Source organism: Azolla caroliniana, unplaced genomic scaffold (assembly GCF_043228905.1).
Source record: "Azolla caroliniana isolate FFs.n. ecotype wild unplaced genomic scaffold, voAzoCaro1.0.p SCAF_16, whole genome shotgun sequence".
In the NCBI taxonomy this organism is placed as follows: Eukaryota; Viridiplantae; Streptophyta; class Polypodiopsida; order Salviniales; family Salviniaceae; genus Azolla; species Azolla caroliniana.
Window position 1 is genome coordinate 1,516,614 of NW_028230451.1, and position 71,347 is coordinate 1,587,960.

The following is a 71,347-nucleotide window of genomic DNA, read 5'->3' on the forward strand; positions in this document are numbered from 1 at the left end:
ACGGCGGCAACGTACTAAGGCCAAGCGGGCTTACGACGGATAACGGAGAGTGCATTCGGGCAAGCAAAGGGCCAATGACAAAGCACGCGTACTACGGGGCCACGACGAACGACCTATTGACTGGTCGAATGAGCCTACGAAGAGGCAAGCAGCATGAGGATGAACCGATCCGAAGCGAATGGCGATTCGGAGGACGAAGGGTAAGCGCGGGCCGGTCTTCTCCGGTAGGAGTCTCATTTTGGCGCATACCGGTGGATGTGCAGTTAGGTGGGGGCGGATATCGTGGAGAAAACCGTCCCTAGGCAGAAACCGAGGATTTCGGGAGAATTGGTGGTGTGCACCATGTGCACCCCCCTTTGTAGAAACGTGTGAATAGTATGAGTCAAGTCGGCACAGAGAATCCCATGTAAGTTGGGATTTATCCCACTTTATAACGCATCCCTCTCCTTGTTCTATAAAAGGAAGGGAGCGCCCTTTCTGAAGTGTTGCCCATTTTGAGTCGTAAGGGTATACCATATTGTGCTTCTTTTTTTAAGGGTTAGTTACATTCTTTCCTTCTTCTTCTTCTTCTTCTTCTCCTTCTCGAGTACTTGGGCGGCAACTATGGCAGGAAAGCTGTAGGTTAACTCCTCTTCTTCTGAGCGTACCTGGCTCGCAGCTGGGGTTGTATCTCTCCCTGTTGTAGGTTTGCTTCTACTCAGCCTCCTGTGCAAGACCCTGCGCGGCGCGATGAGCCTGAGAGCTCCCCGACGGCGGCTTGGCGGCAGACTGCTGTTGCGACCTAACTTACCTAAGTCCGGCTCGGAGACAGAGTTGTAACTCACTCTTGTAATCATATATATATATACAGGGTTGTGCATACTTGTGTCTCTGTTGGTGCCGGGTGTTTTCCCTTCCCTGTGTTTCCTGTACATAAGAGGTGTGTGTTGTGTCGGTGTTGCGCACGTGTTCTCTCTCTCTCTTCCTGTCTCGCGTTTGGTAGCCACCGGTACGCGTGCAGAATCACTCCAGTTCGCGCCACAACCAGTGCAGCCGGGACCAGAGAGAAGTCGGCTTCCGACACCCCATCACTTCCTCGTCCGAGATCCCCATGGTTCCGCCCCTCTTCTACACGTACCCGCGGAATACCGCAACACCGTGGTACCGATCTTCTGCCATCTCATGGGGCAAGTCCGTCTCCTCGGCGTTGGCTTGCGGTCTCGATCTTTCCTCTTCCTCGAGCATTGCTTCGAGAGCCGCGTACGCCTCCGCAATCCTGGCCCCAAAGCCAAGCCTTGCCGACTCTCTTTGTCGTTTGGCCTCTTCCCGCTGTGATGGCACGCCGTCGCACGCCTTCCTCCTAGCCTTCTCGTCCCGCTCGTCATCTAGGCATTTGCATACCCTTCCGACCTTCGACCAGTCCTCTGTAAGGCCATTCGCTCCGTCCTCATTTTTTAGCTCAATTCCGATGGCATCCCATTCCGCTCGGTCGATCGACTTAATAAACAACAAGACTTTGTGCGCCCCCACCAAACCTTGTTCCCGCTCCGGGAGCCAAGCAAGTCGTCGCTCGAACTCTCAGGAATGCCTTCGTTGCACCCCGGTGGGAATTTGCCGATGCTACCCACTGGTCGAAGCCGCGTCGTCCCTGGCTCTTTCGTCGTCCCCCATTTGCCTGCAGGAGTGCCTTTTTGAAGGCCTCCCACGAACTATGAGCTTCTCGGAGCTCCTTCACTTTCGCGTGCATACGGACGATGACGACCCGACAGAAGAACTCCAACCTCGACGCCTTCGCTACGTCTCGCTCCTCCATTTCCACGTTGTAGGCTTCCAAGTAAAATGGGACTTTGTCCCCATTGAAACGGCTGACTCTTTCGACCACTTGCTCAACTGCTTGTTGCGTCGTCTCTCGTCTTGTTGTTGGTCGTCCAAACTCCCTCACCACTTCGACAAAAAGTTGCGCGAAGTCGTCTTCCTCCAGCTCCATTCTCCCTTGTCGCCCTTCACGTTGGGTTCACCAAATATGTCGCGTTGTTACATGTGCGCGTGTAGAAGGGCGGGACCACAGGGGTCTCGAACGAGGGAGTAAAGGATGTCGAGAAGCCGAAACACGAGAGAGAGGGAGAGAGAGAGAGAGAGAGAGAGAGAGAGAGAGAGAGAGAGAGAGAGAGAAAACATGTGCGCGCTACGCCGACTCTTATGAACGGGAAACAAAAAGGGGTGGAAACACCCGACACTACTAGAGACGCGGATGCGTACAACCAAACATATATATGTATATATATATATATATATATTACAATGGAAGAGATACAACCCCGACTTCGAGACGGACCAAGGTAGGTTACAACAGCAGTCTGTTGCCAAGCCGCCGTTCGGGGAGCTCTCGGGCTTGTCGCGCCGAGCGGGGTCTTGTGCAGGGGACCGAGCAGAAGCAAACCCTAAACAGACACGAAATCGCTACCCACGCAACGACGAAAAAGAAGAAGAAGGAGAAACTACCTAACCCTAAACCAAACGGTATACCCTCTAACACAAAATGGGCAACCCCCCTACAAGGGACCATCCCTTCCCTTTATAGAACAAGGAGAGGGATGCGTTACAATGTGGGATAAATCCTGATTTACATGAGATTCTTTATCCCGACTTGACTCCCACTCAGCGCCATAAAGGCACCCCTATTATTCACACATTTATACAAGGGTGAGTGCACATGATGCACTCCGACGATTCTCCCGATATTCTTTGATTCCACCTAGGGACGGTTTTCTCCACGACAGCGGTCAAGGGTCTCTTCGGGGGATCAACTCTAGAAGAGCTTACACAAATGGTGCGGAATCTCCAGATCGTGCAGGCCTGGAGAGACAGCGGCGAACAGCCTCGTGACCGGAGGTCGTTGGTAGGGCAACGGTGCATGTGGTGTGACGCAGTCGGTCATATCCAGAAGGAGTGCGCGGATTTTGCAGAAGCACTCAGGAATAACGTGGTGTACCTCTGGAATGGGCGGGTACATGCGAGCGAGACTCGAAAAGCCCTGGAGTTGAATACCAGGCACGGTAAAATGAAGCGGTTGATGAAGGAAGCCGCGGCGCAACACGGAGAGGCCATCCACTACTCTGTGTCGGCGGGTATCCGGGTCGGGGGCGATGAGGGTCGAAAGGCGACAGACTCCAGATTATGGCTGCTAGTGCTAGAAGGCCTCTTCGGGGTTCGGCTGAGGAAAGAGGAAGCGGACCACGCGAACCGCACTGAGCAGCGGATTCGGGAGGTCACCGGATGGGATGATCCGGTTGAAGAAAAGATCGGCTTCGTGGAAGCCGCATGCTCGAACTACGAGGTTCTGGTAGAAGACAAGCGCGCTGGAAAGGCTGGAGGGTTCAGTCCCTCACAACGGTATGAGACCCGGTTCGGACCGAAGCCGAACGATGCCGCCAACACCGGCACGCCTGATAAAAAGAAGTCGGCCGGTTTCCAGCTAAGCACCAAAATCGAGCGAACGATGGACCTACGAAAGGTCCTTGAGGAACAGATCCTCGACAGCAAGGTGGAGTTGACGTTACAGGAGGTACTTGGGGTTGCCAAGAAGGAGTTCCACGACTCCATTGTAGACTTGGTAAAGCGTAAGCGGCTCTCGACGGAGCCAGAGCCGGAGAAGCCTGTGGAGGGGCAGATGACACGCCTAGAAGACACGGCCCTAGAGGACGAGTTGGTGGACAACCACTATTCGAAGTTGCATTGGGCCAGAGCCATCACGGAGACCCTTGTTCGGATCGGGGACGTTCCCGATCCGGTGGTGGCAGTGATAGACCATGGATCCGAAATCAACCTGATGTCCATAGATTTCTATAAGAAAGGGAAATGGTCGATCAACACCAAGCACGGGTGGAAGATACGTGCGGCGACGCGTGCTATGGAGGAGTTGCATGGTGCGTGCCCGAATGTACGCATAAAGATCGGCGACGTCAAGATAGATCAACACTTCTTTGTGCAGGAGACATCCTCGCACCTGCTGATACTCCTTAATTCATCACAAGAGAGACTCAAACTCTATACCTCCCCATGTATACCTAACCACTAAGCTACTACAACTTTATTCTTATTAGAAATATTTTCATTCATATATTACTTTATGAGATGTGCGTGAAGCTTCGCTTTTTCTCACACTACACACACCACACCACGACATTGTTCTTCTTTGGTACTGTAAACCACCGGTTAGAGTAAGGGGCACTTGATGGTTTGAGGATGCACAACTCCACCTTCTGCTTAAGAAGCTCCATCAACATTGGCATGTGAGCTCTCAGTACTTAAATTGGTTTCAGACTCCATGGCACGTTGTCGCGTTATTACGCGCGTGCGTGGAGAAAGGCGGGACCACGGGGGTCTTGGACTAGGGAGTGACGGAGCGTAGGAAGTCGTGCTTCACCGTTTCCGGGGGATCCCAGAAGAACACCGGAAGCGACCGAAGGGAGAGAGAGAAAGAGAGGGAGTGCGCGCTTAACACCGACTCACGCACACACGCGCACACACACACACATGCCGACCCGACTCACGCCCTTATGTACAGGAAACGCAGGAAAGGGGAAGCACCCGACACCAACAAAGACGCGAATATACACAGACAGACGCAACGTATATATATATATATAAAAGGAAGAATACATTCCCGGCTTCGAGCCGGACCAAGGTCGGTTACAGCAGTCGTCTGCTGTCAAGCCGCCGTCGGGGAGCTCTCGGCTTACGGCCTTGATCTTTCCTCTTCCTCAAGCATCGCCTCGAGAGTTGTGTACGGCTCTGCAATCCTGGCCCCAACGCCGACCCTTGCCGGCTCTCTTTGCCGTTCGGCCTCTTCCCGTTGTGGTGGCATGCCGTCGCGCGCCTTCCTCTTAGCCTTCTCGGCTCGCTCATTGTCTAGCCGTAGGCACACCCTTCCGACCTTCGACCAGTCCTCCATAAGCCCATTCGCTCCGTCATCATCTTCGAGCTCAATCCCAATGGCCTCGCGTTCCGCTCGGTCGATCAACCTGACGAACAATAGGACCTTGTCCGTCCCCACCAACCTTGTTCCCGCTCCGGGAGCCGAGCAAGCCGTCGCTCGAACTCTCGGAACGCCTTGGTCGCGCCCCGGTGGGTCTTTGCCGATGCTACCCACTGGTCGAAGTTGTGTCGTCCCCGGCTCTTCCGTCGTCCTCCGTATGCCTTCAGGAGCGCCTCTTCGAAGGCCTCCCACGAACTATGAGCCTCACGGAGCTCCTTTACTTCCGCATGCATCCGGACAGCTACGACCCGACAGAAGAACTCCAGCCTCAACGCCTCGTCTACGCCACGCTCCTCCATATCCGCATTGTAGGCTCCCAAGTAAGATGGGACTTTGTCCCCGTTGAAACGGCCGACTCTTTCGACCACTCACTCAACCGCTTGTTGCGCTGCTTCTCGCCTCATCACCACTCGTGCCGCCTCCAACACCACTTCGGCCACCATCACCACGAGGTCGTCGTCTTCCGACTCCATCCTCCCTTGCTGCCTTTCACGTCGGGTTCACCAAAGATGTCGCATTATTACGCGCGTGCGTGGAGAAAGGCGGAACCACGGGGGTCTTGGACTAGGGAGTGACGGAGCGTAGGAAGTCGTGCTTCACCGTTTCCGGGGGATCCCAAAACAACACCGGAAGCGACCGAAGGGAGAGAGAGAAAGAGAGGGAGCGCGCGCTTAACACCGACTCACGCACACACACACACATGCCGACCCGACTCACGCCCTTATGTACAGGAAACGCAGGAAAGGGGAAGCACCCGACACCAACAGAGATGCGAATATACACAGACAGACGCAACGTATATATATATATAAAAGGAAGAATACATTCCTGGCTTCGAGCCGGACCAAGGTAGGTTACAGCAGTCGTCTGTTGTCAAGCCACCGTCGGGGAGTTCTCGGCTCGTCGCGCCGAGCGGGGTCTTGCACAGGAGGCCGAGCCAAAGCAAACCCTAAGCAGAAGACGAAGGGGGGAGAAGAAGAAGAAGAAGAAGTAACTAACCCTAAATCTAACGGTATACCCTCTGACGCAAAATGGGCAACCCTTTCACAAAGGGCGCTCCCTTCCTTTTATAGAACAAGGAGAGGGATGCGTTACAATGTGGGATAAATCCCGACTTAACTACTCTTCGGCGCCATAAAGGCGCCCTCGTTATTCACACTAAATGTACAAGGGTGAGCACACATGCTGCACCCCGCCGATGTAGCCAATGTTTCCCGGTTTCCACCTCTGGACGAAATTCTTCACGACAACATGCGGCACGGTAAAGATCACCATTGGTTCGACAATGGTCAGGTCGACGCACCCAATCTCTCCCTGCGACAATGCGAAGGCTTTCCCGTGCCTCTCGAGCATCCTTCTAAACCGGTCCTCTTCCGCCGGCAGTAGGAAGCCACCCCACCGATCTTCAGCTCTCGTAGCGTTTCGTCGGTGAAACAGTGTCCTATGTCGGCCGGATCTCGCAAGCTCGGGTCAGTAGCGACCCCCTTTATTCGTTCCTAGCTGCCCTCCGGTAAGGGAGCCGCGACGGGCTTCACCTTCCAGTCCACAGTCTTGTACTTGATGTCTACTCGGGCGATCCGATGCACCCTGGTTTTTCTTTCGAAGTCCGCAATGACTTCATACATGTCGATCGAGTTGACCGGTATGACTCGGTCTTCTCTTAGGCCTCCTTCGACTACCTTCCCGATTTCTCCAAGGGTGTCATCGAACGAGACCACCTCCACGGCTTCCCCAATTCCTTCATCGTGACTCAAGGCTCCGCACGCCTTTAAGAGTATCTCAGTCCGTTTTCTTTCTCGGCCACTAATGCTGGCTATGGTACATCCCCCGTTGTCGGAGAACAAAACTTTCCTTCCTATTTTACAGGTGTGGGGAATTTTCCGGCTATCCTGACTATCGCGACCCCATGCCTTGATAGTCCTTTCTAAAAATCTACCTTGTCGTTATTTCCGAGGGTGTCCCTATTCCACTCATGATTCTTCCGAACAGTCAAAATTTGGACGGAATGACGGCCGTCCGGACTTTTTACCCTCGCATAGGTTGAACCATTGTCCAGCACTTTCGTATCCATTCTAGCCATCGTGATGTATGGTTCGCCGAGGATGACCAGGTGGGAGGACGTCTCTTGCACGAAAAAGTGTTGGTTTATATCGACGTCTCCGACGCTCACCCAGACGTTCGGGCAAGCCCCGTGTAGTTCTTCTGTGGCTCTTGTACCCGTGCGTATCTTCCACCCGTGTTTGGTGTTGATCGGCCAATTCCCCTTTTTGTAGAAGTCCATGGACATCAGGTTAATTTCCAACCTGTGGTCGATTAATGCCACCATCGGTTCCTTCACGTCCCCGATACAAACCGGGGTTTCTGTAGTCACTCTTGCCCAGTGTGGCCTGGCGTAGTGGCTCTCCGCAAGCTCGTCTTCCGCAGCCATCTCGTCGAGGAGTGTTCGCCCTTACCTCAACCGGCTTCTCGGGCTCTGGTTCCGTCGTGAGACGCTTTCTCTTCACGAGGTCCACGATGTTGTCGTGGAATTCCCTTCTTGCTATGCCAAGCACTTCCCTAAGCGTGAGTTCTATGCGATTGTCAGGAACTCACTCCTCTAGAACCTTCTGTAGGTTCGTTGTTTTCTTGATTTCCGAGCTTAAACAGAAGCTGGGAATCCTGCCCTTGGGACCCAGTCGACGTGGAATCATGCCTTTTAGGCGCGCTTCGGGTGTCATACCTCCCCGAAAGGCCCGCTCCCCCAGATTTTTGTGCTCGCCTTTCATCGATCAGGGCGTCGTAGTTCCTGCACGCGGCCTCCACAAATCCGGTGCTCTCCTCAACGAGGTCACTCTAGCCGGAAACTTCACGCACACGCTCCTCCCTCCGGTCAAGGTCTCGAGAATAACCGGCCAGAACCCAGGTTTTGAATCGAGTTTGGCCGCCTTTTCGCCTACGCGGATGCCGGCCGAAGCCGAATACTGGACGGCTTCGACGTGTCGTGTCGCGGCCTCTTCATGCCACCTCGTCCGAAATTCGCGTCAAGCAACCTTCGTGTATCGCTCGCATGTATCCTGCCATTCGAAAGATAAACTACATTACTTCTGAGCGCTTCATCGAGGTCAGCGTTATCGTGACGATTTTCGGCTACGGTGTGAAACCAAGTGAGACGAATAAACCAAGGATGTGCAACATTGCACATACACCTAGCTAAGGCCTAGTGGCACTTGAGTTCATACAGAGGGGTGCAAGCAAGGTTTGAACCTTGCACCTCTAAGATACAAGATAATTGCCTTACCACTAGGACAACTATCATATAGTGTAAATTTTATGTATTTCCTTTTCATATACAAATTATAGACGAAACAACCATAGAAAACCATATGCACAAAACCATGGTTCTAAACCCATGGTTTGTGCATGACATAAGCAAAACCGTGTCCACAAAACCATGGTTTTAGCCCATGGTTTTGTGCATGTCACAAGCATGGAAAGACCTATAAAAGCCTCTACTTGAGCTTGTGTAAGGGGGACTCAATATGTGATATCACCAACACCATTATCATCAATATAATTATATTTGTCTTTATCTTCTTCATATTTTCTACTTCTCAAGTGTACAATCTTTCTTCTTCTCAAGTAAACCAATTTCACCTAATCTTACATTGATCGTCATCTCTTCGATAATTCTACAAACATCCTCCCCAGTCCAAGACCCCGGTGGTCGCTCGAGTAGCACACGCACGTGCGAATCTTCGCAACAGCACAATCTCTCTGGGCATGCCCGGTGACGTCGCACCATATGCACCTCTAATTGGCCGTCGGTCGTCGGTCGCGCAGCTGACCCTCATCGCTTCGTGTTGGGAGACAGGTCCCTCCGAATGGGAAGTGAGGAGAACAATGCTGATGAGCAAACTCGGTCGAGGCCGAAACCGGATGTGGAGTACCCAGCTACAGAAGACCCGGTGAGAACCGGACGAGGAGTACCCAGCTACGGAAGACCCGGTGAGAACCGGACGAGGAGTACCCAGCTACAGAAGACCCAGTGAGAACCGGATGAGGAGTAACCGGCAAGAGCCGGATGGTGAAGGCCCGGTGAGAAGTGCTCACCGGATGAAGGGACATATTCGCAAATATGTTTTCTGAGGGTCCATCGGGGCTATATTTGTAAATAGCCAAAAAGTCATATTAGTATAAATATGACTTAGGGCAAGTGTAATGGGGTTGTCATTTCTTGTTGGTGCAAGATTTGAGAGCGTAACAGCGTACAGAGAGAGATAGAGAGGAAGAGGTCGTTGCCTCTATTGTAACCGCCGCCTGAGGCGAAGATAGAAAGCTCGAGGTTGTTGCCTCGGTGCTTTACTGTTGTATATTGTAACATAGTGATAGTTTGCAGCCTGTGGGCTACCGTGGTTTTTCCCCTAGTTTGGGTTTTCCACGTAAACATCTTGTGTACTCTTCTCTCCATTGTGTCGTGCATTCATTCCCGTTTTCTGTGTGTGATTCTAAGCCTCGGTTGTGGCCGAGCGTAGTTCATCGGGAACGTGTAGTTCTTGTCACTTCGTCAGGCCTGGGCGATCTGGAGGTCGCGCACCATCCTTGTTAGCTCTTCAAGTTCTACGCCGCCTGCAGCTCCCGCGACTACGTTTGTCGGGGGTGGGCCTAGCTCGAGCCACCTCCTCGTTTCTTCCATTTGGATCGGCGTCGGCTCAGCTCTGGTTTCGACAGTTGGTCCAGCCGGCGAGGACCCCTTTTCTTTCCAATCTCGGCGTTTGTCAATCCTGTTGCATACTTCTTTGACGGTCACCCAGTCAGTCGTGAGACCGTAGTTGGTTTCAAGAAGAAGACCCATGCTTTTTCCCGAATGCGCGAGTTGAACGACATAATGAAAAATAGGACTTTGCTCGTTTCGAGCATGGTTTGGTCCAATCTAGAGAGTCGCGCAAATCGTGACTCGAACTCTTGGAGGAGCGCCGAAGCGTTATGACCCTTGTCGGGGCTATTGACCCAATCCATAAAGTCCTTTTTCGATAGCCAGAGCGAGTCTTCGTAGTTGTACCTTTTGAGAACTTCCTCTCCGAATTCCACCCAATCGCGACAGCCTGCTTGTATTTCAGCCATCTCAATATGGATGTGTGGTGTCACGACCCGGGGAAACCTTGTCAGCCGTCTATCCTCGCATATATTCCTCATCTACATTTCAGATTTGTAGGCCTCTAAGTAACTCGTGGCGTCTTTTCCACTGAACCGGCCTATCTTGTTGATTGTTGCTTCTATGGCCCTGTCAAGGGCACTCGCGCCCTCGCGAGCGCTAACCAAGCGGTCTACCGCCACCGCCATTGCTTTTGCAAGTTCGCTCCCTCTCATTTTCAGGTTCCTTTGCCGCCCCTCCTCATGTCGGGTTCACCAAATATGTCGAGAAATTCCTCGCGGATGCATAGAAGTTGTTCAGGACCCCGGGGGTCTTGAACCAAGGAATCAAGAAGTGAGGAGGCAAAGTCTGTGGTTTACGTAAGCCCTGAGACCGCGGTTAAACAGAGAAGGTTAGCAAAACGAGAGAGAGTGTGTAAGAGGATCGTGTGTAGACACAGGCGCAGACAGAGATGCTGAGAACAACTTGCGTTAGGTAGATAAGTTTCTATTAATCAAAACATGCGCATAGCACTGTGGGTGATTACAACCGGATCAGTGCCGGTGATAGAGCGTAGAGCTCTACAGTAGTTAGATACAAAGATACGTAGGCACGCAGAAGGTCGATCCCCTAGTCGGGAGCTCTCGAGCATCTGACACGAGCAGGAGGAAGCGCCTTCCAGTGATCCGCCGTAGGACTCCTCCTCTCCCCTCCTCTTTGTTCTTTTTTCTCTCTCTATTTCCTTTCTCCTCTCTCAAAAATCACCTTTCTTTTCCCTTCCTTTTTGTTCCTTTTTCCCATTTTCTACAGTCAAAGGTCGCTCCTTTTATAGCACAAGGAGCAACTGTTACAAAGCATTCATGACTTGTTGCCTTCCCTTCCTAGATTCTCCCCCCTAATTCACTCTCCTCATAACTCTCCCTACTTACGCGATGTCTGAATCCCTATTAGTGCCTTAACTACCTAGTACACCTCCTTCTACCTATGCCTAGTACTTACACTATTTACTTCACTAGGGGTGTGCACTCATGCACACTAGTGTTCCTGCACGTTTCACATTGTTTCCACCTATGGCCCGGAATCTTCACAACAACGTGAAGACGGCATTCCTTCATGGTGACCTTGAAGAGGAGATATATATGCATCAACCGGAAGGATTTGAGAAGAAAGGGAAGGAGCACCTAATGTGCCGGCTGAAGAAGAGCTTATACGGACTGAAGCAATCTCCCCGGCAATGGTACCAGAAGTTTGACTTCTTCATGACCGATCAAGGGTACCACAAGACGCAGGCCGATCACTGTGTATTTGTGAAGAAATTTGATGGAGGAGATTTCCTGATATTGCTCCTATACGTGGACGACATGTTGATCATCGGACGAGACCAAGTCAAGATACGGATGTTGAAGAAGGCCCTTAACTGAACCTTCTCAATGAAAGACTTGGGTCCGGCAAGATAGATACTAGGGATGCACATCATCCGGGACCGGTCGAAGAAGCAATTGTGGTTGTCACAAGAAAAGTACGTGGCAAAGGTGCTTCAGTGATTTAACATGTCAGAAGCAAAACCGGTCAGATCGACACTCCCGGCAAACTACAGATTATCAGGTAAGCAAAGCCCGAAGACAAAGGCAGAGAAGGCGGATATGATGAAGATTCCATATGCCTCTGCGGACGGGAGCTTGATGTACGCAATGGTGTGTACTCGACCGGATATTGGATACGCAGTCGGAGTGGTGAGTCGGTTCATGAAAAACCCCGAAAAAGAGCACTGGAATGTGGTAAAATGGATACTCCGATACTTGAAGAGCACTTCGAGTATGTGCCTCCGATTCGGCTCCGGTAAACCCCGCATGGAAGGATTTACCGATTCGGATATGTTGGCTAATGTGGACACCATCCGGTCAACTTCCGGATATGTCATGACCTATGCAGGGCGTGCCGTTTCATGGCAGTCGAGGCTGCAGAAGACGGTTGCGTTGTCAACCACGGAGGCGGAGTACATGGCAGTCGTGGAAGCCGGCAAGGAAATATTATGGATGAAGGACTTCATTGGAGAGCTAGGGATCCGGCAAGAGGAATATCGGCTCTACTACGACGGTCAAAGTGCCATCCACCTTGCAAAGAACGCAGCATAACATTCTAGAATGAAGCACATAGAACGTAGGTACCACTAGATCCGGGAGCAAGTTGAAGATCGAGAGTTCTTGCTAACGAAGATCCACACGGAGGAGAACGGGTCGGATATGTTGACCAAGGTACTAACACCCGACAAGCTGGACACATGCCGGAAGCAGATCAGACTTACAAGACATCCCATACCGGAGTGAAGGGGGATATTGTTGGGAAAAATCGGTCTCTTCGGATGGGATCCAATGATGAATAAAGAGAACCCGATGAGATCCGAAAGAGATCCGGAAACCGGATTGGTGGACCCAGTGAGAACCTAAAGAGAAGACAGATTTGTAAATATGTCCGGAATAAGCCCATTGAGGCTATATCTGTAAATAGCCCTAAGTTCATATAACTATAAATATGACTTAGGGCAATCACTTTAGTGAGAGAGCATGAGAGTGTGGTGTTGTTATTGTTGTTGTCATATTGTTGTAATTATTGTATAGAGAGTGACAGAGTGAGAGAGAGAGAAGGAGATACAGAGAAATACTCTGTTGTAACTGCTAGTTGGTGAAGATACAGAGCTCGAGGTCATTGCCTCTGAGTCTCTGATTGTACCCTTTCTCTTCATAGTGATAGTTCGGAGTCTATGGGCTCCCGTGGTTTTTCCCTATAAGGGTTTTCCACGTAAACATTCTGTGTGTTTTCTTTCGTGTACTCTCCACTTCTCATTTCTGTGTTTGATTCTTATAGAAGTGTTTTACTACTCGGTTGTGGTCGAGCGATATTCCGCGCGTTTCTCATCACTCGGTTCATGTCACCTTTTGTGACTAAGGCCTTCGAGTCGGTTGTGGACTCTCTGTCCTTCTGGCGAGCTTCTTCATTCAGCAAGCTCGACTTCACCATCTTTAGGGATAAATGCTACCCTTCCGGTCTGGCGTTGCCCAATGTGACAACAAGCGTTTCCCAGCTATCCGGAAGGGATCTCAACAACAATAGCGCCAATACCTCATCGGTAAGAGGTACTTCTAGAGAGGTTGTCTGATTGATTAGACCTTGGAAGGCGTTCAGGTGCTCAACCATGCTTGAGCCATCTTGATACCTTAGTCTCACTATATTTCTGAAGACTGAAACTCTGTTTACAACGTTCTTGTTTTCGAACATGAACCCGATCTTTTTCCATAGGATTTCAACATCTGTCTCTTCATTGAAGTTGTTGTATAGACTCATGTCTATAAAACACCTTATGTATGCAGCCACCTTCAAATGCATGACTTCCCAAGTCAATGCATCAATCTTGTCAAGCTTGGTCTTACCGTATTGCACCGGCAACCATAAGTCTTTGCATACGAGCATATCTCGTATCTTCAACTTCCACACTGAGTAGTTGGAGCCGATTAACTTGAACATTCCACCAAATGAGTCTTCCATTTTCTTTCTTTGCTTGAAGGTTATGAACCTTTGCTCTGATACCAATTTGTTAAATATGGGATCGAGCACAACCGACTATCACTCACAAGTGGAAATGAAAGAACAAAAAATGAATACACAAACAAGAGGACATATGATGTTTACGTGGAAAACCCTAAAAGGGAAAAACCACGAGAGCCCACAGACTCCGAATTGTTACACTATGTATGAGAGGATACAAGGAGACTCACAGGCAACAACCTCAAGCTCGTCTTCGTTTAACAGACAGTTACAATAGAGTTACTTCTAACTCTCACACACACACTCACACAGCACAGTCAACTCTATACAATGATAACTAACTCTGCTACAACTTTAACGACTTTCCCTAACTATATTTATACTTATATACAATATGGGCTATTTACAAATATAGCCATAATGGGCACATCTAGGCTATTTACAAATATAGCCCAGTTGGATTCAACCGCCGAATCGGTTATCGATCGGTTATGGGTCAGTCAATTTTTCGGCCTCGGTCGAGTTACCTATCAACTCCATCTAACTGGGCTCGTGCTCTTCCCATTTGGGGGACCTATTTCCCAACAGGTTCTACAAAATGCATCTTAATATATTTAACATATATTTTAATAATATTGTATTTGCCGATTTATGTATAAGCCATCTTGTATAGTTCTGTAATAATCTCTCCTAACTAATGGGAAAGTAGCTTCTTTTTTTAAATATAAATAAATAAAAAATTGTATTTGCATTGCATATGTTATAAACTTATATCCTTGATGTTTAAACATTGCAACAATACAAAAGGATAATATTTCACACAAAGGCAACAATAAGATTTGCCTCTTAATTCAATAAGAAATCATAAGGTTTACCCTAACATATGTATAACACATTTTGAGACGTAGTAATGTCACAAATGTTTTTAGTGAATAGAAAATATCAAAATCTAAATAAACATAGATATTTGAGTAGTGTCAATTCTTCCATCACAAGTAGTCAATGTTTAAAAAGTGTAGCTATATTAAGTAGTGTTGATTCAATGAAGTTTGCATAATGGTATTTATGTTTCAATATTGAATCATAGCATCGTTGTTGATGTTGTACATAAAGGTGTACACAATCCTCACATTTTTTTTACATTTGATTAGATGTTTTTTGCAAAAATCTATTGACACCGGGTGCCTCATAATATTACTACTCTAAGTTTCAAGATCACACCAAGCAAAGTCAAGGCAAGTGTGCATTACAAAATTTGCTTACAAAAGTAAGAAGTACAATTTTACAAACATGGACTTCTTAATGAATAATGTAACTTCAATTACATTTACAATGGCTTCGAGGGCAAGCCGCAAGCTTATCAAGTTATCACAATAGTTAATTGTTTGGTTACTGGTATTTGGATATATTATCATATTTACAAGTCATTGTTATGATATGTTTGTTTTTCTATATACATATGATCATATTTGTCTTACATATTTGAATTCCATACACGTTTGAAGATTTAGACAATTTGCCACATTCTGAGTTGTTACGATGTAATGTCCATGTGGGAAACCCTCCTTCAAAAACACATTGGATATAGAACAATTGCATCAATATATATGCACCTCGGCTATTCGAAGGCACTAGAAAAAACTATTAGCACTAAGTTTGGAAAACAACAATGCATATTTAGTACAATACTTGTTCAATGCAAACTATTGCAAATAAACTATGTTCATATTATTTGTATTGGTGACTTGTATTTATTAATTTCATGTTTGAGTTAGATGCTAGAAAATAGAGTATGGATATTATTATAGACTATAGTCATTAGTGTGCTGAACATTTTTAAGATACGGTTTTAGTTCTTCAATATTACTAATAAACTTCTATTCATGAACTCCACACTTCCTAAAACGTCAGCTTTGTTTTCTATTTTATCTGAAATTTAGAACAATTTGATTTTTCCGAGAGTGCACTTCATTTCTCAATGATATTCGAATGTAAGTGTTATTAGAAAATATATTTCTTTAAGTATAGCTTAATTTTGGGAAGTCTTACTCCATTTGTATATACTATTATGAATTGTTTGACAAGTAACATAATAGAATTATTGACAGAGGACATTAGACAAAGAGGCAAGGATTAGGCGAGTTACTAGGGATGTACCACAAGTTGGCAACCTTGGCAAAGATATATGTTGCCAAAGTAGGTTTAACTCCATGCAATACTCACTAATTTGATAACATTATCTTGCTAACATAATGGTATTGATCCTCGTGTTGTAGAAACATGTGAATGCCAAGTTCTAACATCAAGCTCAAATTAGGAAGAGTTTCTAAAACATGAAACACATCATACAAATCTTGAACCAACAACATTAGTGTGGAGAAAAAACATGATTTACCAATGACCATGGAATCAACGTGTTGCATCTTTCAAGTTGAATAAGATACAAATTAATTGACAACCTCTCATCTATGATCTATAAGACAACGTTTTTATGTTTTCGAGTTTAGGTAATAATGTTTGTGAATCCTTTCAAAATATATTAAGGTAAAGCAAACCTTGATGCCAATGCAAACTTTGTGCTTTAACCATCTCAAATTTGTTGTGTCCTTGGTATTTGTATTTACTATCCAATGGGAGCTATAGCTTTTAGGAGTCGTGGCATTTTGAACCAACAAGCATGCAAAGGAAGACAAAACAATGTGATTATGCTCAATTTTATCAATGTTAATGATTAAACTAATTTCAAGGGGCATTTAGTCTTGAAATCGTGTTTTTCTCAAGTGTTGATGAGAGAGCCAGAAGTTTGCAATTTGTAAAAAGTCTACATATGACATGCTACATTTTGGGAGCACTTTGATAGGAAGGATGTATACAATGTACATGTATAATTGATACAAAACTCAAGGACTTTTTTGGCAATGTTGCTAGCGATATAATGGTGGCGCGTGACAAAAAGTTGTAATCATGATTCAGTTTCAACACTAATATGGAATCTAGTTATTTATTTCATACTATTATTTTGGGGATTTATTCAATTGTTGTTATTATGTGGTGACAAACGCGGATTGAACCTTGAGTACAAACCAATTAAGGGCAATTAAACTCCTACAAAAGGAGCACAAGTTAAAGTACCGAAATTCTAGAAAATGACTTGTAGGAAAATCATTGAACTCCTCCAATCATACCAACCTTCGTGGGGTTTTAATCATTTATCATCATTATTTTATAATGGACAAATAAAACAAGATGGGTTGCAATCATACGTGGGTCACAACTGTTTTCAAGTCTAAGAGGGGAAATACTAACCATGTGGGTATAAATTAAACACGACATGTTTTATACATGAAGAGTGAATAAAGTCGGTGTTATACGACACATTTCTTGATTTGTCAGATGTTTAGGACATCATGAACTAGGAATCGTAAGTGGAGGCGGTGTTGCGAGGGATAATGCTCTCAATGTGGTTTTCAATAGAAATTTCTCGCTATTGAAAAAAAATTACATACTAAGGAATTTTGTTTTTCTTGTATGAAATATTCTTATAAAGTTTATAGGATGTACCCCAAATGTTTATAAGATTTCTACAAAAGGTGTATATTCCCCATACATCTAATATAAGTGCAATATTTCTTACAATTATCCTACTCCATGCACGCTTTTTTCCTACTCCATTGAAGCAAAGTTCGTATGGAATATGAATACTATATAATGCACAAACCCATATGTATATCTATATTTATTTTTAATATTCTTGTGTAACTTAACATTGAAAATGTTTAAGGCATAAAGTATCACATCCCATTTTAGCTTGTAGTGTCTTGTTTCAAATTTCAATATCAAAACGTCCCAATTATGCACTTTTTTACATGACATTGTTTTAAAACTCCATAAGTTCACTAGAGAAGTCAATGTAGGTTCACATCCCATGTATAGACTTTATGTCACGTCTAAGATCATTCGATAAATCAAACTAGGTTCGTGACCTATGTATAGATTTCATAGGACGTCTTTTCACGAGAAATAGAGTAGCCCTTGCTTTAGAAAATGTGATGGCCGGAATCAAGGTAGGTTCACAACCCACGTGTAGACTTCATGCCATGTCTAAGATCATTCAATAAATCAAGGTGGGTTTTGTGACCCATGTATAGACTTCATAGCATGTCTTGCATTAAAAATAGAGTAGCCCTTGGTTCAGTAAAACAATGTGATGGCCGGAATCATGCTCCTAGTTATAATTGCCATACCCCTAAACCTTGTATTAGTAAATGTGTTCTTGAGACAACTTGCATGATCTGTTCAATGATTATGATTTAGTTTAGTGAAATATTTTAATTACAATATGCTTGAAATGGAGTCATTCTTTAATGTCTTCACATGCCCAAGTCACTAGAAACAAAAATGGTTGAGAAGCTACATAGAGAAGGGCTATTAATATTTGACAAAGGTATCGTGACAACCACTAACTTGTGTGTGTGATGGAGGGTAGACACACGAACGCCAAAGCAAAGGGCCAAATCCTGGAGATAAAAACAAATGCCCAAGGGCGAATCAAATTCCCATGATCCCATCGCAAACATACAATAACGTTGTCTTCACTACTTCTTGCATTATAACTAATAATATGTATTGGAAAGCCTTTTTATGTTGAATAAAGTATACAAAAACAGTTTGCCTAAACTCGAACCAAATACCTATTTCTTAAGAGTCGTTGAGAATGTGTATTGGAAATTCTAAATAATGTGTATTAAAAAATTTGTATTGAAAATATGATATAAATACCATACGAGGATTATCATAAATGAAGTACATACTATAAGTGAAATTGTGTGTGTTGAACTAAATTATGTTATGATCCCTCCCTATCTACACTCTCTATCCATGTTTTTTAAAATCTTATATTAAAAATATAATGAAGTGTTTACGGTTAGAAAGACTCTTCTCAATTATAATGATTACGCGACATCGTGTTTGTTAGAAAGCGTGTGGCCAAATGATCTTAGGATTAATGCTACTCCATAATTGCAAAACATGGCCCCCTTAATAATATATTGCATATGCAAGGTTTTTCCAATGTGCATTATAATGAATTGGACATGCAATTTAATACATTGGATGCAATTTTGTCTCATTGTCACATCGACCACCTTTGACTTTAAAATCTATTGATGTACTTTCATGACATTATATATAGATCCATACTATCCACAAAGACAAACAAACACACATAAAATACATACACATAACACAGGTAATCAGATACACTTGGTAGCATCCACTTAAAGTTTTGGTTGGATACTTAACAACCACTTAGTATGATGACAAACCAAATGTTGCAACATAACTTAATTAAGTATGCACTTCTCATTCTGCCATTAGTGTTGATTAATTGTTCTATCAATAGTATAGCTCAAACACAGAGAGACAAGTTTCTAAGCGCACATAATGCAGAGAGGCGAAGATTGGGCATTCCGTCGCTAGTATGGGATAACACATTGGCAACGTTCGCCGCCAAGTATGCAGCAAACCAAGATAGGGTTGGAGCCGGTTGCTCTGGTAACCTACGCCATTCCAACGGGCCCTACGGTGAGAACCTCTATTGGTATTGGACTACCACAAGAGCCTTAGCAACACCTAGTCAAGCTCTCGCATCATGGATATCTGAGAAGAAATACTACAACTACAGGACAAACACTTGTGCTAGGGGGAAAGAATGCGGCCACTACACCCAAGTGGTGTGGGCCAAGACACGTCGAGTTGGATGTGTCGCCCGTGCTTGTGCCTCCAACCGTGGTGCAACATATGTCATTTGCAACTACAACCCCCCTGGCAATTACATTGGCCAAAGACCCTACTAAAGATTCATATTGATGTATTATAGATTTTTACATACTATTCTTGCTTTCCCACACTGATAAATATACCCCCCCTCCTAATTCATCATATCCTAAAATCCTCATCAACTTCCATCTAATGTACACCACACCAATTGTACCATTTCGTCAACGTGATGAAATTGCAATGCTTTCATTGGTGATATTGCTAATGCTTGTAATTTTATGATCTAATTATTTATTTGATCTTTAGAGTACCCAACAAAAGTGAATAACTACATCATTAATAGGAAGTTATAGGTTCTATCATTATGAGGTCCCTTGAATGAATGACAATATGCCTAAGACTATTGGAGATCATGCTTAACCCAAGAAAGCCATACAATACTTGTACCCATACAATCCTTTTCTTATGTTAGTCACCCATTTTCTATAATTCTAGTTCCCTTCTTATTAATTCCAAGGTTATCACCTTTTCTTATGTTAGTCACCCATTTTCTATAATTCTAGTTCCCTTCTTATTAATTCCAATGTTATTCACCTTGAGCACTTTGCCATATCTTTTCTAGATGGACCATATACTTGGCTCTATGGAGGTTATTCACAATCTTTAATCTTGCCAACCAGATTTGGATCCATATCAGTTATTTAGGTTTTCCCTTGAAACTCCTCTTATCCACTTTATGTTTGTTTTATTTCACATGACATTTGTGGGGCACATTTATACCTTAAGTTTCTAATCACATCCTAAATATTCTTTGAATATTTGTTAGTGCATTGTGCACGTTTAGGCCAACAATTAATATATTGCTAAAAAAAGTATTTATGTGTTCATTATTGGAGCTTGAATGCTTGTGCATGTTACATTCTAGAGAGGACTCTCAATATCTTAAATATACTTATCACGTCTTGGGCTTGGAAAGGAACTTTACTCCTTGAGTTTTTGGCCCAAACACAACCCTAGATGCAAATGTTTGTTCCCTTCTTAAATGAACTTAAAACGTAGGGACTCGACAATGTCCATTAAAAATTTTATTATTTTCCATCAAGATTATTAAATTGTTTAATGGTTGTTTGACACCAATTTGATTATTTTTAAGATATTAAAATACTTGGGCCTCATACCTTGCCCTTGACAACTTATATGCCACAATGTTGTGCCCCTGTGTATCTACCCTTTTGTAACTACTTAACCCCTTATGGGGAATGAATGAATAAGGAATAAGTTCTCTCTCATCTTTCTCTGTCTTGTCATCTATCTCTCTCCCTCCCTCCCTCCCTCCCTCCCTCTCAAGGGGGTGCAACGTGAGAGAGAGAGAGAGAGAGAGAGAGAGAGAGAGAGAGATAATAGAGAGGTGAGGAAGTTGGGTTTCAAACCCATAATGCAGTGCTTGTAGTGCTAACAACTTACCAGTAGGATAAGGTAATTACGATAATAATAAAAGATGACAAGAGAGAGAACTTACTCCATATTCATTCATTCCCCATAAGGGGTTAAGTAGTTACAAAAGGGTAGATACACAGGGGTGCAAGGCTCAAGCCCCCTTGTCCATTCACACTAATCACTCACTCACACCTCTTCATGCACACATGTGTGCATGTGTCACACATGTGTTCACATACGTGTTGACTCACACTCACAATTACACTTGTGCACATTTATACATACACATCAACAACATTATAATATTCCACCTTCACCTTGACTCTCCATACATCTTGTACAGTAACATTTTATAAGCCTTTTCTTCCACCATGTCTCAAATCTTGTGATTTTTCGTACAATATGGTCCATGTGTACGCTTGTACCCAAGGAAATGGAAATGCCAACCTATATAGAGGTCATGAGCCAATAATGCAACCATCTAGACATGTATTGGGTCCATTGTTGATAAAATCAAAATGCCTATTTAATGCTTCAAGAGTAGATTATTGTAGTTCAATCATTTTGGGCAAAATATATTTGTGATGATGACTAAGAATGTATCCGTCTATTGCACCTCGAAAGCTTAGCACATGTCCAATACAAGATAATCATAGCATCTTGAAAGCTTAGCACAAATAATCAGAGCATCTTGAAAAATGTTTAGCAACTAGAAATAATCATAGCAAATCATTGTCCATTCAATTATAGGCATGATAAGTATTGGTAGATTAAGTAGATTCTAGTTTGAGACACAATTGGCAATTTTATAGGAATTCCTCACTACTCTTTAGAAATTGGAGAGTACCTAGTAATTAAAAATTTTAATTAAACAAATAGTTGATGTGGTTTCTATGGCCTTGTCGGCAAAACATTCCATGTTGTGGGATATATCCAAGATTTTAGACAACCTAATTAGGAAGGGCTATTTGCCTGAGCCAATGATGGAGATGTTATTCCTCAAATCTCTAAGTTAGCAACTTGGATTTGCTGACATTTATCCTTAATCTTGCCTTTGATGCAACAAGTTTTTAAAATGAACCAACAATTTCCAAATTGAAAAAGAGAGCTAATCGGCAGGAATTTTACATAATACAAGAATCCATGCTCTGTTAATTATGCCAGACATCAACTAAGCATTTTAGAGATTGAGATATGAAAATAGTTCAATGGTATATATTGCTTCGTTTTGGTGGCTTTTGTCATACAACATAGTGAACATGTAAAAGTAGCTTACTTGACTCTTAACATGAGATTGTTGCCATTAGTCATCTAGAGAACTTAAATTATGAGACATTTCACATAGAACTTAGATCAATCATGATATTAAAAACACATCGAATTTTCCATTGATAACTCTGCACCCGCATATTCAAACTCAATTGTTTAATGCTTCATTTATATATACCATACATGATTACATCTTTTGTCTTACTTACTCCATGGCACTTAATTTGTAAGGCCAAATTAATATGGTCTCAATCGTTCTATATGATGATATTCTACAACAAACCTTACTATATATTATGCCATTTTATTTAATTGAGCATCAGACCAAATCATTACTATTTAATCTCTCCACACATTAAGATTTTCAATCACCTTTTGTATGCACAGATGAATATGGGTTTACCCTGTTCCATCAATGGCATCTAACCTATGCCAAATTCAGCTGTCTATGCTCTATGCCATAGGCTACTTGCATCAGGTTATATATATATTGAATATTCGTGTCATAATGGTTAAGTTCACGTGCTTGGTCATACAACAAACAAGAACGATTTGTTTGTGTTTGCTTTAGATAATATGTCAAAGACAACAAAGCTATTTATTGTAAAAATAATGCCCATATTTTATCACTAACCTACAAACATGTTTGTATTGCTCATTTATATCACCTCCATAAACCTGCAATGCACGCACACCTCATGCCATTGTCAATAGTATAGGTGATTGAGTTCTTAGTTGTATTCAACAAACATATGGACCAATGCAATCACAACACAATCAAACAATCACTCATCCTTATGTACAGTCTAAGATTTTGACTTCATTTGCAAAAAACATACCTCAAATGCTGATTACTATTTTATGTGCGTGTGTTTTGAGTGCTAAGAAGAGAATTCCTTGTAACACTTGGAACCCACATACTATCTTTAAAAAAAGAATTGTTTTAAGGTCCGTGAGAATTAGTTCAGAAGTGAGTTTATTCACATACTCAACAAATTGAGGATAAGTGGTTTTAAGATAGTTTTCGAATGAGATTCCCAACCTGAAGACACCATACTCCATGTATGGCCAAAAGAGCTATGTCTGAATATGTTAGTGAATTTTATTTAATACACAAATTTGTAACGTTTACAAAGGCAATCATGTACAACATTTCTGATAAGAAAACTTCTAACATGATAGGCTTACATTCACTAGCAATTCTTGATACTTACAAAGGTTTTTCACAGCTGAAATATTGCATTGTAGATTGTTCACCAGTTACTGGCATCAATTGGAATTGGACTTGTAACCCTCAGGTTTTGAGATTTTTCACAACTAGCCCCAATCTGAAGAATTCACCTAAAAATGCTCACACCTAAATATATTCCAATTACAAGATAAATAACTAATAAGATCCACGCCTTATGGGTGTATTGTAGAGAAAATATATGAATGAAATGTATGACACATGGGTCTCCATTTTCTTATTTCTTAATAGAGAAAGCAGGATGGGAACTTGGATGATTTTATGTTGTATAATCCGTACTGCCTTCTTCACAAGCTTTTTGGAAATCTTCTTTTCTTTTACCCTATGGGATATCCCTTCCCAACGAAGAAGACATGGGTGTATTACTTCATTGCACAAAGTGAAGGTATCAACGCTATATATAATATAATATATACACCATTCGCAAACATACTGACCATAAGCACCACTATTTTCTCAGGGTAGAATACCGATCCTTTCTCGACGACGATGATGGAATCCTAAAAGATTCCGAATAATCCGATATATCCAATCGTCCAAACCTCTTATTGTGCGTTGGACCATCGTGCCTACCAAATTCCATGACATCAGTTTCCTTCTGCCTACCCTGACTAAGACCAAGACCCTGCTGATCTGTAGATGATTCTTTACGCAAATCCTTGGAAACCAGACCTTTGTTGTTGTTGGCACCAACTAAGCTAGAAAAGTTGGATAAATCCCCACTTTGAGAGATGGTATCAGATATAGACATGTTAGAGCGATGGGTAGGCCGCGAAGGAGCCATTCGCACATCCTCACCACTCGCCTTTTTCTTTAAAGACGGGGGCCCTAAGGGGCCAGACCTTGAAGATAAGTGATGTGGAACTTGGCGTGAAGGTACAACAGGCTGAACTTCCCGTGAAGTTTGAAATGCTTGTGAAACATCCTCCTCTGGTAGTGGTGGTGGTGGTGGTGGAAAGTTTGTGCTCTTACTTTGAAAGCTTTTTGAATTAGCCTCGACTCGCCTCTTCTACAAGAATGGAAACACCAAATATTGTTATTTCCTTCACTTGCTTTCTTTTCGAAAAATCCATCAAAAATCCCCTAAATTTTCATGAAATTCCTAAAATATTATGTAACACCAAAATATCTCTAATTTTTCGAAATTCTTAAAAACTCTTCCCTCTTCATGCATTCTCTCGCTATACTATCTCCATTGACACACAGGGGGGAGAGAGAGAGAGAGAGAGATTTGTGTTTTGGGATTTTGAAGAAAAATTGAAGGGTATTCTGGCAGTATTCCATTTCGCTTTTAAATGGCATCGTCTTTGAATTATGTTCCGCTAAGATTTTGTAGCACTGTAAAAGGTAATTCTACAACAACAAAAATCTCATCCCCCTGTTATCTTAATTATAGAAATAAAAGAGAAAGTGGATTAAAATAGGAAGTTCAGCATATACCAAGAAAACTGCGAATTTTGATTAGTTAATGCTAAACCTCTACAATAATAAAAAAAGTTACTACTACATAGGGGTATGCTGGTAGGGGATATTTCGGTGTTTTACTTGTTCAGTAAATATTTATAGGCTAGGGTGGACGGCAATACCTGAATATTAGTTTGCAACTCTGCATTAGCATCGGATGCTGGGATAGCTTTACTCGGACGATCTCTCCCACCACTTGCTCGCTTCAGGGCTGCATCATTTCGCATTTTCTCTCTTCGACTGTAGAAAGTAGAGATGCGTGAGAAAACAACACGATTAAAAAGATAGTAATGCAAAGCCGAAAACACGGTTTCTAAATGCAGCGTACATACCGCCGGTTCTCTTCATCACGTATTTTTGCATCCCATTCTTTACTGGGAGGGTACTGAGGCAAGCTTAAGGGATCGCATGGATATGGTGGAGTGGTAAAGAACTGAAGAAATATTGCCATTTATTAATATCAATTCCCACAGAAAATTAATTGTGTAATCTATACATATATCAAGGACAACAAAATATAATATAATACCTCACTCTTCAAAGCTTGTGTCGCTGTTCCACGGTCTAATGGTTCGATGGCAAGAAGGGTATCCAAGAGAGCTAATGATGTAGGTGGAAAATCTTTGAATGTTTCTTTGATGCACCGTTTATAAGGCTGTTGAGGCTTGAAAATAGTTGCATGTGGCAATTTAGATTTCTTCCAGTATTCTTCTGATGGTGAACCACACATCTTGAATATCTTATGCAGTTGCTCCACCTGAAACCAGATATTTCTCTTCAAAATCAATACCTTGTGCATCCCCTGAGAATTCTACCTGAAGATGTATAAACTTGGTCTATTTGTGAAATAAACAAATACTTCAACAACTTCTACAACAACATTCATCCTTTAAAGGAGAACATAAATAAGCACACAAAACAATAGCCTGTTCTGAGTAAAGCTGTAATTATGGTCCAAACTACTAAAAAATGAGGAGGATCACATCCAGAATGTAAATACAGAGTGTTTTCTGAAGGAAAAATGGAAAAAGAAAACCACCTCTGTCCTAGCTGGCATAATTGGCTTCCCAGCAAATAGCTCTGCTAAGATGCAACCAACGCTCCATAGATCAACTCCTACACCATAGTCAGTTGCACCAAGCAAAAGCTCAGGAGGCCGATACCAGAGAGTCACAACACGACTTGTCATAGGTTGATTATGATCCGGATCAAAGACAGTTGCAAGACCAAAATCTGCAATCTTTAAGGTGCCAAAGTTATCTAGCAAAAGATTTGAGCCCTTTATATCCCGATGCAGTATGTTTCGATCATGGCAATGCTGTAATCCAGACAGTAACTGGCAAATATAGAATTTTACCTGTGCATGAAAATAGAGGTTACACACAACATGGCAGCACACCTTGAAAATCAGAAATTTTACTAATATGCTTCTTTGTTTCAGATATTAAAAAAGGTATGGCTTCATATTTGCAAACTCCCTGGTAAAATTTGAGCTCTGAGCTCTATGTCAATTTTCCTCATTAGATCAATCCCATTCTAATTTCTTAATTACTGTAAACCCATATATTAATTAGAAGCGTGATACTAAATTGGGTTTCTAATTTTTCTAATTGGTGGATACACACGTTCTCATTAGAGATTAGATGCCTCAACTTTGACCAAGCATATTTTGAAAATTTCCAAAATCAAGCAAACTCTTCTAATATCTGAAATAGATAAGTATATCTCCATAATTTTCACTAAAGTATTCATGAAACCAAAATAATACTAAAGTTAATTAAAACACTATGCATAAATCTCTTATTGATCTACCAACAAACCTGTGGTTCAGAGAATATAACACCTGGAGACGCAGCAAGTCCCGCAAGATCATGTTCCATATACTCAAAAACAAGGTAGAGACTGCACGACATTCTTGAGGTAACAAGTCCTTCCAGTTTAATAATATTCGGGTGATCAAGGCGTCTCAAAACAATAATCTCTCTTGCCATAAACTTCACACTTTCAGGTTCCATGGTATCAAATCGAACTTTCTTGAGCGCAACAATGCTCCTCGACTCCAAATCCCGGGCCTTGTATACATTACTGTATGTGCCTTGTCCAATCTATAACAACAAAACAAACCATGGTATCACAGATTTGTCAATGCCTACATGCAGAAATCCAGTTACAGAACACAGCCAACTTCATTTCTGTGGAAAATGGGCTGACAATTACATGGGACCCCATATGTATGCTGAACTGTTCAGAAAGCCACTACCCCACACTTAGGCAAAAGAATGACATCATGAACTCAAATTAGCCACAATATTGTCATACCAATAAATTGGACAGCTAAAATACCCTTATCTTCTCAAACAAGAGGGCGAGGCTATGGCAAAAGTACCACTTGTAACAGAGTTACTAATGATCTATCACTCCTTGGGCACCAACCAACATGTTACGATATAGATTGTCGTGAATCAACAAAGTTTTGTCATAACTGTCATTAATCAATTAGCATCTCATGTACAAAGTGCCACCAAGAGACATAATGTAACATACCCATCAAAGGGGATTCATAACCCAGAGAAGTCACAACAAATAGTGCCATTTCTCTTTGGCACAGACATGGCTGATTCCAACCAGGATCAGGACTCACACATGAATATTTTCATGATATCAAAGTCATCATCACAAGGCATGGAGATGTCCTCATTCCACCAATCTTTCCAGACTGGGTTTCCCAATGATGGATATTCTCAGAGGGAAGCAATTTCAGTTCCAATGACGGGCACAAACCTGATTGGTGGGTATTCAAGGCTCATGATCAAATTTCAATTCATTTATTTTTAGGAATCTAGCATAGAACAACATTCTTCATATTTTGTTAATCCATTGAAGTCTTAGCATAAGCACTGTAACCTTTGTGAGGTTTCATAGGTTATTATGGTCTTTTATAGGCCTAATATATCTATCATTATCTCTAAGAAAGAATCCATACAGATGGAAGTTACAGGATTTGGGAGTTCCTAAGAATTCACAACCTGTAGCACTAGATTTCCTTGAGAAAATCGTATACATTGACGGTCTTCATTGCTACAACTTGCTGCAAGGACATAAGAATTTCTTTCCAGGACAACCCTTCTCCCTTGGGAGTTCCAATCCTATAGATCATATTGTTCCAATTCTGTAGACAATTTTCCCTTCCCCGCTCGAAGGCCCAACTGAGCAAATGGATAGTAGACACATCATGAACAGGTTCAAATCTGGGAATCTGTTGGAGAAATCGTTGTGGCTATTGGATCAAGGAAATGGCAGGTTCAATTCTCACATTCTGTTTGGGAAACCTTTGCAATTGGATTCCTATAGCATATCTATTCTTTCAAGAAGCTAAATGGGAACCAAAATAGCCACGTGCACATACTTAACAGCACAATTCACACAAAATCCACACAGGGATGCATTGATATGATGAAAAAGTTGTACCTTGTCAAGCTTCTCAAAAGAATCAGCCCGTCTTGGGATCCATCCTTTGATGGCCTCCCCTGCCACTGCTGAGAGCCAAGCTGGCCAACCTGCGGCGACTTGTTCTCCTTCATTATGTTTAGGAATATTCCTTATATTCTCTGATGCTGTCCTCTCTCTTTCTCCTTCTCTAGCTCTCCTTCTTGAGGATCCGGCACGAGCAAGATCACTATGTTGACCATTATATTTTGGCTTGATAAGTTGGTCTTGTGATTGTCTCTGATTATTAGGATGAGTATGTTGTTGTTGTTGTTGTTGTTGTTGTTGTTGTTGTTGTTGTTGTTGATGATGATGATGATGATGAGGATGATGATGAGGATGATTATATTGAATTCTGATTTTTTCTTCGTTGCCTTTATCAGCAGTTATAAGCCCACTAAGAGGTTGAGAGATACTATCTTGAATAGAAGCACAGAGGTACCTTGCTGAAGACTGGCGAGAAACTTTTGCATTAAGATTGGGCAAAGGATCATCGTCCACCACTGCTTTTTTACTACAAGCGCAGCCCATTGCATCCAAATTGACCTCAAAGGAAATGAGCAGAACCACAGATTTCCATCGCTACAGGAGGAAGAATCTAATTACTGAATTCATCATCGCCCACCATCGATTTCAGATCTAGGATGCGAAAAAATAGAAGCTCAGGCCACGCTCAAAAACCGCAGGAAAAGAATGGTGGGGGGGGGGGGGGGGGGGGAGGAGGATGGGATCGATCGCCCACATGGACAAATCGATTAGAAACTGGAGAGAGAGAGAGAGATGACAGGGTGTTCTCACAGCAGCAGAAGGGCTATGGCGATGGAGAAAGCTTCAGAAACTGTAGTGGAGGGAGATATGTCCGGTTTCACACTGGGATGGACACAAGGAGAAGAGAGAGAGAAGAGAGAGAGAGAGAGAGAGAGAGAGAGAGAGAGAGAGAGAGAGAGAGAGAGTGGAGCCCAAGATAAAAGAAAGAGGGAATTTGGAGGTGGATTTATTGACCCACTAATACCATCATGTGGATGGAGTCTCGGTCAAGTCAAGTTTCCCAAAGTCTCTCTCTCTCTCTCTCTCTCTCTCTCTCTCTCTACCTCCAATTCTTGCTCTCCCCTGCCTTCGTTTTACCTTTCCCAAATCCAAGTTTCGATGCTAGGATTCGTATGTGTGGTTCGCATTGGGGTTAGGTCTCGGGTTAAGGTTAAGATTAGGGTTTGGGACGAGGTTGGGTCTTTGGATTGTGATTGGGATGGGGTTGGGTTAGGGTTCATGCCAAAGTCATGGTCAAGGTCAATGTTTCTGTCAATGTGAGAATAAGAGTAAGGATCAAGGTTAGTTAGATTAGGGTTAAGGACATCGATATAACTATCGTTGAGGTTAAGGTTACATTTTGTTATTATGTATTATGGCTAACATTAAATTTAGAGCTATGGTAATAATTGGCGTGCATATGGTAGGATGGTGTAGATGAATTACATGTCGTTATATACAATTGGGTTTGGGGTACATATAGTCATCAATCTTGTCCCATGCGCATAAGATTTAGTTCTAAATCGTACTTACAATTGATACACGAGGGTTACATTGGCTACATACACGTAAACTCGTTCCATATAGATTAATATAGGGTATGACATATTATGTTACAAGTTGAGATTATCATTTATTATTTAGTCGTTTCATAGGACATGTCTAATGTCTTACAAGTTATACCTAGTTGAGATTATGATTTATTAATTAGTCGTTTCATAGGACATGTATAACGTCTTACAAGTTATACCTTTGTGCTCTATGTACTATGTTCAATAACATGCTCTGTGTTCCTTTGTGAATGCATTCATGGGATATATGCTTCTGCCAAGTACATATAGTGGAGTATGGACCTAACAACATGTTAGCATACTAGCATGTTTTACGAGGTTATGAAACCTATTTGTGTATGGTGCTTTGACTAAATGAGATTCTATTTTACTATCATATGTGAAGACATGTATTGTGGTTGGTTACAACCTCCATTCTTGTTCTTTAATGCATGTTTATATGCCTCGAGTTTATCATATTTCACACAAGATTTTCGTTTGCACACTATGATAAAAAATAACGACTTTAATTGATTCCACTCCTGATCATATTGTGTTGGTTATTGTGAATATATAATCGTGTTAGATCGTTTTCCTATGTCCTCCTAGTGTAAGATATGATTTTCCCATAAAATCCAAATAAAAACTGTGCGATTATCCGTAACAAGGGCTCTTCTTATGACTTCTACACCTTTTTCTTACATATACATATTAGTCTGCATGTAGCTACCAAAGGATATTTAACACTTTCTAGTGTGTCCTTGACATTCAAGGTTGTTGCCTACATTCAAAGACCCCCATTGTTCTATGTTGTTGAATTTAATGCAATTGAAAGTAAAATTAATAAAAAATATTTAGTTGCCTTTTTAACAAAGAAATTGCACCCTTTTTCTAAAGACATATGTTGCCAACTTTCAAAAAATGGTATGCCAACTTTTAAATAAAATCATGTAATCAAAACTTTACACTATTTTCAACAATTGTAGATTCCTGAAAAGTTGGCGTTTCTACCAACACCACATCTAATATTAGGTCATGACTTTTCCTCTTCCTCACCCTAGTGGCATTTGATAAGTTTCTTGTTATAAAATATTTAGTGTATCTTGCCATGCCTAGTTACTACTACCTTAACTATATTCACAAAAGCCTAAGTGTCGATGGCCATTCAGCAGATAACTTTATAAACTATTCTCTTTGTATTCATTGTGTTGTAGGATATTGATTAAACCACGTTTATTATCTTTGTGATATAATCGTGAACCATGCATTTTAGTAAAGCTATTCAGAAAGTATGAACACATCAACATAACAAGGCAACATTAAGAGAACAATTCAAGAGTCCCAACATATCATCACTCTGTGTCTTGTCATATCACCACTCATATAAGATATTTGATTTTGCCTACGTGTATCCTGTCTTCTTTTGTACCCTCACATTTCCTTGCCTTTAACGTAACATTTATTTAAGGGCATACGTAAAATATAAAATATTATCAATTATTAAAGTAGGATTAAATTTAGGTGTTTGTTTGAATCGAACCAATTCATTGTGGCAAAAGTATAATCAATATGTACAATATAATGATCGACTAAAGCTACTTGGGCTTTTATGTATTCGTGTTTTGGGTTCTAAGGATAGGTGTATGCTTGTGTGAGGAAGAGAGAAAAATCATTTAATTTCCAAAAGAGTTAGAAATACACTAAACGGAACGACGTTGAGCCCATATTAATAAGCCAAAACGTTCATTCTCTCATATTTATGACTTTTGTTTGTAAAAGAAAGCAAGACTATCTTACTATCCATATGAGACAGGGATATGATCTATGGGACACAAGAATCGAACTTGAGAGTATCTAGTAATGTAATGAAATTTAATGAGATTTGAACGTCGTTTACAAAAACCATGCCTAACGCTCAAGAAAAATACCGATGTAAAAAAGAAAAAGCATCTAATATTCTGGGAAGTAGTTGGTACCATTACTCCATGTCTTTCTTCTATTTCCTTTTATTGCTTCATGGATAACTGTACTCCCAATTGGACACGTGGTCTCCATTTGTGAGTTTTCACATTATATGTTTTAAAATTCATTTCCATGTATTGAACAAATTCAATATAGTTGGCATGTCTTGTTATCATACTATGGAAGGACGATGTTAAGAATATGGTTCATGTGTTTTGTAGGTGTAGAAATGGAGACCTTAACCTTGATTATGGGACGTGGAATGAATTAGATACATTGGACAGATATGTTCAAATTGTTCATGGCATCCCATCGAATGCAAGAGCATAAATAGAACCAATACTACATTTCACTTTTGCAATCAATTAAAGTGATCATACAAAACTAATCATATGATTTTGAATATCCTCACAAAAACAATTACAATTTTGTGATCCTTCCACGATCTTAATATGAAGAAAAGAATATAGACATTCATTATCCCCATTATTTATATAGATTCGTGGTAATGAAGTTAACTATATTTGAGTGATAAATAAATACCAAATAACCTATATATTTATCAATGTGAGATTAGAGTTTATGACACACTAATTTGACAGGAACTCCATGCTCCCTATGCGCAACGCTCAGCCACAACCGAGCTTAGAATCATACACACAAAAAAACGGGAATGAATGCACGACACAGTGAAGAGAAGAGTACACAAGATGTTTACGTGGAAAACCCAAACTAGGGAAAAAAAACCACGGCAGCCCACAGGCTGCAAACTATCACAATGTTACAGTGTACAACAGTAAAGCACTGAGGCAACAACCTCGAGCTTTCGATCTTCGCCACAGGCGGCGGTTACAACAGAGGCAACGACCTCTTCCTCTCTCTCACTCTGTACACAGTTACGCGTTCTGATCTTGCGCAAACAAGAATTAACAACACTCAAAAAAGGTTTGCCCTAAGTCATATTTATACTAATATGACTTTTCGGCTATTTACAAATATAACCACGATGGACTCTCAGAAACATATTTACAAATATGTCTCTTCATCCGGTGAGCACTCCTCACCGGGCCTACCTCATCCGGCGCTTGCCGGGTACTCCTCATCCGGTTCTCACCGGGTCTGCACCATCTGGCTCTCCGTAGCCAGGTACTCCTCATCCAGTTCTCACCGGCTCTTCACCATCCAGCTCATGCCGGGTACTCCACATCCGGTTTCGGCCTTGGCCGAGTTTGCTCATCAATACTGTTCTTCTCACTTCCCATCCGGAGGGACTTGTTTCCTAACATAATCGTAGCACAATCCAATGATAGACATGGAATTTCACTTACATGTGTTGCTGAAATAGTACTCTTTCAAAGCATGTATTTAGTGGTTGGAGCCAAATAGTCTTACATTTGCACCAATATTATTTGCATGGGCTCACATGATAAACAATGTTATGGGAAATTAGCAATATATCACATAATATACATTTAAAAGTTGTGATGAATTTTAAGATTTCGTTTTTCCCATGTGAAATTGATGTATATAAAGTCGTGCCTTTCTCCCTTTCTAATGCCAACATCTGGTTGAATTCAATTTGTATTCCTCATTAATCATCCTATCCAAGCTAGTGACTAGTTGCTAGTCATTAACTTAAGCTACTTACAAGAGGAGTATCTAGGGTTTTAATATCAGGTTGGCAATTATATAAGTGTATTATAAGGTCATGTTATGTTAGAGGGTTTCCATTTAGAGAGAAGGGGGTTGTCAATTAATTTGTCACAATTGTTCATTGAATACAAGAGGGTCATGGGTTCAACATTATGATCATTTACTAAAAGAATGAAAATAGCCAAGTTTCTCAATCAATGTGTACAACTGAATAAAAATAGGGTTGCAGGTGATTTGGTGAACGTTGTTTCTTGAAGACAAGTCGTAGTCAAGGGTTCAATACCTAGATACCCAAATAGAGTTTTTTTATTCAAAATAAAAAGTATGCATTATCCTTCAATATTGATTATGGGCTAAAACCTGTAGTCATAGAGCAAAGAAAGCGGACTTAAAAAATCTAATGTTTGTGACAATAAAAAGATGGCCTATCACTATGGAAAGCTTATGAGGAAGAGGCCAATGTATGATCCTACACTTTATAGATGATAGAGAAAATTAATTTATGAGGGAAATGAACATGGGGGTGGACTTTTTATACCCGCACCTATTACAAGATAGATAATATGTCATGTTTCATTTTAACAACTGTAACTTTGGTACACTTTCTTATGCCGAGCATAGTCAATGGAGTTCAACATTCGATTTTGGGATAGAATTTGTCAACAAGTGTGACTCGCTATACTCATTCAACATTCAATAGAACCACAAGAGTAATAAGAGTGTAAGTGTTCACATCATTGTTTTGTCCTCTTTAAGTGTACGTATGGTTTTTTAATACCAATGTCATCATCTCTACATTATTATTAAGAAATGTCATAAGGTAATGAGGCATCGTAGGCAAGAATAGTCTGAAAGATATGAGATGCCAATTTACAATGGATGAAACGTCATTATCACCTTATATACATCCTCAATTGTCCACACATAGAAATCAAAATGTGATCTATGTGTGAGAATGCTCTTTTTTGACAATATAGCCTAACTGTTTAGTGTCAAAAAGGTATATGCCAATGTGCGAAACCACCCATCAAAACTTTTAACTTTATTGAATCATATAACAAAGTCACTCATAAACAAAAATTTAATCTAAATCTCTTTTCTTGACTTTTTAATAGCATCAATATTTCATCAATATGTACACATCTCGAATGTAATTCTTAACAAAGAGGCTATTCTAAAACATTCAAAAACTAGAGGAATTTGTACCCCCACTTTCCAATTTTAACAACCATTTTTTCAATAATTGATGAGCCCGCTCAATTTCTTTCTCATTTCATTAGTTGGATATACAAGAGAGGTATGAGAAAAACCCACTGACTTTTCATTTCATTAGTTGGATATGCAAGAGAGGTATGAGCAAAACATATTGTTTCTTAGCTTCGCCTTTTACTCCATCTCTAGTGGAAAATATCTTAATTTGCAACATTTTAAAGGCAGTTGATAGGGGCAAACCCTCAGTGTGTATTATCATAAACTAAACATGATGAATCCTTTCATTTCTTCAATGGAACATCAACACACTGCTCAGGACTAAATTATATACAGATAGGTAAAATATAAAAAGAATCACTTATTATACAACAGGTATTTTTACCAAATGGGGAAAGAAAATCCTCCAGTTATTAGTACAAAGGCAACAAGGTCTTATTAAAAAGGCATGAGATATCATCACCCAAAATAGGGCAAGAAAATCCTCTAATTATTGAAGTAGCTAAAGTAAAGGAAAAACACAAGTTTTGCAATCCTTGCTTCATTTCTCACAAAATGTTTGTTCTTTAGCATGTCGGCTTTCCAAGGTATGTAATGTAGAAAAGAAGGTTATGCATAGCCAAAATTTCTGGAAACTACGGTTTTTCTTTTCTCTTTCTCTTCACTATTTCTCTTTGAAATAAGAAAAGAATTTCAAGGTGAACCTGTAGAGGCGTTGATGCCTTTCTGCTTCTTCAAAATCATTAATCTCTTAACTTCATCCAGCACCTGCATGTGTGTAAACTCAAACCTTTTATATAGCATCTATATAAAAATTTAAGAATAAATAAGAAACCTTCAAATGGTATCCATTCATTCACAAGAAAAATCGAGGTTTGCGATATTTCAGATGTTGAGTGTTTTGTCCTCTCATTCTTTTATTTCAAAAATACAAATATAAAAGATAGCGCACTGCGATATGTGCACACAGACCAACCCCCCACTCCCCCCACATGTTACCTGAGCAGCTATTTCAGCCGGAGTTATATCACACACATCTTTATGACCATACTCTGACAGAGCTTCTGTTAAAATGACAAAAACCATATTCGATTTTTGTGTCAATATATAGTAACCAAAATATATTGCAAAAAAAACTAATACTTTGCCCCCAACCACATCCCAGGGTATACATATACACATGAATATATACAGAAGAAAAAAATGCATACTTTGCAATGAGACTACAACATCAGCTTTAGCATAACAAGGAGCCCTCAATGTATAAATGTTTGTAAGCCGAGCAAGTGCCTACAAATGTAGACAGATAAAAGAGGATTAACAGAAAAGATAATAATGATATTAGAGGCCAGTTTCTTCATTGTCCTCAAAAACTGATTCTCAAATTATACATACATACATACATACATACATATATATATATATATATCCATTTGGAAACACACCTGTTCATAAGCGGAATCACCACTTGACTCTCCTAGCAATGGTCTTGAATGAGTCCCGACTGCAACAACCCGTTTGGCTAGGGCTTCTAGAGGTACATCTAGAAACACTGTCACGCCATGTCTCAAATAATTCCTAATATTATTGATTAGAAAAGTCAAAATGTGGATATATCTGTATGTAACTGAAGCTTTTAGACTTTCATTTTGATCCTAACCAATTCACTTCTCGGACCACAATACCACCTCCTGTTGCTATAACCATACGTACATTTGAAGACAGCTGTCTTAGAACCTCGGTCTGTAGAGACACAAATTTGTGAAATCATTCATTCCGAGAAAAACAAATGATATCATTGGGAAACAAGAAAGAAACATATTTAATTACATCTTTTAAGAAGCCACATGATTTATGAGACCAAATGAACCAGAGATTGCATCTCAAAAATGCTCATCTCATCTTGGAGAGAAACAAACCAAGGTCAATGCATTAGAAATTTAATATGCTCTCTAGAGACAAAATATAGAACTTCCCGTTCCTTAAGCCAATATAATATCGTGAGGCATAAATGTTCGTAGACTGAAACATCAGCCCAGGAAACGAGAGTAAATATCACTATGACAATGAGAAAACTACCATTTAAAAAAACAATTATTAATGCAAAAATTAATGATCTATATAAAACCAGACCTCAGAATCTCTGAAGCTTTCTTCGGTTTGCTGCTGGAATAGTTGTGCAATTGTTATACCACCAGCAGCCTCTTCAATAAGCCTATCACTGCAGTAATATACATAGAGAGAAAGCTGATAAGAAAAATAATACCTAGTGGCAGGCTATCACCCGCATAAACAAGACCTAAACAAAAGGGTAAAATACCAAAATCTGCCATTACGTATCAGAAATGCTAAAAGTATGCTAGCTTATTTCCAAGTTTACCTATATGTGCTTAGGTAAAGTTGACGTTCTTAATAACATGAGAAATTGCATTAAACATGCAACTTTGCCTTATGTATGCGAGATTGTGAAGATGAATTCATGATAATTAAGTTCCTCTTTTGTTAATTACTAGATTAGATTGCTCTCTATGTAGAAAGTGAGCATGTTGTAACTGGTCTATTCAGATACTTAGGTATATCTCTGTGTAAAAAGTTAGCCCTCTACCTAGAACATGCGCATGTTCTAACTGTTCTACTTAGAACCTTAAATATGCTTCCAATGAAAAAGAAGTATGCCCTTATTGAGATGATTAGAAGCTTAGTTTGCTAATTTTACTTCTAGTTTAAAGCTTAATTTGCTAATTAGCAGAGCCTGCTAAATCAATCAAGATGATTTGGCAGATTATGCTAGCATGCTAACCTAAAATAATTATTACTTTGATTATGATTTATCTTAATTTTGTGCTTAATCTTAACTTTCATGTGATTAAGGTCATCAACTTTGACTACAAATATATAAGCATACTTTCTGAAATTTTAATACATAAGCATACTTTGGTAGCTTATTTTCCCTAACCTAAAATACCTATCCACAAAGTCATAATCCAGAGCTTCTGCAACAAGCTTTCCGACAGTAGATTTCCCGCTGCCCATCATACCAGTCAGATATATGCAACTTCCCTTTAAATCATCCACTATCTCCCTTGCTTTCTCCTACATATCAATGATTATTGTGGATATGGTTTATATAAAGGAAACATTAGTAGCATCCTAACTAGGTAAGACTCTGAAATACCCCTGAGTTTCATTATTTCCCAAGAAACCTCTTTTTCAATCCCCTCTTGAGAAACTCTATGTGCTATTTCGGCAAAATTTAAGGGCATTTTGTCATCCCCTTGCTATTTCAGCACTAGTATGGTCGATTCATCGCATTCCTCTCTCCATCTCTCTTGTGGGGCTTGACAAAGAGCATTTCAGGAAAATAAAGATTCAGGGGCATTTGGTAGAATAAAAAAACTCTGTTAGAATGAGAAAAAAAACTCCGTGGCATTTCGAAAATTTCCCTTTCAACTTATTTGCAGAAAAATGGAAGTACCTTCAAGACCAATGTTTGTTCATCATACACCTTTGCAGCTGAATTGGTCTGTTTATCTGATGAAAGAAACATACTACAGGCTCATTATGTCTAACCTAAACAAAAAAAATTCTATATCCATTAAAAATGCAAGGCTCTTTTTTTATTGCAGCTGTACTGCTTTAATGATTGAAGTTCAAGAATTGTTCATCAAATTAGAAATAATGGATACACAAAAATTCAAAACAAACATACGCATCGATGGAAATCAAGAGTCAATCATCATCTCATCAAGTTCAGGTTATTTATCTACGGTTATTATTGATACCAAATTATTTGTTAGGAAAACGATGCAGATCACCGAGTGCTAGAGAGAATCCATGAGTGAGTTTTCCTCACAAAAACAAAAAATCTCAAATATGTAGCCAAATTTTACCACAAAGTTCCACTAAATATTATGGTCATGAATATTACTGCTTTCTAGATATACTCGACATAAAAAGTGCAACTATGCGTAGTGAAGAATTACTTTGCAATATGACACAGCTCTAGTTTACCAAAGACTGGGTTCTCTATTGAGGGCCAGTATGACATGCAACAACTAACATAATGTGCAAGTGTACAATTCTCCAAACACAAGATAAAAAAGAGCTCAAAACACAATAAAAACAAGTTTTAACCGCAACCAAACTTGTTGCAAAGGCTAAAAAACAAATAAAATGTGGCATTGAATAACATATGCTCTATTATCTAAAAAATAAGAAAACAAAAACTGAGAACAGATTGAATTTCGAGCTAAATGCAAGATAAAAACAAGAAAAATTATGTTAAAAATAAGCAAAATCAAGTTAAAAAGAACTAAAAAATAAGAAGAAGAAAAAAAACAAGCTGAGAACAGATTGAATTTCGAGCTAAATGCAAGTTAAAAACGAGAAAATTTAAGTTAAAAATAATCAAAATCAAGTTAAAAAGAGAGAAGTGGAAAACGAGTTAGAAACAGGGGAGTATGGAAAAACCTGCTTCGACGTTGTTAGGACGAGTTGTGGAGAAGCACCGAGATTTGGGCAGGCGAACAGAAGAGATGGGCGCCCAAAGAATCCGATTATTTCGATAAGAGATAAATCCCTTATTCAAAATGGGTGGCTGCTTACAAGAAGAAAATGCATCTTTGCGGTTAAGAATCCATGGAACCTCAACTGTGCTAAGAAGCATGCTCTCCATGATCAACGGAAAAAAATCTTCTTCTTCTTTATTTGTTTTTCCTCCTCCTTTCTTCCTGGGCTATTGTGTTCTCTCTTCTCGGATCTAGCAGCAATGAAGCTATTCTTTGTGTGGGAAAAATGGATGGATTGGCGACTCAGGAAAATCCTTACTCCTTCTCTACTGCAACTAGTGATGATGATAATGATGGTGAAACCCGTGAAAAGCTGGTGAAGGAGTGGTTGATTCCATGGCCATGGCCACAGACAGAGAGCCGGTCATGGAGATGTGTACGATGACCAGTCATCTTTACTTTTTGTATTACTCCAAGTCTCATACACATTCTTCAGATTTCAGAATCGGTTTTTATTGTGACCAAGGAGCGAGATCCATGTGTGTAGTAAGAGATATATATAGTGTAATAGAGAGGTGAGCAAATTAGGTTTCGAACCCAAGATGTAGTGCTAGTAGTGTAAACCACTTACCACTAGGGTAAGCTAATTACGAGAGAGAGTGAATGAATGAGTGAGTGAGTGAATAAGTGAGTGAGATCCATGAGTATGTGTGTGTGTGTTTTGGAACAATCCAATTTGGGCGTCTCTCGGAACGTCTCTTGTTGTTTCTCTTGCATGATCGGTGTTTCAGAACATCTGGCGCGTTTGTTCCCACGGTAATCCTCATGTCTCAATATCCCCGTTCTAATACCTTTTTGTGTATCCTCGGATTATGTGGAGTTCTTAGACCATATAGTGTGTCTTAGGAGAGAGGAAGCATGGCATCCTTGATAACATCCATCTCCACATTTGCATTATGGGTTCTTCTAGTGATGTTTGGCTACATGATTGTGGTGCTTGATATTCGGGAAAATGTTATCCTCTAAAAGTGACCAGTTGTCCTTGCTATTATCCATGTTCACGATTTAGTATCATTGCGCGTGCTCTCACAATCAAGGAACATAATGTCCTCACTTCATTTGGTGTCTCGTGTCCTCGGAATTATTCACAATTACATTTGCAAAAGGCTTACGAAGTGATGATTCAAGTCTATGATCTACTACTCTTAAATGATGTGATACGTGCATTCAAAAATTTGCTATATAGTACAGCCTAGAGTAGCCAAGCTACCCTCTCGCACATTTTTCCTCATCTAGAAAATAAGTGCCACGTAATAAGCCAATTTCTTGCAAAATATTGAGCATCTTGGAAAGCAATATTGATTACACATTATTTTCATATTTTGATTGAATTTGAAGCATAAGATGTATATTTCAACTCTCACGAAATGTATTTGATCATTTATTTGAAGTACCATACAGAGAAACTCTTAATAAAACTTGTGTTTCATGTTCAATGAAAGGATCATGTTAGGATAATGTGTATGTGGTCTTGCCAAAAATCATATTTGTGATAAATCTTTGCCATTTTTACCTTGCAAAAACTGTTGATTTTTTGCATCAGGAAGAGGTGTGGCAATGAGGGAAGTCGAATTCTTCACTTTTTTCAGTCGTTGGTTAGTTCAAGCATGCACCAACTGGATATGCTGATGGATAGACAGAGAACATCATAGCAGCCATTGGATAATCCAAACAAATAAACATATAACAACAAATTTCACATTATAATTTTTCCATGCATTATCTACAAACCATTTAGGGTAGGCAACTAGCTAACATAAGAAAGAGCCAGCTTGAAAGTTCTTACTGCTTGAAAAATGTGCATAATACATTGTCCATGACAGTATTGAATAATCAGTTATATTCACGTGAACACCTGTTTCCTGAAGTCCAGATCCTCCTTTAGTCATGGATTATATGATTTTACAATTATTGGTGAGTCATTATCCATATTTTCTCATGCTTCTAAAATGCATAATTGCCTTATAATACCACATCACTTGCTCTACATAATAGAGCCTGAGACTGCCCATGGCAGAAATTTGAAAAGACAAAAATGAGAAATTGGGGGTTTTGACCACGTGCCACATTTTGCACAATTTTTACATGAAAATGTTGAGATGTCATGTGATCGGTTAGTTTGAACTTCACACAAACTATTTCTGATGAATGTTTTTTTTACAACCCCAAAAAATGTATCGAATCAAAGATAGTTCATAAACAGCAGAGATACATGTGTGCTTTCTTATTCCTTGTACAGACATCATGACATCGAGTCCTTGCTTTGTGAGCAATGCTATAGAAGAAAAATTTCCAGCCCAAAGCATGAAAAGACACCATTGAATGCCTTCATGGGACGACAAATCTTGCTCTTAATGGGGAGCATCCAATTGATACAAATTCACAGTGGAACTCTTTGCCAAAGGTATATGCTTATTTTGCCAACTTCCATGAAACCAGAGATGATATACATACATAGGTCTTGTACCTATTTCATATATATATTTATAATATATATATATATATAAATAAATTATCCATGGATTGAGAATGATATATGCTATATTTCTTAAAAAGATACAGAATGATAGCACCATATCAACACATGATTAGGATGTCTTCTATGCCAGCTTGTGGATTGGGTTACTTGACATCCACATATTTCAATGGAACAACCTGTGTTTCAATAACAACAAGAACTATTGTTTATCAGTGGCATTAATTATAAACAGTTCCATAAAGAACAAAAAGGCTTTTAATTGAAATTTCAATAAGATGAAACTCACCATCTAAGATGAGATTAGAAGTATTTCCATTATTAGACGATGCTCACTTCAGGACTTTCTTCCATTTTCATAATTTTGGATGGTTTGTTTCAGCTCAAAAAGCTCTACCTGAAAACATGCACGTGCTCAAAATATATACATATAGCTACATAGATATATATTATGTGTGTCTGTACATAAAAGCAGATTTCTGAAAGAGATACTGATCATAGCAAAATGCACAAACCAACTGAGACAACTTCTAAAGACAATATATCATTGATTTTTATTGTTAGATTGGAGTTCCAACTTCCAATGGTAAGACTGAAAGAGGATGTACATACATATTCATGACAGTTTTGGCAGTTACTTCAAATGTTGCATATCCATAATGGAGATGTAAAATACTAAGGATTAAAACAAATCTAGACAAATGAAGGATGAATTTGTCTTTTTTGAAATTCTTGAATTGCAGGGCACAAGTGTTCTTGCTTCAATCCATTTATGCACTAGGGCACTTGCCAATAAGTTACAATTCAAGATTCCTTAAAGATACCAACCCCCAAAACATGGCAAAACACACTACAATGATCATTGATGATCATATTACACCTAACAGATAATAGGATTATATGTCAACTAGCATGGGCCAAAATAATTACCTGTAGTTGAAAAGATCTGGTCCTTTCCTCTGACAGAACCCCTCTTGTTGTCAGGAGCTCCTATAATAAAGATGAAGAGTATTTAAAACCATTTTCTATCATCATCCACCAAAAAACCAACAAAATGCCTAGCAATGTACACTTGCCCTTTGAGTGTCTTCGAGGACAGCTTTTAAGAAGGTAAGATCATGGTCAAGCCTAAGATTTTCTGCATGCACAATATTTGTTAAGTTGATTGATTCTTCTTGAGCCAATTCAGCCGCCGCAAGCTTCCCTTTCAAGACTTGGTTTTCGTTAAGAGCAGCTAGTAACCTCCTCTCAACTTTCTTTCTACTTTTGATAGCTGAAGCAAGTTCCCTCTCAGTCTCTTCCTTTCCAGAAATCACATCTTTCAGCTCCCCCTCCAACACTAAACTCTTCTGAAGGGCTGATGCAAGCTTTCTTTCATAACTGAACTTAACAGCCAATGACTTCTCCTCTGATGTTTCAACATGCCTTTCATCATTACCTATCTCCTGATTTGTCCCTTGAGATGCTTTCCACCGTTCGTAACTGGTTGTGTTTGTTTCGCCTCCCTTCTTACTAGAACTAACATGCATTTCCTTCCTGGGAGACACCACCCCATCTCTTCTGGTATCACTACCCTACATTGAATAGATGTGCTTATGTTTACTGAGTAGCGTTATTAGACTTTTCTACTCATATTTATAGATATTTTTTCCCTTCCAACATGCATACCTCCTTATTGCTACATGATTCATCAACATAGTAGCAATCCTTCTGTTCATCTGTCTGGCCTTCTTTCTGGTCATCCATCAACATATTCCCACATACAGTCTCTTGAAATGATACTCTCGCTGAATCATCACTCATCTGGAAAAATAAGAAAAACTGGGTTATAGTATGCTTATGTCAAACCATTTACAAAAGAATTAACAAGACTTTTTGGCTTATTACCAAACTGTTCTTGGATTCAAGAATTCCTGGTTTCACTATCTTTAGGGTTGGACTCTTAAAGTGTGCTTTCGCAGAGACATGAAGCACTTCCACCTGAATTTCAAGTCACGGAAAGACATGAGATGGTAAGAATATCAAATAAATGGGGAAAAAATGCAAGGGGATAGTTTTAAAAACCTCATCAAATGAGCCTAATCCTTTTCCACCATATGCAACCAGAAAAGCTTTCTCTTTTCTTTGAGCAATAACTAGACTGAATCCCTGTGACATCATCACACAATAGCAGTTTTGTATCACTAGAAAATATTTCAGATATAAACGTTCATACAACTTTTATGATTTGCAAACATTGAATGTGGATTCAATCACATCGCCATAAAATAAACGAAACCAAAAACTATTTATAAAGTAATGACACAGAAGATTTTGCATACAACGAATACTTGACATTCCTTTATCATAATGTTTGCGGAGTAAAAATTACTATGCTTAATCATTGCAAACAGCAAGGAAGAAACTCTACAAAAAGATAGCCTTGTTATACAAATCCAATATATTAAGTTTCAAATCAATATGATATATGTGAAACCAGAATATATATTCTGGTTTCACAGCTACTAGAATTATTAATGTTGTTTTATTGGACCAGCCATGGTTTTTACATCTGCTTACGTGAAAAGGGGTAATGTTAAAGACAGAAATAATGATTAAGAAAATAACATAAAATTAAGGAAAGCAATGGATTAAGGGCATTTTCCCAACCACCTCCAAGCGAAGGAATCGAGATGCATCTTAAACATCATCAGCATCGGATACCACGAAATATTGCCTAAGATCGTGCTTTGGATGCAAATCCATAAAGCGCTATCCTTAGCAAGAGGCTCGCCACACCACCGGTGTCTCAGATATTCCTCTCCCTAATGAGGTTAGCTACACCTCATTTTATACTTGTACACAAGGTCCTCAGGCCACCATATGTACTTGTCATGTGTCATGACCTTATGTGAGTTACCTCAATTCTTACAATACCCTTGAAACCATTAGAATTTTGCCCCTTAATTAATAGATCAATGCCATGCACATAACAGGCAATGAACGTCCCTATGCCAGCTTGAAGTTCAGAGCATATCAATGTGTGTCATACAATATTCTCCAGTATGATTAACTCAATATAGTTACAAGATCATGAAGTTCCAAGAAAAAGCGTACCTCTGAAGCCGAAGGAGAACCCATATTTGAATATGAAACTGAACTCCAGGTCATCCTTGCAACATCAAGCATGATGGTATCCAAGCATCCTGTAAGAGAACAAAGCATTTCTATAAATAAAAAATATAGCATGTACCTGTAATCATACTATTCCCATTCTTTATGTCAGTAAGTCTTACATTATATTTAAACCGAGAAAGAGATTGTTGACTAGACAAATTGTCATTTCTTTTACAAAATTTAAAATTTATCCACCCCATCACACTCCATTTTGTTTTCCATCATCTTTATGAACTTCATCACTTCATTTGAAGAATGTGGTTACTTTTAGACTTTGAGCAAATAGATTAATATGTTTCTCTAAGAAAAAAGCGTATCATTATAATTAGAAATTTACAAAGTATCCACGAAACATTTCCAGGAAAGATTCTTTTAATTTGCATGGGAACAATATGCTCAGAAAAAATGATCATCCCTGTCACCTCCACCAATGTAAATATAGTGTTCCCTTCCAGTGTAGCATAGTACAGTTTGTCACCATCACTTAAAAAGAAATAGAACATTAATATTTCAGCAGCAACACTGGAATTCATTCATCTGTGATAAGTACCCAGAGCACCATCAGATGCATTTATTTCAGAATTTTCTTTTCTTCCTTCTCCATATAAGAGCATAGAAATCAGTCAGTTACTATGATAATTGGAATAGGTGTTAAAGATTAAAAGATCATACAATAACAGCAAGTTATCCGTTTGTGCAGATGGTTTTTCCTTACGCCCATGAATGTCATCACTACCCTTTATGTACCTCTGATATCTTTCTCCTGATCCTTATAATTGTACAAGGATTTTATATGATGCTGTCTCCCCAATATTCTCTTACTGATTTTTAACTTTTTTGGTGACTTGCTTCATTCAATAAACGTCTACTCTCTTGAGAGTTAGAATCCAATCAAAACATTAGGATTGCATTAACATACTTGAGTCACCAGAAGATCCTCCAGCAATATACCAATTGTCGCAAAAAAGCACACTGGCACAACCTGCCCGGGGACTGGGAGAAGCTCCCCTTGTCTTCAATCGAGACCATTCCATCTAAAAAGAGCCATAAAAGCAGAAGAAAAAATTGGTGCAGTTTCTGAGTTGAAAACAGTAAAATAAAGATCTATTCTCACTCAAACTATTGGTCTATAAAGACCACAATTCTTACACTTTCAAAATCAAGAGCATAAAGGTCATTCAGAAATTTGGATTTTGATGCCCCACCAAACACAAGTAACAGACGGTCATCGTATATTGCAGCAACATGTTTAGACCTTGGTGAGGGAACAGACCCCCTGCATGATATAAACATACTCGTGATTTCTTCTCAACCAAACATATAGTTCTAGAAACGGTATATGCAACCAGTGCGTAGGAACAAAAAAGCTTACATTGCAAGTAAAGGCAACCACATTGATGACTTGAGATCAAACATATGAAGCTCATTTAATTTCCTGCCTTTCATATCTTCACCACCAAAAAGAATAAGTACAGATCCTGCCCTTGTGACACTATGGTTGGTTCGTGCTACCTACAGATGAAATTTTATGAGCAGCAAATAAAAGAGGATTAAAATACATGATAGCTTACTCATCAATATGCATTGTTGTAGAATACTTAGCATATATTACACGTAAAATATGTATGCTAAGTATTCTAAAAATATTCTACCCTTTTTCTTAAATACTTAGAATACATATTCTAAAGATAAAATGCGTTGAATATGTAGAATATGTGTAAAATACATTAAATACTTTTTAAAGTTTTAAAAAAATTTAATTTTTTTGGAGCTTTTTGCAAATGTTTAATACGTCGAATACTTAGTATACGTGAAATATTAGAAAATGGCAGTTCCAAAACGTAGAATACATGTAGAAAGTATTCTAAAACATACTCATGTTTATTAACAACTATGTCAATATGTAAAAAAGATTGATTTGAATCATTGGGAAATTTAAATGTGATTACCGGGATTTCACCTTTGGCTTCAATCAAAGACCAGTTCTCCTTTTCCATATCAAATGACCAAACTGAAAAGATTCATGTTGTAGAATAATCAAACATTCAAGCAATTATAATACTGCAAGAAATTAAAAATGAATGTCATTTAAACCTGTCACAGTCTCCATAGGTGGATCTGTTTCCCCAGTCACTAGCAAGATCTTTTGTCCCCAAGCAATCTACAAAGAGAACAAATATTATGTCTTAAATTATATTTCATAATAAATCAGCACCTGATGGACAAAAAGATTATGTAACAGATAAGTTCCTTCCACATGCTAAAGGTCATAAATTTACCAAACAATGACCTCTGCATACTGGAAGTTGTTGAGCTCCCTTTGTTTTGGCATTGAGAGAAGATTGAACTCCAAGCCCCGACCAACAAAGCTTTCCCAAGTGCAATTGCTATACAGAAAGTAGAGTTAACATAATTTGTAAATTGTAATGTTGAGATAAATAATATGCATATACTTCATGTTTTATGAAAGACATAATGAATACCCTAAAATACCTGAACATCATTCAGCATTCCATAGTCAGAATCACCCCCAACAACTACCATCTTTCTTCCAATGACAGCTGCTGAATGCTGATACAAGATGGTTAGCAGCAAATTCCTCAGCTTACAAACTTGACTTATATCAGAAAAGTTGAAGATGGCTACTTGTATATATTTCATGATTTTATTGCACATCCTAAAGCAATGAGGATACTCTTCTTTGTTAGAATAGGCTTCTTCTATTTCAATTTACTTTATTTTGGAAATTGATCACAGCTTTTGACCCAAAGTTGCATAACACTTATTCTAATGCATACCATAAGAAAACAATGAATAGGTAGGTGAAGAGAACACAGAAGAAGGAAGCAATGGTGAACGTGGAGGGAGCAACACAACTATACATTATCTAGGACATATAATGATGATGTTATATACTAGCATCCATGGGGCCCAACATTTACAAGTGTGCAAAGATATGCATAACATATATAAGCACTATGCAACTGATGAGAAGAGTGTATTCTGAACCAATCTGATGGAAAGACACCAATTTATGAAGAAGAATGAAGTCGCTTTTTGTAATATTGATAATAAGTAGAACCTCACAAGCTAAGTCCTGATCCAAAAGATTGCTTTTATACATCATATAAAGACTTATGTTGCTGCTAATTATTGCTAACAGATCACAAGGTTACCTTTTATAGAAATTCTAAATTTGATATAGAAGCGTGCTCCTGTAACAGTGAAATTTGTTTTTTTGCAACATTAAGGTTGTGAGGCCAAGCCTGAAGCAATGGATTTTATGTTTCTTTCATTATTAGAGCTCTTCAATATTTGAGTTCAAGATCATGCCTGACCAAATTACACCTCAAATTTGTTTCACAATGTCAGGCATTGACATGTAATGTGGCAGAAGGTGAAAATGACAGATTTTCTTTTAAACAGAAATGGAAAAGTACTGGATGAAGCATGTAATGTGTATGTTGTATTCAAAAAGAAATTTTGGGTGGCCACTGAGTAAAATCTGTCATACTATAGTTCTACATGCGAGAATCATAATTATTCCAAAACCCTGGCATCACTACAACCAGACCAAAGTCTCGTATGTGTATCATAAGTTTATATGTGCTGATCTACATGTGGGCGTATATGTGACACACAAGTGTTAAGGTATCCTCTCACATTCTGTGTACATCTACATAGAAATCAATGTATGAATCATCCACAGGTCTCAAGTATTTAAGAATGTTAAAGTTTTATGTTCACTTATATTTAGATGATTTGTTCGTTGTATATTCATATCTTTATAGTGGTGTACATACATAATAACGAGCTTGCGGTACATTGCCAGAGGTAGAAACAGATATCCAATCAAGTTTTTCCTGAAGAGAACCAGTCTTCCTATCTACACCACCAAGCTTTTTGTCATGACCTCCTTGGTTCTCATTAGTGTGTTCCATGCCTTCATGGCTATCTGGTAATAGTGTGTTACCCAAGATTACATCTTCACCCTGAACACAACAATGGTATATTATATGCATCAGTATTTTCACTCGTAAAACCAAAATTATAATTGAATCAATTTACTATTACGGTTCATTGTCTGTTTGGTTATTTGAAAAAACAATACGATTGTATACATATCAATATATTTGCTTATAAACCTAGCATAACAAGACATCTTTATATACAATGAAAGTTTGCTAACCTTTTATATAATGAAACCCTATGTGATCAAAGTGTGTATCGACTATGAGTGGCCAAACATCCGCCCACTTGTTAGTCTCTGTTTTTGCTAGACTCGTTGTGCATATTTCCTTTCCTCTGAAAGCCTATGTTATGTCTAGATCAAAGTGTGTTTAGACTGTGGGTGGCCAAACATCCGCCCTGGCTCTAGTCTTAATTTGACTCATTATGCATATTCGCTTCCACATTTGTTACAACAAGAATTCATGATAGTGAAACATAAGTTGAGGACAAAGATATGCCTAGGCAATGGCCATCCATTAACTAATTGGACCTACCTCTATCATTTGTTTGCTTCATAGTGAGTACTTCCAAATATAATAGCAAGAATTCATGGCAATGAAGCCTAAACTAGGAATAGATTATGAGGCTAAAAAAAGTACAAACCAACATTGCAAATCCATCGTCTCACATCAAAAAATAAGAAATGTGTATAAAACTAGCGAAAATTCGTGATAATGCAGTGCATTTTCTAAGCATAAATTATCATGACAGTAAGAAATTAGAAATGAAAGTTGCAAATTTTCATCATCGCATACACAAACAGCGCAAAAAATGGTGTAAAACAGGATGATATAGAATGGATTGAAGTAAGAAGGAAGGTTCAGACAAAATACATGAATGCAATAACTCACCTGAGTGGAAGCATGAGACTTGTTAGAAACAGGGGAGGTAGTAGCTGCCATGAGCAATGATTAGAAAAGTAATAAATCCTCACAGAATACTATCTGTTCGTTGATATCCATAGACATTGGTTTTGAAAGAAAGGAAACAGAAGGTTTTCTGGAGAGGAGGAAGAAGACAAGATCGATCCTTCGAGCTGACAACACTAGACTGTCAGAGAGAGAGAGAGGGAGGAAGACAGAGACAGAAAGAAGACAGAGAGTTTTCTATTTCCAAATATACCCCTGATGCTTGAGGAAATTACAAATATGCCCCTGACATAATTTCTTCATAAAAACATTATGTTACAACTTACATGTATATGAAGTGAGAAAATCTCTATCATTTATCTCTCTCCTTCTTTGGCTGATGCTCGTGGGCCATCCAAAACCCTTCTTCAATCTCAGAAACATCCACTTGTCCCCTTGGTCCCAAAAAAAGTAAAGAGGCTCACCTGATTAATATAAATATATGTATAGTCGATGACGTTATTGCACAAGTTTGTCCACTCTTGTCAATTGTTGTGTTGAGTAACAAGATTTACACGGATCATCCTGGCCATATCACCTCGATGATTTGCATGTCGCTATTGTATGACGTGTCCTTATCAAACTAATCACATTGATCAGTACGAGGTTATGTTAGCTTATGCGTAATTGTCGATCCATATATATTTCGGCAACGTTGAATATTGCTCGTTAACTAGTTATGTGAAAACTATAACATCCAATAGAGTATGCACATAAATAGACTTGTTGATACTTAATGATTCGTGTATACTCGATTAATGATGGTCGTCTTTGCTTTAATGACTTTATTTAGAAGTTAAATTTTAACAAATGCTTTTGAGTGACATTTTTCAAATGATATTGCCCTGATACAAGAGGGTAGATCTGAAACTTTAGTTTTGGAAAGTTGTGCTTATGGTTCTTATACGTACAAAACCAAGCTTAATCTTCTTCGAGTTTATGTTTATATGCTTGACCAAAAAGTGATTCCCTAATCTCGTGACAAAGATATTTGTGATTTACTTATTGTTCAACCTCATTGTGAGATTTGAATATGAGAAAAGCATCACATCAATTTATCGGTGAACCGTGCTAGAGTGCACCATGTTGTCTTTTGGTTCAGCACATTGCACAATGATAGTTAAACTCTATGAAAACACTTTTTGAGGCCAAAGATTATTGATTGGTATTTAGAAGTAACCGTCACCCTCACGGAAATTGAAAATTTTGCCCCAATTGTTTGTTTAAATTCCTTGAAAGCCTCAAAGTGCGTTAAGAGATAGAAAGTAAATGTCCACGATATTCAATTCAAACAATTCCTCAAGGAGGCATTTTGTCTTGTGAATATGAATGTCTTCTTTTGTCCATGATAAAGGAAGGAGGAACACATGTTTACCTTGGTAGTCCACATTTGGCAACTTTGAACTCTTTACAAAATTCCAAAAATTGACATATTATTTGGGTCCTCTCTCTTTGAGAGGTAAATCAAAAATTTACGATCAATGGATCAAATCAACTATTTGTTTTCTTGGGTTGAATCCCAAGATATTAAAGTTTGTTATTAGCCGGTTGTTGACTAGATAGAATATGTTAGAAGACATTTGTCATTAATACAACAATAACTATTACACGACATTGATTGCAAGGTAGCTATTGACATTGAGAACAATTCTTAATCTCATAGGAATTGATAACAAAAGGATGTGTTGATATAGAACTGTGTAAAATCTCCACGCATTGGGTTCGAGTTTTTTATTTATTACTTTAAACTATGAATTCCAAAAGGTTAGCTTTTGGAGTATATTCTCACTCCCTTTTCCTTCTTCAAGACTAAGAAGAGTACAAACTAGCAATACAACGATTGCCCATTAAACAGACTCTCCTCCATTACAAGTTACAACCCCCAAACAAACAAGGTGGCCAACAATGTTGTCCCTCATCTCTTATGTTGTATTCTTCCGCCCATTATGTGAGTTTATGTTCAATGTATTGTTTCGAAGTTAAGCATATAATATCCCAACAAAAACAAGGGATTATTGGTGACTTTATTTCTATTCCCTCCATTCTATGTGTCTTGATGTAGTTATTCTACCAAGCTTATGGAAAGTAACGTTGTGTTATTGCCTAATTAATTTATGTGATGGTCATCCATTTCAACGAGTTTGAGCATTGGCAATGTATCTACCATTTTGAAGCTTTTTCACATTCTTAGTTTTTTTTTTCCAAAATAAAGCTACTTTCCCATTAGTTAGGAAGGATTATTACAAGGAGACTATACAAGGAAGCTTATACACAAAACGGGGAATCTCCCTCAGATCAAGATCAAGAAAATGAGACTACTTACATAGTTTTTCAAACCGACTACCTAAAGTAAGTAGATACCTATACCTAAAAGCAGTGGCCTTTAGTGTCGGCAAGAATGAGCCGACTCCTGGGGCCTACATCGAAGGGAGGGAGGCGTGAAAGAAGGAAACAACCATCGTGGGGGCTGGTAGTTCCACCTCGGTCCACTTTCTCCTAGCGTCACCATAGGTGTGTTCCGCCATTATACATGAAAGTTGTGCATTCCATGCAACATGTTGGTTGTGTATCTTCTGTCCTTTTATGCGTAATTGTTCCACATAGTTCATGCTTAGACATTCCCTCACCATTACCCACAAGCACCTTATTAATGATTCTCTTTGGAATCCATCAATTTCTGGAAAATATATTGCATGAACATTTTGTAATATCATGCATTGGTGCTCTTCAAACCAATCTTGTCCTAAGATGTGAAATTATTTTAAGTCCTAGGTTATTACATACTACATTGTCGATGGTGTCTATGTGGTTGAATCAATGAGATTTGGTCCGGACTAAGTGGATGAGATACATGTGATCCTTTGTCCATTTGTTCCTTGTTGCTCTTTCTCACATACTCTACACTAAGGTTGAAACAAGACATGATCAACCATTCCTCATTACAACACATCATGATCTCTAGTGACAAACTTCTATTTAACCAAGTTCTTGTTTGAGCCTTGAGGCATTGTTTGTGTCTCAATTTAGTTCCCAATCATCCTCAAGGTAACGATCTAGAAGCATTGCTTCAAGTTTGATCTTAACTAATTGATCATCCATGATTGAACTCCCTTCTTACTCATGCTTTTTTTTTTTACTTTTTTTTTCTAAACAAGATATCCTTCCATAGTTTAAAAAAGCATGTCTGCTACAAAATACAACCAATAGCTCAACGTTGCTGCCTCCAGCAACACCTTTGTTACAAAAGACTTCAAAAGCTTCTTACTCATGCACTTTGTGGGTGTAGACATTAATATAGTAGGTCTTTTCGATAAAAAATATCCTCCATTGATATTAAAATTAAAGTGGCCAGCAGGAATATAGAAATAGTATATAATATATGCCATCTCAACAATTACAGATCATCAGAGAAAAAGGACCAAAGATAAGTAATGTCAAAATCATTATCTCAGAGAGAAATTTGCCCACAAACAAACCAAATTTTTGAAATCGATTACTTATGCATCTATGGTTCTCTTTTGTGTGTGTGTTTTGCCTTTAGAATATGCATACTCCATGGTTGTGTATTCTCCAAAATTTCCATTCCTCACTTCTATCATCAGTTAGTACCTTCAAGACTGTAGTAGGTCTTACTATGTTTTGGCATACATATATATTACACCACATCCAAATTTCATTAGCAACCAATTGACCCTTAAGAAAGGTCATTGTAACAAAGAATCATAAGCCACTTGGTTGATTGACCTTGAGATGACGAAGGTAAAGTAGAAATCAACCCCACAAACCTCAAACTTATGGTCAATTATTGACCCCCTCATGTCTTTGGATAAACCCATCCATCATTCTTAGTTTTACCTCAAACGCAACCCGTTTAGGGTTTCCCTGCTCTTGCAAACAATCATGGTTGATGATGTTGACTGACTACCATGTTATAGGGCTATACTAATCATGATAAGAATGAGGATGCTATACAACTCTATCTTCAAATGCTTATGCAAGGCCTCTTACCTAATAAGATGACATTTTCTGGTATGTTGAAAGCATGTGGCAACATGAGAGAGATACCGAACGGGAACAACTTCCATGCTCAAATGTCCTGGCAGAACATGGAGGTCATAGAAACAAGTGCTCTTATTGAGATGTATGCAAAGTGTGGAAGTATGCTTGAAGCTCAACAAGTCTTTGCTATAAGACAAGCAAGAAGACTTATTGAATAGGCTAGGTTAATTTCGGGATATGCTCGAAATGGAGAAAGTGTACAAAAAACATTTGGCACAATTATGGTTTCAAATATTGTCAAATTCTATAAATACGTGGGACTTACCAAAAATAGAATTGACTTTTACAAGAATGGTTCTAATTCATCATTTTCCTAGAAAGTATCTACAAGCAAGATCTGGATCGACTACGAACAACAAGAGACTCCTGCGATAAGATCTTATTCGAATCCGAGGGGGGTCTCATATAATGCACTCAAAAGATGCTATAGAGACCATGGATATGCCGAGGAGGTGTTGTATTAGTTTTGAACAGATGCAAGACAATATATGTATATTGTTTACTTTAATTTTAATACCAATGGAGGAAATTTTTTATGGGAAAAAAAACATTTTTACGAACTTATTTATTAGCTTAATGTTTAACGCAACAAACAGTCACATTGTATTGTAGAGAATCTCTTTTAAATGAATCATATGATCAATTTGTATGATTTATGGTCATGTTTGACTAGGATTATCTATGACAAACCATTATCCTTAAGTTGACGGCCTTCCCAAAGCCTTCTTCAAGGAGTTTTGGGAGCAAATTTTTCCAAGCTTGGAAACTGGATTGCAGGAGATGTGGAGAACGGGAAGGATGTCGAGCAGCTTCAATGAAGGCTTGATTTACCTGATTCCTAAATCGGAGATTGCGTTGTACGAGATTCGACAATGGAGGCCCATTACAAATTTAAATCTAATTTATAAAAAATTTGCTAACGTACTAGTGCAGAGAATCAAGCCATTTCTAGGAGATATCATCTAGACCAATCAAACCGGTTCCATGGAGCATTGATCTATTATGGTCAACGTGATATTGTTTTGGGAGGTTGTTGCAACAACGAGGTAGACAATCAAAACTTAACATGTCTAATGCTCGACTTCGAGAAAGCCTATGATCGAGTGCAATGGTCTTTCTTTGAAGAAATGATGAAGGTTATTGAGCTACCATGGGAATGGAGGTGTGTTGCCCAAGCCTTATATAGGAATGGCTCGAGTAAGGTGTCGATTGCAGGGAGGAAAGGAGCTCAAATCTCTCTAACTAGATCCATCAGACAGGGTTGTCCTCTCGCCCCCTTTCTGTTCCTCTTTATTACTGAATCAATGTCTGCCTTTTTTAATAGTAAGGGGGAAAATCTACATGGTCTTTCTATCCCTAACTCAAGGAAGTCCATGATGGACTCAAAGTTCGCGGACGATACGGTGTTGTACCTCCAAGGCAATGTAGCGAATCTTGAGAGGGCATAGATTGCTATCAATCTCTTTTGCAAAGCATCGGGAGCCTCTATCAATTGGAATAAGTCCAAGGGTTTCTGGATTAGCTCGGAGTCAAAGCCGGTATGGAAGCCAAATGTTGAATTCAAATGGATTGTAAAAGGGGAAACCACTAGATATCCGGAAACGTGGATTAGTGTAGATATCGACAAAGGAATTCAGTTGCAACAAATTCAAAGTAAAATTTGTGACAAAATATGCAATTGGTTAGGGATGAACTTATCATTGGCTAGCAAGATCATAATAGCTAACCATGTGCTCTTGTCTACGTTATGACATGCAGTTTCAATGTGGATGTTTGACAAGCAAGCCATTCGTACTATTAAAGTGTGTATTAGGGGATTACTATGGGTTGGGATTAGGAAAGACAACGTGGCAGCCAAAGTATCATGGTCTACGTTGGTTCTTCCCAAGAGTAAGGGGGGTCTTGGATTGATTGACACTAGATTGCAGAGTCAAGCATTGCTATGTAAGGTATTGGTAAGGAGCTTGCTACCCAGTAACGAGTTGTGGAAAACATTGATACATAATAGGGGCATTCTCTAGAGTCCAAGACTAGGTGGGCAATGGAAGCCACATAAATCATGGTTTTTTTGTATGGACTTAGTTGACGAAATCTAATTGGTTGGCTGATCGTACATGTATGTCAGTGATGAAGGCGTGGAGGAGTATGCTTTATGGGCATCTAAGTCAGATTCGTCAAAGTACTAATGTTGAATGGATGCGCCAACCCCTATTGTGGAACGAGACCTTAAAATCGTCAGAGGGAAAAATGCTTGGACAGAGTAAGCGTTGTCGTGAAGATTTTTGGCAATGGTGTGAAAATTGCGAGGAATGTCCAAAATCTAGTGTGGCTCTTCACACAAGACAGGGAACAATGATAGTGAAGATACTATTTTAGATTAGCTTAATATCTTGGTACGGGAATATGGAGGTCTTCAAGAGCTTCCGAATGTACTTTACTACATTTGAAACGAACAAATAAATGTCAAGTTATGCGAATGTGAAGTTTGAGAAGAAAAAGAGAAAAACAAAAACTATGAGATATCCCACATAGATAGGACAAATCAGGATCCCAAAGTATATAAGCAAAGCCAGAACTTATTACTTTTTGTCTGTTCTATGAGTGGACCACAAAATGTTCTTGGGCTAAACTATGGCTTAACTACTCGTAATGGTTTTGGCGAAACTGGAACCGGACGGACGGGGACGACGATCAAACCGGGACCGGTACCAGCACCGGAACCAAACCAAATAGACCGTATCACCGGGTCGGAAGTGGACTGGATAGACGGATCGATCGGATAGGTTAATCGCGACGATTTCGGTGTGAAACGAACAAAGTCATCTAGACTAAAAAAACATATTAGAAATTTGTAATCAAAGAGATGCAAGCAAGGATTGAACCTTGCACCTCCAAGATTGAAGGCAGTAGACTTACCACTAAGCTAAGTCATTTGCTTTAAAATGTTTTTTCTATCATTATACATGTAAATTCTCATATTAGAGCTTGATTGATGGACATGGTTATCATGCATCACATGGAATGCATGAGTGCCAAATGGCAAACATGCATCACATGCATTCCATGCATTGTATGCATGTCTTGTAGCCTCACATGCATCATATGCATGGGGGCGTCTATAAAAGAGTGGTTAAAAAAGACAAAAGGGGAGCGATGTATTAATCAAGAAATTAAAAGTAAGAAATTCGTTATCCAATTGATGTATCAATCTTGTTCTTCAAATCTAAAGTCAAGAGTTCAATCTTAATCTCTCTCAATCTAAAGTCAAGTGTTCTATCTTATCTCAATCTCTCTCTCAATCTATCTTAAATACTTTCTCGCTACTACAAACTTCGAATCCTTCCGGTCCAGGACCCCAACAGTTCCGCATCACGATCCGCACATAGTGATGGATCTTCACGACAACGTATGCCATGGGCTATAGTGTATTGTATAGGGATTCATTCAGTGGCAGATTGGATGTGGTTGTCTGATAAATTATATAAAAATGTGGAAAGTTCAGAAATGGCAGAAAGATGCTTGACCTAGTCAATACAACTGTCTAGTCTGTTCTTATCAGTAATGGGGAAGAGGGTGAATGGTATGAACAATGTGATGATACGGGAAAAATGATCAATGTCAGGGGTCTAGGAAAGAATGGGAAGATAGTCCAGTTGGGATCAATAGATGAAAGTACAAGTTGGTGCCCAATTAGAATTGTGGCACAAGACAACAAGAAATGGAAGGTGAATCCACCAGTCGAGGAGGTTGAGGAGGACTGGATAATGTACGTGGTTGAAGGCAAGCCACTCGAGTGCTTAGAATGGGATCCTGGTGAATATAAGTGGAAGGGAGAACAAGATAAATCAATAGGTTTCTTCGAATACTCGACGTGCTTGGGGAGAAAGTTATATTGGCATCGTGAGAAGTGTGCCAACAAATGGGCCCATGTAGTTGTCGATTCGGTCTTCGTGGATAGAACCAGGAGCAAGATATGGAACTCATCCCTCCCCAAGCGGGTCAAAGTGTTTTTATGGTTAATCACCCATCAGGTTGTTCCAACGGGAGAGTGGCTTGGGAAAAGAGGTGGCATGAGTATTTGCAAGGCCTGCAATGCGATCTTGGAGGACATCGCAAATTGTTAGTGGAGCTACGCACGAGCCCAAGAAGTTTGGATGAGGAGCTTAAGAATCTTGGCTCAATTCGGGGTTGAGGTTCATGTATCGAGCACAGCAGTCACTTGGTTGGCCATTGAATCGGCTGCATGGTTTGAAGGGTGGAATGGAAATGGTCCTTGTTTAAAGGTGATGCAAGGAATTGTACAACCAACACAATGAGGTTCATTCTACATGCATGAAGCTACATGGACATATTATTATTAATGGTTGGCCTTACGGTTTGGCAAGTGTGGGTATCTAGGTGCAAGGAGACTTTCTCATGTAAGTGAACCCCATCGGTTGAGAGTTTAATGATGACCTAGTTTAATCTTATTTCCACGTTACGAGGAGAGTTTGAAAGCCTTCAAGGGCCCTCATACACAAGTGAAGAAGCTAGAGTTTGGTTCCTTCTTAAATGGAGCGGTTCTCTGATGCTGCAGATGGTGGATGGCAAAGCGAAGTGGAATTATCAACCACCACGATGGTTTCGCCCTCTTAGTGTACCTAACATATAGATGGGTGTTGCCATGAGAAGAGAGTGGAGGATGTCTATGTTGAATTCGGGTTGTATGAGGCTCACGTGGAGGGTATGCGGTGTCGTGAAAATATGATGAGGATATGTGAACTTTGAGGCAGGACCCCGGGGCCTCTGATCGGAAGATATCAGATTCGTATGATTATATTAAACAATTAATACAAAATGATAAAGATTCACGAATTTCATTAATAAAGGGAAAGAAAGATTACAATTTATCCCAATATTGGGATTACAAAAAATTTGCTAATGGAGATGACTAGAGTAATAGATTAGAAGAAATGAAATATAGATTTAATTAGAATATTAGGGTTTTTAGCTTCAATTCGAAAATTAGGTTTTTGAGTTATATGGCTTTGATTAGGAAACTAGGGTTTATGACTTTCGTAAGGAAATTTAGGGTTCTTGGCTTTGATAAGATAAGAGAGCTCCGAAAGAAAAGGAAAAAAATTAAGATAATATGGAAAGTCCTCTAGTGTAGGAAAAAAAATGGAATATATATGGAGTTCTCCCTTGATCATAGCCTTTCCACTTTTTGTTGCATGGCCTCTACTTTTAGTTGCTTAGCTTTTTCTTTTAGTTGCATCTATTTTTAGTTGCATGGCTTTTTCGTTTAGTTGCATGTGACCGTCCACATGACCTTTAGTTTTTGCATACACTCCAACTTTAGTTGCTTGCGTCCACATGGCCTTTACTTTAGTTCTCTTCACTTTACTTTAGTTTGTCGCATGATCCAATCTTTCGTCCATCCGCGTCCAACCTTGTCCGGTAGCCGGTTCCGCCCGATCGCCGAATCCCTCGCTGGCCGGTTCCATTTTGCTTGCCGGTTGCGGTTCTGGTTTTGCTTACCGGCCAGTTTCCGATTTTGCTTGCCGGACGGTTCCGGTTCTGGTTTTACTTGCCAGCTGATTCCAGTTCCGGTTTGCTCACCGGTTCCAATTCCGGTTTTGCTTACCGGCCGGTTCCAATTTGCTTGCCGGTTCCGTTTCCGGTTTGCTTGCCAGTTCCGGTTCTGGTTTTGCTTACCGGATCGATTTCTGGATTTGCTTGCCGATTCCGGTTCCGGTTTTGCTTACCAGCCAGTTTCTGATTTGCATACCGGCCGGTTTCCAAATTTGCTTACCGGACCGATTTCCGAATTTGCTTACCGGCCGATGTCCGGTTTTAGGGAATTTGGCCACCATTATCCATTAAGACAAAATGGTCAAAGTGCTCTTTGAACAAATGAAAAAAACGAGGGAGCTCAAGGTGGTTATATAATCAGGGCCTTAACTTTCCTATCTATGTGGGATAGTTCTAATTTCTCTATCTTCTCAAACTTTATTTTCACATAACTTGATATATATTTCTTCATTTTGTATATAGTAAAAACGTTTTGAAGCTCTTGAGTACATTCATCTTTCTATAGTAAGCTACTAATCTAATCTATAATAATTATTTCATTATTTTTTAATATAGTGTGTGAAGATTCACACGATAGCGGTCAACTAATGTTATGCTCATAAAATGATGTGGTGTTTTGGAGTTTTTTTTGTTGTTTCCTTTACACATGTTTTCTTTTCGACATGCAAGTTGGCCTGTAAGATATGAGTTGTATATTATCCTATGTACATTGTCTTAACTAATGGAAGTAGTTTTTTTTTGGGAAAAAGAAGAAGTTAAAACATCAAAATAATTTAGGGAATCAAAATATGTAAGCAGGTTAATAAATATGCTAACTATGTGGAGTCCATCAGTCCAACGTACATGTCACACCTAGAAAATGCAGGTTTACATCTCCTCTAGTGAAAAGAAAGATAAACTAAACAAATAATTTGGATTAATTTTTCATATTGACATGATGTGAATGTCCTCCTATTGTACATGGCATTATTCAAATGCCCTTTCTTTCCATGAAAATGATATTCTCTTCTAATTCCTTATAGAACATCATTAGTCTAATTGAAAAACTATTTTGGGCAACTAAATTTAAATCTCGATTGATCTTTCATTCCACTCTCATATTTAAGTTGATATTGTCAATGACATCCTCTACCATATTTGGTTTTATATCGTGCTATAGACATTGAAGGATTTTGAAATTATGCTAAAGGCTAATGTAGTAATGATGTGTTCTTTATTGGAGTAACTTCAAAATAAGGCATTGTTGGCTTTCTTCCAAGCCCTTGCCTATGTCTAGAGTCTAGACTCTAATTCATAAGGCCTATAATTGAAAGCTTTGCATTCAAATTCAGTATCATCATTATTTTACATGCAAAATAAATGTTCTCAATCAAAATGATACCTATAAGTTATACACGTCATGATTGCACTCTTTGTCCTTGGTCTTATGCAAGAGATGAATTTGATGGTCTTTAATTTAGATTAAAAAAGGGATCTAGGGCATAGGAAAGTAAATATACATGCTCATCACATGCTAAATATAATGCCTTTGGCAAGACAGCAATTAGGTAGCCTTTATGTAAGAAAATTCAAATGGTCATTTGTTAAAGAAATTGTAGTCTTAATAGAGGAACTCAAAGGTTATAATTAGCATCTTGAAGATCATACTTCCTAGTCACATAAAGTCTTTCATAGGCGCTACATGTTGATGGAATAATATTACTAAGAGAAATTACAATGAGCACAACTTGGTTAATGGTGATACAAGAAGAGTCCATCTCCACTATGACATCGACTTCATGGTATTATAGGTTGGTCAAAATATGGATAGTTCTAGGTGTGTTTAGAGTGTCAAAAGATGGAGGTGCCTTCGAAGTGCTAGTGGCACACTAACCAAAGGTGTATTGAGGTTCCAATCTTGGGTGGGTCGTCTTCCTCATTTGAACTTAGGTGAATTCACAATTCTACTTTGAGATTGATGCGCGTCTCATTGAAGGTTTTGATAAGCATCTAAATTTCACCTAAACTAATCGTTGACAAATTTATGTTCCCATCATTTATCTTTGATCACATCTTGGCACTTCATCGATATCCAATAAGTATACAATCAAATCAACCACTTGACGATTAACATGGTCAACTAGAGAAGATACAACATACAATCCAATAGCTTCAATGCCCCAACCACGTGAACGTCTCATCCAACCTAGAGGATGGATATAGTGAAGGTTTTTCAAGCATGATTTCTTCCACATCGCCAATATACCTCATAGTCATTTCCCCCAACCCTGTTTTTACTCCCTCTCTTTCACCTCACTCCCACACCACACAACCATAATAGCCACCATCTACACCTTTGCACTTCTTACTACTACATCTCACCCAATTCATAGCTAGAGTTGTGATTTCTCTCTTATACATGACTGATGAGAATCTACGCTCCGATTCGCCTTCACCGTTCGGCCACAACCGAGAAATCACGAATCAATGCAGCAGAAAATAGGAAACACAGAGAAAGACACGATAACACCGTGATTAACGTGGAAAACCCTAAACGAAAAAAAACCACGGGAGTTCAAGACTCCAAACCAACACTATACAGAGAAGTATACAATGGCGAGCTGCAAGGCGACGACCTTGAGCTCGTTGTCCTCGCCACAGACGGCGGTAATACACAGAGGCAACGACCTCCTCGTTTCTCTCTCTCTCTCTCTCTCGGCTGCTCTCTCTTCACTCCTCTTGAGTGGAAAAACAGAAAAATGAGTAGCAAACTTTTCAGCAGCATGAAACTGTTTGCCCTAAGTCATATTTATACACATATGACTTTCGGGCTATTTACAAATATAGCCTCAAGGGCTCTTGGCAAACATATTCACAAATATGTCCCCGCATCCGGATCTCTCTCCGGGTACACTCATCATCCGGCTCCGTAGCCGGGGTCTTCATCATCCGGCTCCGTAGCCGGGTCTTCATCATCCGGCTCCGTAACCGGGTCTTCGTCATCCGGCTCCGTAATCGCAACCGGGCTTGCCGTCATTCATCTCCGGACATCCCATCCGGAGGGACCGTAAATCCCAACAAACTCCCCCTTCACTTCGGCATGGGATGTCTCTCCAATCCGATCCTCTTCCGGCATGCTTCCAGCTTGTCGGGTGTGAGCACTTTGGTCAGCATATCTGAGCCGTTTTCGTCCGTGTGGATCTTCGTCAGCACGAACTCCTGGTCTTCTATCCTTTCCCGGATCCAGTGATATCTTCGCTGGATGTGCTTCGTCCGGGAGTGATAGGCCGCGTTCTTCGCAAGGTGGATGGCACTCTGACTATCGCAGTAGAGTCGGTACTCCTCCTGCCGGATACCGAGCTCTCTAATGAAGTCCTTCATCCATATTATTTCCTTGCCGGCTTCAACAGCCGCCATGTACTCCGCCTCCGTGGTTGACAACGCAACCGTCTTCTGCAGCCTCGACTGCCACGAAACAGCTCCCCCTGCATACGTCATCACATACCCTGATGTGGACCGGCTGGTATCTGCATCAGCCGACATATCCGAATCGGTGAAGCCGTCGAGTTCGGGCTTACCGGAGCCGAATCGGAGGCACACGTTTGCCGTGCCCTTCAGGTATCGGAGTATCCACTTGACCGCGTTCCAGTGCTCTTTTCCGGGATTGCTCATGTACCGGCTCACCACTCCGACTGCATATCCTATGTCCGGTCTTGTACACACCATTGCGTACATCAAGCTTCCGACGGCAGAGGCATATGGTACCTTCATCATGTCCTCCTTCTCAGCCTTTGTCTTGGGGCTTTGCTTCCTGGACAGCTTGCAGTTTGCCGGGAGGGTCGATCCGACCGGTCTTGCTTCCGACATGTTGAACCGTTGAAGCACCTTTGTCACGTACTTCTCCTGTGACAGCCACAACTGCTTCTTCTTCCGGTCCCGGATGATGTGCATCCCCAGTATTTGCCTCGCCGGACCCAGGTCCTTCATTGAGAAGGTTCGGTGAAGAGCCTTCTTCAGCATCCGTATCTTGCCCTGGTCCCGTCCGACGATCAACATGTCGTCCACGTACAGGAGGAGTATTAGAAAGTCTCCTCCCTCGAACTTCTTCACAAACACGCAGTGATCAGTCTGCGTTTTGTGGTACCCTTCGTCTGTCATGAAGGAGTCGAACTTCCGGTACCATTGCCGGGGAGCCTGCTTCAGACCGTAGAGGCTCTTCTTCAACCGGCATACCAGGTGCTCCTTTCCTTTCTTCTCGAATCCTTCCGGTTGCTGCATGTAGATCTCTTCTTCGAGGTCACCGTGAAGGAATGCCGTCTTCACGTCCATCTGTTCTACCTCGAGGTCCATGCTTGCCGCTATGCTCAGCACCGTCCGGATGGAGGTCATCTTCACTACCGGGGCAAATATCTCGTCGAAGTCGACGCCCTTCTTCTGCTGGAACCCCTTCACCACGATCCTGGCTTTGTATCTCGGGGGGTTTCCAGCATCTCCCGGTTTCAGCTTGAACACCCACTTGTTTCGAAGTGCCCGCTTTCCTTTCGGCAACTCCACAAGTTCATATGTGTGGTTCTCATGCAGGGAATCCATCTCGTCCTGCATGGCACTCAACCACCTGCGGCTCTGGGTGTCATGCTTCGCTTCTTCAAAGCTCTCCGGCTCCCCCTCGTCGGTTAGCAGCACGTGCTCTGGTTCCGGAAATCTCCGGGGGGCCCTTCTCTCTCTTAGAGGATATCTCCGTTCCGGAGCTTCGGTAACCGGTTCTTCCGATTCTTCTTCATCCGAATCCATTTCGGGATCGGGGCCGGTTCCGGTATCATTTTCATCTTCTTCGGCCGGTTCTGTTTCTTCACCGTCTTCGGCCGGATCCTCGAGTGCTAACCGGTCTCTTGCCGGTCGGGACTGCTCCTTGTAGAGTTGATCCTCACCGGTCGACTTGGAGCTCTTCATCTTCTTCTCCGACTCCCAGTCGGCGAGTGTCTTGTCCTCCATGAAGATGATATCTCGACTCCTGAATATCTTCTTGTCGACCGGGTCCCATACTCGGTAGCCGAACTCGTCGTCGCCGTAACCGAGGAATATGCATGGCCGGGTCTTTGGATCTAGCTTTCCTCTCCGGTCCTTTGCCACATGCACGTATGCGAGACACCCGAACACCTTCAGGTGCCGGTAGGACACTTCCTTACCGGTCCACACTCTCTGCGGCGTGTCTCCGTCCAAAGGTACTGAGGGTGATCTGTTTATCACGTATGTCGCCGTTGACATCGCCTCAGCCCAAAACCCCTTGGGTAATTTCGCATGCGCCAGCATACTCCGGACCCTCTCCATTATGGTCCGGTTCATCCTCTCGGCCAGCCCGTTCAGTTCCGGCGTCTTCGGCACAGTAAACTCGAGCCGGATTCCCATCGAACGGCAATACTCCTCAAATTGCCCTCGGTATTCTCCTCCGTTATCCGCTCGTATCGCTTTCAGCTTCTTGCCGGATTCTCTTTCCACTCTCGCGTGGAGTTCTTTGAAGACGGACAATACTTGGTCCTTTGTCTTCAACGGTGCCGTCCACAGCTTCCGGCTGTGATCATCTATGAATGTTACGAAGTACTGGGCTCCGCCATGTGACTTCGTTTCTACCTGACACACATCAGTGTGCACCAACTCCAATGGTGCGCTACGTCTCGTCGGTGGCCTTGAGTGGAAGGAGGCTCGGTTCTGCTTACCGGCCAGGCAATCGGTGCACTTCTCCAGACGCACATGCTTCACTGGAATGAGGTTGTCTTCTGCAAGCCTCTTCATCCCCTTCTCACTCATGTGGCACAGTCTCTTGTGCCATAGCTCACCGGCAGTGTCAGCTGCCACGTTCAGCTCCTCCGGACATAGCCGGGAATTCATCAGGTACAGTGTGTTGATCTTCCGGGCCCGAGCCACTATCAGGCTCCCTTTGCTGAACTTCATGACACCGTTCCGGATGCTACCCGTGTAGCCTTCATCGTCTAGCCTCCCGGCCGAAATCAGGTTCAATCGAACCTCCGGAACGTGTCGAACATCCTTCAGCAGCATCTTGCATCCGGTTGATGTCATCAGCCACACGTCTCCTATGCCGGCAATCCGGCATGTACCTTCATTTCCCATCCGGACACAGCCGTGCTCACCGGCTATGTAGGATGAGAAGTATTTCTTCTCCGGGGTCAGGTGGAACGACGCTCCGGAATCGACCACCCAGGTCGTCTCTTCACCGGCAAGGTTTAGCTCCCTCTCTTCGGTAATGAGCATTATCTCTTCTTCACTTGCCGCGAGTGCCGTCGTTCCTTTCCGGTCCTGCCCTCGCCGATCCGGACCTCTCCGGTCCGTGGCTCCCCGGTATGCACCGTTTCTCTCCGGTGACTTCTTCGAATCGGTGTCGTCGGCTCCGTTGTCTTTTCGGTAATGCCGACAATTCTTCCGGAAGTGCCCCGGCTTCCCACAGTGGAAGCATGTGGGCCTTCCTCTTGACTGCGACCGGGTCCCCGACTTCTCCCGTCTTTGCGGACTCCGGTTCCATTGTCTTCCCCGATCCGATTCGGTAAGCAGCGCTTTCGGGTCGGAGGCCGGTTCTTTATCTCTCCGACGCGCTTATTCGTTCAAAATACTTGTCTTTACCGTTTGTAGAGACAAGTTATCTTCGGTGCAGGAGGTGCTGAGAGTCACCACCAAGTTCTCCCAGCTTTCCGGCAATGTACACATCAAGATGATGGCTTGCATTGCATCCTCCAACGGGAACTTGATTGCCGCAAGCTGGTTCACGAATCCCATGAACGTGCTTACGTGTTCCACCATGCTCTCGCCGTCCCGGTACTTGAGGTTCACTATCTTCCTCATCAGGGAGGTCCGGTTCAACGCATTCTTCCTCTCGTAGAGACCCGACAGCTTCCGCCACATCTCGTATGCGTTGGTGTCGTTCGCCACATGTTGTAGAACGCTCACGTCTACGTATTGCCGAATGGTTGCAACGGCTTTCCGGTTCAGAAGCCTCCATTCCGTCTCAAGTACCCCCTTCGGTATTTCCGACCTGTCAATCGGTTCGTACAGGTCCCGAACAATCAGAAGATCCTCCATCTTGATCTTCCAGTCGGCGTAGTTCTGCGCATTCAGCACCATCATCCCCGGCTGCCCGCTGCTGCCGCCTTCCATTTTCTGCACTGCCGTCGCTCTGATACCACTTTGATGAGAATCTACGCTCCGATTCGCCTTCACCGTTCGGCCACAACCGAGAAATCACGAATCAATGCAGCAGAAAATAGGAAACACAGAGAAAGACACGATAACACCGTGATTAACGTGGAAAACCCTAAACGAAAAAAAACCACGAGAGTTCAAGACTCCAAACCAACACTATACAGAGAAGTATAAATGGCGAGCTGCAAGGCGACGACCTTGAGCTCGCTGTCCTCGCCACAGACGGCGGTAATACACAGAGGCAACGACCTCCTCGTTTCTCTCTCTCTCTCTCTCTCGGCTGCTCTCTCTTCACTCCTCTTGAGTGGAAAAACAGAAAAATGAGTAGCAAACTTTTCAGCAGCATGAAACTGTTTGCCCTAAGTCATATTTATACACATATGACTTTCGGGCTATTTACAAATATAGCCTCAAGGGCTCTTGGCAAACATATTCACAAATATGTCCCCGCATCCGGATCTCTCTCCGGGTACACTCATCATCCGGCTCCGTAGCCGGGGTCTTCATCATCCGGCTCCGTAGCCGGGTCTTCATCATCCGGCTCCGTAACCGGGTCTTCGTCATCCGGCTCCGTAATCGCAACCGGGCTTGCCGTCATTCATCTCCGGACATCCCATCCGGAGGGACCGTAAATCCCAACAATGACTTAATCTAAGGGAGTGGGTTGTCACCAAAGGGGGGTAATCCTCCAAGCCTAAGGTAAAGAGCTCTCTATCTTGTTTTTTTTTCCAAAAAAAATATCCTCCATTGGTAGTAAAATTAAAGTAAACAATATACATATATTGTCTTGCATATATTAAAATTAAGGTAAAAAGCTCTCTATCTTGTTTGTTCCCATAAATTCATAACAATTACTTTAGGAATGACAACCATTGATCTCACCCAATAGTTGGTTGACCAACTAACACAAATTTTGTGGAAAGGGCCACCATAATTCATTAACTCTAAGTGTTGCATTTCCAAGGGTCACTACCAAGTCCCATGGGGTTGCCTTCCTCATGGTTGGCTAATGAATGTATTAGAGATGATACTCACGAATGGCAAAGACTATGTCATTTTTCCAGACATAAAGACACTTACCTCTTCGTTCCATGCAACAATGATAGCCACACTTACCTCTTCGTTCCATGCAACAATGATAGCCACACTTACCTCTTCGTTCCATGCAACAATGATAGCCACGAAGGCTTCTTATGTTAAGTTAAATTCATACACCTCATCATTATACCAATAAAAACTATGTTTCTATTAATTAAATAGATGATTACTAGATAGGAAACATATGAATCTTGCAATTAAATAGATAATTAGTAATGAAAAAACATATAGAGCTCGATTAACTAGTATGGAAATCCAACATAGAATAAAGTGGCTCTTAGTGGATGCAAAAAGGAGAGCATGAGGACTCAAGCTAAACCCAAAGTTAGGCACCAAGAATCTTTTTTTATGTGATAGTTATGGTCCCTTGGCTATTAGTCTTTCTTACCTATGACGGATATTTCTCCAAAAAAAGACAAATGATCATGTCTCTTATCTACAATCGGCTAATAACCAATATTCTATATTGGAAACGTTAAGTCTATTATAACATTTATTAAAACTAAAGACTATTATATTATTTCCCTTAACATGGGCCAAACAGAAAAAAGCAATGGTCAATATGTTGCAAATGCAAGAATGAATTAGATCACCTCCATGAAGAGTTGAAGAAAGGAAGTTAGACAACCCACACAATGGACTCAATAAAGCATGTCCATTGGCCACTACCACTATCTACCTCTCTCTTGGTCAACACTATAACAACCGGCCATGACAAACAACATCATTGCCACCATCTTCATCGTTGCCATTATCCTCACCATGGAGTTACAACTACCATCACTCATTCATCATGTTGTCCAAGAGACTTGTGCTTATCAAGGCTCCCATAAAGGATTTTTGCAACCTCTAATGGTAAATTGAGGACAAGACCAAGGTTGGCAAAATTTTGAGCCCATGTCAATGAATTCCATCACAAAACAAAGATGAGGTGCTCAGGACAATGAATGCAACCTCCACCAAAGTAAAACTACAACAAACTTTAATGGTAAATTGAGGACAAGACCATGATTGGCAAAAATCCAACCCCACATCATTGAATTCCAACAAAAATAACAAGGATGAGGTGCTGAAGGCAATGAATTCAACCTCTGCTACACAATACAAATTCATATGAATTTAGTGAATCATATGCTATCTAGAAGATTCATCCTCTTTAAAGTATTATACATGCATGTAGGAACAACCCAACCTTGATATTTTCAAGAAAAGGGCGTAGATACCCTTGATATTGTAAGGAAAAGGTTGCTATATATTGAGGTGGCATGTTGTCACTTCTAATTGGTTATTAAAATTTGTAAATCTCTTATAGCACAACACTTAATCTCCCATGAATAAAGTGAGATTTTTCAGTTGGCAAATGTCAAAATACATCCAAGGTACAATTTCTACCAACGAAGATACTCTTGGTATATAAATATATTTTTAATGTACATCGAAGACCAATTGTTGGGATGGGGTTCAACCTCATGAGAACATGATGCACATTTTGGGAGAGGAAAATACATCTTCAATTAGTCTCCTCATTAGTTCTTGAACTTCTTGTCTCACATTCATGAAATTTTTTAGCTCTTGTATGGCATGACGTTGTGGATGGAAGATAACATGCACAACTTTTAGCATGTGTGGGAGAATGTGGTTGCCCATTTGGAGAAGACAAATTGTTTTCAAGTATAGCGTCTCTACACAATTTGTGGAGTGCAAGCCTCTCTAATATCTATCTCTCTAAAGTTGTGCTATATAGGCATTGAAAAAAATCTCATTCATCAAGGAATATATGGAAGCATCCATGAAGCAAGTATAATGTGGCAAACCATTTCCTCATTATTTAAATCCAAGTGGATGTCTCTTTTGATTTTCTTTTACGGTTGTTTAAAATATTTGTATCCCTCACTAAATGTAAAGGTTTGACCATGTTATCATAGAGTTGTTTACAAAACATATATATATATCTTTTATGTAAAGGCTTGATCCTATTTGTACTCCAATTGTGAGACTTGCCATGTTACTTTGCATGGTTAAACATGTAACCTATCCATGCATATTTCCATTCCTAGGTATCCCCCACCTTATGAATGACCAAATTCTTGAGCCCTCCACATACATCCTCATTGCTCAATATTAAAAAGAAATGCATACATGAGGCAAGCCCTCTTTCCCACTCCCAATTGATGAATAGCACATTTGTTTCATGTATGATTGGAAAGAGAATCCAAATCCAAATTAATAATCATCCATAAGGACAATTTTGGCACATGGGACCAGAGCCGACATACATATTTTTTATGTGTCTCCTTGGGAAGGGGGTTGCTATTTTCTCAATGATCGAGGAGGGGTTGGGGGGGAGAAAATCTTAAATAATTTTTGTTTAATAGCAAATCTTGAAAATCTATAACTTCCCAAGCCTTAAAATTTAGGGCAAATTTGAGATTATATATGCAAAATCCCCAATATTCTAGCCAAAAAATTAAAAATAATACTAAAGCGAGATTTCAATCATATTTACAAACTTTGAACTTGAAATTAGTACGAACTTTGAGTAATCTCGAGTATAATGTTGTCACTGTTTCATTACACTATATTGATTCAAAGTAACTGCATTGCTCATATATGCATTTCAAATATTAATCATCAACACAATATCTCCGAATCTTGATTTATAACACTTTGAGCTAATATATTTTATGATCAGTAATCATTGTCATCCTTTTTAGAAGGAAACTATTTTTGTTCGATCACTGGTTAATGCTCAAATCACATTGAGAAATCATGACACAAAAAGCATGTGCAAAATGTTAAGTATTGTGGGAAAACAACCAACAATATAAATAGCCATATCTTATCATTGTGACGATAGGTAGGTAAATATATATCGATTTATAGACAAGCACACATCTCTCTCACACACGCATTCGATAGGTGGGGAGAGGGGGGACAATGAAGTCATGCATTCAACACATCTTTGTGAAGGACATAGGTGTTCACAAATAGAGGGTGTACAAAATTTTGATGATCAATACTCGTGGATCGGCAACTAAGTATGAGAAACGAAAATATATGGGGGTTGCAACAATGATGGTGACATGAGGTGGGTGATGTGGAGGTTGAGAGGTAAACCTCTCTCTCTCTCTCTCTCTCACACACACACACACACCAATGATAAAGAAAAATAGCCACCTCGCAAATCCACCCCCTTGGAAACTCATTTCCTACCAATACCATGTTTTCTATTCATTGTCAATACATTGCTTTTAACCTAATCTTATCTTAATTTACTTCTTATTTCTTCTTTCCAATATTTGATGCCTTGTATAGGTTTTTACAATGCATATAGAATTAAAGTTCCATAAGTCTCGACATGCTTCTTGTTTAGGTCTCTCAATTTGGGTTTCGAGGAATTGTTGATTAATTTCCCAAATTCTTCTCATTCTTTAAACAAGTGTTGGACATGCATGTAGATAGTTTTGAGCATTTTCATTATCTTTGTCTATGTCCAATCTCATGAGAGTACTTTCAAGCTTCTTGACATTCTTAATCAAGCCATCTTTTCTTTGA

At 40.3% G+C, this 71,347-nt stretch overlaps 3 protein-coding genes and 1 long non-coding RNA gene across 5 annotated transcripts; 1 reads left to right on the forward strand and 3 right to left on the reverse strand.

Annotated features, from left to right (window-relative positions):
- Positions 1–23,287: 23,287 nt before the first annotated feature.
- On the reverse strand, positions 23,288–28,978 carry LOC147853476 (putative serine/threonine-protein kinase At1g54610). Of its 2 annotated transcripts, XM_087332555.1 has the most exons (8): positions 28,680–28,978; positions 28,336–28,634; positions 26,688–26,972; positions 25,907–26,224; positions 25,397–25,624; positions 25,200–25,300; positions 24,990–25,107; positions 23,288–24,412 (listed from the first exon to the last, which is right to left on the reverse strand). In XM_087332555.1, exons 1-8 carry the CDS (start codon positions 28,882–28,884, stop codon positions 23,852–23,854), a joined length of 2,115 nt encoding a protein of 704 aa, XP_087188681.1. In that variant the 5' UTR covers positions 28,885–28,978; the 3' UTR covers positions 23,288–23,851. The 2 variants fall into 2 exon arrangements, with proteins under 2 accessions (XP_087188681.1, XP_087188680.1); XM_087332554.1 differs by having other exon boundaries at positions 28,336–28,978.
- A 6,115-nt stretch (positions 28,979–35,093) lies between these two features.
- LOC147853477 (shikimate kinase 3, chloroplastic-like) lies at positions 35,094–39,726 on the reverse strand. Its single transcript, XM_087332489.1, has 9 exons — positions 39,225–39,726; positions 38,230–38,285; positions 37,720–37,847; positions 36,888–36,975; positions 36,415–36,497; positions 36,200–36,332; positions 35,966–36,044; positions 35,754–35,818; positions 35,094–35,522 (listed from the first exon to the last, which is right to left on the reverse strand). The coding sequence occupies exons 1-9, from the start codon at positions 39,427–39,429 to the stop codon at positions 35,448–35,450; spliced, it is 912 nt and encodes a 303-aa protein (XP_087188615.1). The 5' UTR covers positions 39,430–39,726; the 3' UTR covers positions 35,094–35,447.
- A 1,364-nt stretch (positions 39,727–41,090) lies between these two features.
- LOC147853478 (acyl-CoA-binding domain-containing protein 6-like) lies at positions 41,091–50,046 on the reverse strand. Its single transcript, XM_087332227.1, has 17 exons — positions 49,817–50,046; positions 48,758–48,946; positions 47,448–47,525; positions 47,234–47,341; positions 47,049–47,115; positions 46,904–46,965; positions 46,327–46,466; positions 46,104–46,230; positions 45,874–45,988; positions 44,895–44,983; positions 43,863–43,946; positions 43,686–43,778; positions 43,467–43,601; positions 42,875–43,372; positions 42,729–42,788; positions 42,084–42,195; positions 41,091–41,977 (listed from the first exon to the last, which is right to left on the reverse strand). Exons 1-16 carry the CDS (start codon positions 49,865–49,867, stop codon positions 42,136–42,138), a joined length of 1,956 nt encoding a protein of 651 aa, XP_087188353.1. The 5' UTR covers positions 49,868–50,046; the 3' UTR covers positions 41,091–41,977; positions 42,084–42,135.
- LOC147853479 (uncharacterized) lies at positions 44,151–45,036 on the forward strand. The gene is made up of 2 exons (XR_015531173.1): positions 44,151–44,610; positions 44,774–45,036. It is a non-coding gene; the product is annotated as an uncharacterized LOC147853479 (long non-coding RNA).
- Positions 50,047–71,347: the final 21,301 nt, after the last annotated feature.

Excerpts from the sequence above, each read along its gene's own strand:
- LOC147853476 (XM_087332554.1), bottom strand. The coding sequence starts at position 28,884 with ATGGGCTGCGCTTGTAGTAAAAAAGCAGTGGTGGACGATGATCCTTTG. Across the intron at positions 25,301-25,396 it reads CACAAGCTTTGAAGAGTGAG|TTCTTTACCACTCCACCATA; the intron begins GTATTATATTAT and ends ATATTTCTTCAG. Across the intron at positions 24,413-24,989 it reads AGTTGCAAACTAATATTCAG|AAGAGGCGAGTCGAGGCTAA; the intron begins GTATTGCCGTCC and ends CCATTCTTGTAG.
- LOC147853477 (XM_087332489.1), bottom strand. The coding sequence starts at position 39,429 with ATGGAGAGCATGCTTCTTAGCACAGTTGAGGTTCCATGGATTCTTAAC. Across the intron at positions 35,819-35,965 it reads TGTTGTAGTCTCATTGCAAA|AAGCTCTGTCAGAGTATGGT; the intron begins GTATGCATTTTT and ends TCATTTTAACAG. Across the intron at positions 35,523-35,753 it reads CGGCTGAAATAGCTGCTCAG|GTGCTGGATGAAGTTAAGAG; the intron begins GTAACATGTGGG and ends ACACACATGCAG.
- LOC147853478 (XM_087332227.1), bottom strand. The coding sequence starts at position 49,867 with ATGGCAGCTACTACCTCCCCTGTTTCTAACAAGTCTCATGCTTCCACT. Across the intron at positions 43,947-44,894 it reads GTTCTCCTTCGGCTTCAGAG|GGATTCAGTCTAGTTATTGC; the intron begins GTACGCTTTTTC and ends ATGATGTCACAG. Across the intron at positions 42,789-42,874 it reads TCCTCGAAGACACTCAAAGG|GAGCTCCTGACAACAAGAGG; the intron begins GCAAGTGTACAT and ends TCTTTATTATAG.